At 30.7% G+C, this 70,951-nt stretch overlaps 8 protein-coding genes and 1 long non-coding RNA gene across 10 annotated transcripts; 5 read left to right on the top strand and 4 right to left on the bottom strand.

The window, feature by feature from the left end:
• Positions 1 to 13,309: 13,309 nt before the first annotated feature.
• LOC108814437 (serine/threonine-protein kinase MPS1-like) lies at positions 13,310 to 16,444 on the bottom strand. Its single transcript, XM_018587009.2, has 6 exons — positions 16,109 to 16,444; positions 15,510 to 15,905; positions 14,550 to 15,397; positions 14,243 to 14,443; positions 14,002 to 14,163; positions 13,310 to 13,924 (listed from the first exon to the last, which is right to left on the bottom strand). Exons 1-6 carry the CDS (start codon positions 16,263 to 16,265, stop codon positions 13,463 to 13,465), a joined length of 2,226 nt encoding a protein of 741 aa, XP_018442511.2. The 5' UTR covers positions 16,266 to 16,444; the 3' UTR covers positions 13,310 to 13,462.
• Positions 16,445 to 16,826: 382 nt separating this feature from the next.
• LOC108832029 (ubiquitin-fold modifier 1) lies at positions 16,827 to 17,980 on the bottom strand. Its single transcript, XM_018605521.2, has 4 exons — positions 17,846 to 17,980; positions 17,662 to 17,759; positions 17,264 to 17,296; positions 16,827 to 17,022 (listed from the first exon to the last, which is right to left on the bottom strand). The coding sequence occupies exons 1-4, from the start codon at positions 17,911 to 17,913 to the stop codon at positions 16,946 to 16,948; spliced, it is 276 nt and encodes a 91-aa protein (XP_018461023.1). The 5' UTR covers positions 17,914 to 17,980; the 3' UTR covers positions 16,827 to 16,945.
• Positions 17,981 to 18,379: 399 nt separating this feature from the next.
• On the bottom strand, positions 18,380 to 19,854 carry LOC108832028 (pathogenesis-related thaumatin-like protein 3.5). The gene is made up of 3 exons (XM_018605519.2): positions 19,699 to 19,854; positions 18,844 to 19,507; positions 18,380 to 18,689 (listed from the first exon to the last, which is right to left on the bottom strand). The coding sequence occupies exons 1-3, from the start codon at positions 19,757 to 19,759 to the stop codon at positions 18,560 to 18,562; spliced, it is 855 nt and encodes a 284-aa protein (XP_018461021.1). The 5' UTR covers positions 19,760 to 19,854; the 3' UTR covers positions 18,380 to 18,559.
• Positions 19,855 to 21,650: 1,796 nt separating this feature from the next.
• On the top strand, positions 21,651 to 24,184 carry LOC108832027 (auxin transporter-like protein 3). Its single transcript, XM_018605518.2, has 7 exons — positions 21,651 to 21,888; positions 22,167 to 22,352; positions 22,432 to 22,544; positions 22,625 to 22,808; positions 22,921 to 23,018; positions 23,090 to 23,555; positions 23,826 to 24,184. The coding sequence occupies exons 1-7, from the start codon at positions 21,712 to 21,714 to the stop codon at positions 24,018 to 24,020; spliced, it is 1,419 nt and encodes a 472-aa protein (XP_018461020.1). The 5' UTR covers positions 21,651 to 21,711; the 3' UTR covers positions 24,021 to 24,184.
• Positions 24,185 to 29,746: 5,562 nt separating this feature from the next.
• LOC130497797 (uncharacterized) lies at positions 29,747 to 31,288 on the bottom strand. Its single transcript, XR_008936771.1, has 2 exons — positions 30,512 to 31,288; positions 29,747 to 30,373 (listed from the first exon to the last, which is right to left on the bottom strand). It is a non-coding gene; the product is annotated as an uncharacterized LOC130497797 (long non-coding RNA).
• A 6,708-nt stretch (positions 31,289 to 37,996) lies between these two features.
• On the top strand, positions 37,997 to 40,218 carry LOC108818209 (uncharacterized). Its single transcript, XM_018591108.2, has 3 exons — positions 37,997 to 38,044; positions 38,307 to 38,540; positions 38,936 to 40,218. Exons 1-3 carry the CDS (start codon positions 37,997 to 37,999, stop codon positions 40,088 to 40,090), a joined length of 1,437 nt encoding a protein of 478 aa, XP_018446610.2. The 3' UTR covers positions 40,091 to 40,218.
• Positions 40,219 to 40,243: 25 nt separating this feature from the next.
• On the top strand, positions 40,244 to 41,206 carry LOC130497796 (uncharacterized). 2 transcript variants are annotated; one of them, XM_056990987.1, is made up of 3 exons: positions 40,244 to 40,371; positions 40,470 to 40,700; positions 40,837 to 41,206. In XM_056990987.1, the coding sequence occupies exons 2-3, from the start codon at positions 40,472 to 40,474 to the stop codon at positions 40,884 to 40,886; spliced, it is 279 nt and encodes a 92-aa protein (XP_056846967.1). In that variant the 5' UTR covers positions 40,244 to 40,371; positions 40,470 to 40,471; the 3' UTR covers positions 40,887 to 41,206. The 2 variants fall into 2 exon arrangements, with proteins under 2 accessions (XP_056846967.1, XP_056846966.1); XM_056990986.1 differs by having other exon boundaries at positions 40,363 to 40,700.
• Positions 41,207 to 57,587: 16,381 nt separating this feature from the next.
• Positions 57,588 to 59,718, top strand: LOC130498036 (probable histone-arginine methyltransferase 1.3). Its single transcript, XM_056991370.1, has 10 exons — positions 57,588 to 57,740; positions 57,830 to 57,877; positions 57,962 to 58,061; positions 58,150 to 58,293; positions 58,425 to 58,507; positions 58,638 to 58,855; positions 58,934 to 58,979; positions 59,077 to 59,160; positions 59,269 to 59,352; positions 59,707 to 59,718. Exons 1-10 carry the CDS (start codon positions 57,588 to 57,590, stop codon positions 59,716 to 59,718), a joined length of 972 nt encoding a protein of 323 aa, XP_056847350.1.
• Positions 59,715 to 61,945, top strand: LOC130498035 (receptor-like kinase TMK2). The gene is made up of 5 exons (XM_056991369.1): positions 59,715 to 60,960; positions 61,064 to 61,291; positions 61,374 to 61,487; positions 61,531 to 61,743; positions 61,863 to 61,945. Exons 1-5 carry the CDS (start codon positions 59,715 to 59,717, stop codon positions 61,943 to 61,945), a joined length of 1,884 nt encoding a protein of 627 aa, XP_056847349.1.
• Positions 61,946 to 70,951: the final 9,006 nt, after the last annotated feature.

Below are 70,951 nucleotides of genomic sequence, written 5' to 3'. Positions count from 1 at the left end.
TAAAGTCATCACTTGTCTGGTATATATTGTTTGTCATCCACAAAGATGTTGTTTGATTTTAAGTGAGGCCACAATCTTTTTCGATGGGTTGCTGCTAGTTTCGCACAAGTGTCGATTCTCTAACATCTACGTCTTGTTGAGACCACCTCTTATGAGCCATGTAACTACGTCAATAATCCACATTCTTTATGGAATAGATAATCAAATTATAACCAATATTAGTTTACAAAAAAAAAAATTATAACCAATATTTATCTCTTAAATAAAATAAGATTATTTCTTATCATGCCCATGAAGCCTTAGCTACTCGTTGAGGCTTTTGTCTTTCCCCTTTTTCAGGAACATTTGTGATAAAAATATCAGCCGTGGATCTGGTTGAGCTCAATGATTTTGAGTCTAAATTTTGTCGTTTTATGATATCATTGAGTACATATTTTCATTACTTTACTACCAATAAAACAAGATGATTAAGTTCATCAAAGACGTCCCTTATGGCTATTAAGAGTCGGACGCAAGGATGACCAGGGTCATTAAGGCGTCTTATAGCCCAATTACTCCACTAATTTCCAATTAGTCAGATTAATTTGTTTACTACAATCACTTACAATATTGTACTAACGCTATTATTGTATGATTAAGTAGCTCTCGGCCAACAGGCAACCGATGGAATATTTGGATTATTTAAAGATCTATGGGATTCCAAGAGCATTGGGAGTGGCTCCAACTACATTGGGAAATATATTAACTAGATCTCTACTCTATTGCCACAGTCGTTGGAGTTATTTAATTTTCCAAGTGGGATTATCGACGGAAATTAAAATATAATTATCGACGGAAATTCTTAATCCTACTAGTGGGAAAAATCCTAGTAAAAATAGTTTATTGTACGGAAATCTAATATGACATTTTAATAAGCATTCCAGTACAGGTTTGACTTTTAATATTAAAATTGTTGGCAATAAGTCATACAACTTACTTATGTGATCATTTGTAAAATTAAATATTTTCCACTATTTAAAAAAATAAATTATACGTTTTGCTAGTTGCCAATAATACATAAAATCCGGGCACGACGTTCTTCTTTTTCGCATATTTTATTTTTGGGTCACAAGCACTCTGAATAACTATGGGGCTAAATCAATTAAAACCTAGCGGTCTCTGCCAAATTTGTCCAAGTTGTACTTTGATCTTAATGTGAGGCGTAACATCTAATCTGTACGTCTGACCTAAGCAGGGCCGTCTTTTAGCACGTGCAAGTGGAGCGGTCGAACAGGGTCCAAAATTTTAGAGGGTCCATAAATGTTTTTGGTTTAGTAATAGTTATAAATTTAAAATTATATATTTATAAAAAAAACCAGAAAACTTTATTTGAATTTAATTTTCATATTTATAACCAATGAATATAAATTACAATTCTTTACTTAAACTAAAAATGTAATAAATTATGAAGTAATTAGTATTTATATCAATTATATATTTTGGAAAGTAAAAAATAGTTATTGATGTGTGTTTGAATATTCAATGGCAGTATAAAAAGTTAACATTCTAATTTAATTATGTTAAGGAAACAATTATCAATTAGTGATTATAAATAGGGAGAACAAGATATCATTTCTTTACTTTTTTTAAATAAAAAAATAAAAAGAGAGTCGTGTCTAATAAAAATAGGAAAAAATTAATATACAATTTCTGTCGACAAGAAAAAAAGAGTGTCGTGTCTAATCAAGAGAAAAAAACGTAAAAAAAACTGAAAAAGCTAGAAGTGGCTAGAAGAATGATCAAATTTGATGATTTAATTAATGATTTGGCATTGAAAAAATGTCAAATGATCATTTTTAATGATTTTTATTAAAAACTAGAAAATGGTGACGGGGGTATTTAAATATAAAATAATTAAATTTGAAGTGTTTATTTTATACTTTAATGATATTTTGTGAAAAATCTAAATAGTTTCAAATCGTTAAAAGGGTCTTAATTTTTTTTTGAACAGGATCTATATAAAATTTAAGACGGCCCTGGACCTAAAGTAATAACAATACTGCCAAAAGGAAACGTTTTGATTTAAAATATTATTATTACCAGACGCTCTTCGATTACGTGAATATGAAAATATCTCTTGAAATGATAGAGTGAGAAAGGGAATATAATAGAGACCACAAATATATAAAACACGTCTCAGTCACTATCGTATCCTTTTGGCAACCTTTTCAAGTTTCCTTCGTGAAAATGACCACACATTTGATTTGAAGATTACATGCGACTGTTGTATGCAGATAATATTCGCAAAAATCAAGCTTAAATCAAAATCTGTATATATGTTAAATCTGTATATATGTATGTTTAAATTTCCAGAGCTAACTTTTTAAAAAAAATGTTTAAATTTATAGAGCTAACTTTAATTTTTATTTCGAAAATCTACAGAGTTTAATACGAAATAAATATTTTTTTTATCAGGTCATAAAATTCGTTTCTGATTTAAAGACCCAACATTGAAGTGAACGGCCAAGAGAAAAGTATAAAACTGTGATAGCTAGCTCAATTTTCATTAGATCTTGCTTCTCCTTTAGTCCTACAAAACTAGTCATTAAGTTTACTTTACCTCCATATGGACCATAACTCTAGATACTCTTTTTTCTAAGCAAATAACATAGTCTCAAAATTATCCCAAGAAGCTTAAGTATTCCAAATATCTTCGAGCTAGTGATCTTGTTATTACACTTTGTATCTTTAGTTTGAATCAATTTCACTGCAGATTAAATATTGAACATCTTTTCCTTTTTTCTCAAAAAACTTAATATCTCAGTCGCCTTAAAAAAAACTTAATATCTCAGTACACTTTTAATATATTATATTAAAAATCTTCATAGCTGACGTAGTATGCGATCAAACACGTTACATGTAAATAATTCATAAACGAACGAATATTTTGCAGGTAGCCAACTACTTTACTATAATACGTACGTTCTCTTGTTATTTAATAAAACTTATCTTTCATAAACAAGAGATAAGTTAGCATAAACTAGGTTCGCATTATTGATTTTGTTGAATTGCTGAAGTCATTAACGTTTCCGAAAACTTCAATCTAGCCGTAGTGAACATTATTGGGTTCCTATACAGCCTTCGAAACAGAAAATCACATAAAGGTTTGCGTATCTAACGGATAAAACAGATCAAATGAAACAAGAATGAATGAATCAATTCTACTAGTACAAAAGTAGATCAAGCGGATTTAGCAGTAAAAATATGAATAAAACAGATGTAATAGTTCAAAAATATGTTTGATTGATAAAAGTAGATAAAATAGTTTAAAATATTCTACAAATTTAAAATAATATGTAAAAAATTATATTATTACTTATTTTCATAATCAAAATTAGATATTTCAATAAAGCATTTGCAAGTTATTTTAAAGACACAAAGATTTTGAAGAAATTTTTTCACAACTCGAAGATCATTCATATACCACAAACGCATAATTCAAAGACGAACAGTCTCGCACGTAGTGCAAGAAAGCTACTGTCGTTTGTCGTCATTATAAATGCGGAGTTACCAGTTTGGTTTACAAAATCTATATGAATTTGTTTAAGTTGATGACATAAAAAATTACAAATTTAATAAATATAAATATTTATTTAAAATGCAATAAAACATTAGTTTAAACATATATTCACTATTTTGAACTTTATAATTAATATATATTTAATTTTAGATGATTTAAAAGTATATAATTTTTTGGTGAAATATTATTCTACTACCGATGACAAAAAAAAATTATATTACCATGATAAAACTATTTAATGTTTTGTGATTTAAAAAAAAAACAATAATGAACTTATACATAAATAAATGTAAAAGTACATATTAGTAGAATATAAATTAAATTATATTTTAATTATAATTGACGATGCTGAATTTTATAATATTACTTTGTTAAAAATTAAAATTATATATTACATATTTACAAAGAGAGACCTACTTGTACTACTCCAAATATGAAGGGTGCCTAGTGTTACTAGTGCTTCTTGATTCTTCTTTGCAAAATAACCCAGTTGTACTATCATTCGAAGTTTTGTTAGAACATTTTTTTTTATAAGTAGAACTCACATATTTGTTATTTTATTTTAAAAGAATTGGATTACATATGCACAAAAATTACGAACTCATTAACTAACTATTTTTTTTTCCTTTTTCTTACTTTTTTGTCATATCTCTCTACTCTTTCTTTCAAAATCTAACTAGATTATGATCCGTGCGGTTGCGCAAAATTATATTTATTTATAATTTATGTTTTTAAATTGAAATTTTATGATTTGATGATATTTTATAGACTTCAGTTCGTGTTTGATTTTCGGTCTTATTTTGGTTTTGGTATGGTTTTGGTTTTCGGTTCAAAAAATATAATAATAGTTCAGTTATTTACGAATTTAGGATTGGTGTGGATTTTGTTATTCTGGTTTTTAAAAAGACAATTTTAGTAGACTGGTAAAGTTTTGAGTTCTATTCGAACGTGTGAGTTTGATTAAAGATATGAAACTTTATATTTAAACTTTTTTTTGTTATTAAATGTCTTTATATTTTGTTGACAAAAAAATGTCTTTATATTTTAAATATGTTTGGGAAATTGTAAGTATACATTGGTATAATTGTAGGTTGGTTCAATTTAAAAATAAATTTTATTCTGGTTAACAAAGTTATAAACCTTGGTATAATTGTAGGTTGGTTCAATTTAAATATATCGGTTATCATATAAAATTATATATAAAGTTCGTTTTATCTGTAGCCATGTAGCCACAACATGTTTAATAGTTCCAAATTTAAACTTGTCACAGTAAATTTCAAATAAGACTATAAATTAATAGATTATACTAAAAAAAAATTAAAAAATTCATATAGTTAAAAAAAGTTGATAGAATACAGTCAACATACTTTTAAATGATCACATATTAATACAAACACACAAGCTTACATTTTTAAATCTGACATTTTTAAAAAAGTATTTATATCTATGTCAGAATTATAAATTTTAAATCTGACATTTTAAAAGACTAAATATCAAGAATTTATATAATTTGTCTTTTGGTTAAGTTCTGTTGTATTTTATTTGATCATATTAGTGTATAGATTATTGTTTTCTTGAAATTTGTATATCCAAAACATTTACGTGGATCACCAAGATGCTATGTAAAATCTAATGGCATAAAATAAGAAGTTAGTTAAGCTATATCTTTTTTATATACCAATAACTATTAATATAACCAAATGGTAAGGTCAATTATATTTGTTATTAATGAAATAAGGAATATGTCCAAAAGTTAACAATAACTTTTAACAGTAGTTAAAAGATAGAACATAAATTAATAGATTATATTTTTTTAATTTTTAAGTTATTGGGCGAATAAACTCATATTTTAAAATGGCAAATTCTATGTGGATGCTCCCATTCAAACTATATGAACTACTTTCGATCTATCTCCACGTTGGTAAATGAACTACTTTCGATTTATCTCCCATTCAAACTATAAATTTATAATAATATAATAAAAACTGAATTTATAATGATTGGATTTGAAGTCTTTACCGATGAGGTGCAATACTAAAACCATATTGCTTTTCTCTTGATTTAACTTAAGAGCATAATTATAGCTCAGATACTTTCCATCTTATTCTGATTGAAATATGTTTTTTATTATTAAATTTTATAATTGAAATATGTTTTTATTATTAAATTTTAACTATGTTTAAATAGTTGTGGGAGATAGAAAGAAAAAAAGAAAGAGTTTTAGAGAGAGAAAGAAAGATCCGGTGAACACATCTGCTCTGACCGACGGTGTGGTCCACAGTCACCGTCGGTCCGGTCTTAGTCGTGGTTTTGTCCCCTTTGTTTCTAAACTTGTGTAAAAGAAGATCTTTTTACTTCCGACGTCGTATCTCTCTCGTGGTAGGCGTTCGGCTCTGCTCGCCGGCGTTGCATCTTTCCGTCAAAGTGGGCATTCGGTTTTAGTCTCCACGTCGTCTAGACTCTATTGTCGACGGCGGCTCTGTAAGGGTATAGTTGTTTTAGTTTGATGTCGACCCGTTGGTTGGTTGGGGTTTGGCTTCACGAGGAGCTCTCGGTCTTTGTTTGAAGCTCTCGGTGGAAGGAACATGTGTTCAGGAAGATGAAGCATTTGAGGTTGATTTTGATGGCGGTGGATGAAGATCTCTGGTGAGACCCGATGAAGTTTTCCATGTCTAGAGCCAGGCGAAAATCATGAAGTTGTAGAGACAGTCTCCGGCGTGCTCTGGAATTAAGCCCAGGCAGCTCCGGCGAATCGAGGGTTCCGACCGTGGCGTGCGTCGGTGATGTAGAGCGGTGTCAGTCGATTCGTTGTGGGTGCGACGCATGGCGCCTTCGATTGGAGGATTGCAGCACGTGGAGAGTGGTGTCGGTCGTGGGTTTGGGTTTCGGTATTATGGGCCTTGGGCTTTTTATTGTTTGTATGACCATCTGCTGGGCCGTGTGTGGTTTTTTGGCTAGTGGATTTTGGTGTTATGGTTTATAGTGTAACTCTGGTCCTTGGGCCTTTATTAATATCAATTTGGGGAAAAAATAGTTATGTCAAAGAGGGAATGATACATGGCAAAATGATACCCATAAAGTATGAATGGTTTCCCCTTTACCACCCGCAAACACATTTTTTGCGGTTGATAGCGGTTGATAGCGTTTCAAAACAATCATACGAAACACTATAAATTGTTTCAAACCACTCTGAATCTCTTAAAATCAAAAGCTGACTTCATATAGCATTTGCGGTTACAGACGGTTGCCGGTGGATAAATAAATATAAAATTAATTTTTAAAAATATTCTAAAATTCAAATTTTCAATTTTAAATTAAAATGAAAATATTATAAATAAAAATATATACACATTTTATACACTAATTTAAATTCACAAACCGTATCATAATTTTTTTTATAAAATCTTTAAGCTAGCTATTCATTAGAATTTTTTTTAAAATTAATAACATACATATATAAAGATATACACACATATAAAATGAAACAAAATATTTTTTAAACTTTTTTAATATAAATCTTCAAAATAAATAATTAAAATTATAACTTTCAACTAATTAAAAGACTAAATAAATAAACATAATATTATTATTAATCATATTATATTAGTAGTAATTATATTTTATCACAGTAGTATATTATTTTTATAATATTATAGTATGTTTGTATTGGTAATTCATTATTAAACCGTGATAATATCTCATAATGAATCAGTCACAAATATCCTACAAATATAACAATTTTTAAATACATTATCAGCCATATAAAATGCTAAATAAGGCTTGAAACTATAATTACTCACATCCATAAACTCTTATATTCGATCCCTAAGGGTCTGACTGGTGTAACCGCAGCGGTTGCGGTTGCAGTTGCGGTTGCAGTTGCGGGAGTTTGCGGGTGCGGGTGGTTGCGGTTTTAAGCGTTTTTTAGAGATTTGTACGACTGGTATATCTGTTAGAAATTGTTGCGTTTGCGGGACTCTTATGACTGGTAAACTACAAAACGTAACATCTGTTAAATAATAATTTAACAATATTTACATTTTATGTAATTATAAAAATATTAAAGATCATAATAATATGATAAATATAAAATTTATATTTATAAAATCATATTATTCAATTTTAAAAATTTATAGAAAATATTTTAGTTTTGAATTTTTATAATATAAATTGAAATATAATATAAATACATTTTACAATTTCTATTATTTCAATTGAAAATTTTTATTGGATATTTTTAGTATTATTTTTATTTATTCTTTTTTAAAGAAAAAAAATTATCCTCCCGCAACCGCCCGCAACCGCAAACGCTAGCTGGAACCAGCTTTTGATTTTAAGAGGTTCGGAGCGGTTTGAAGCGATTTGTAGCGTTTTTTGTGATTGTTTCGAAACGTCAACAACCGCTGTAAACCGCAAAAGTTGCGTTTGCGGGTGGTAGCGGGAAAACCAGTCGGCACCTAAATTGTTTGGACAGTTTCTTGCGATTTTGCGTTTTGCGACATTCTCTTTTTTGCTTTTTGTATTTTTTATTTTTGATTATATTTTTGTCAAAAAAACTTATCTAAAAAAGCTATTATTAATATTACACGGATTATTACTTGAAGACTATACACTCCAGTAGAAAAAAGCGTACAGTACAAAGATCTTAGGCTCTTAGCGATGCAACAAGTTACTTTTTACCAGAGGTATTTCTAGTGTGTTTCTAGTTCGAACTCCGATTAAAAAACGGTTTAAAATGTTTTTAGTTAACACAAGCTAATTTTGGACCCAAAAAATATTAATACCCAAGCCAAAACTCTCCAAAAAATCATTTCTCAAATCATATTCATAACAAAAACAAAGTTGAATTTTTTTAGCATTTAGAAAATTTAAGCTAAAACTAATTTGCGTAAAATTGTGTACTATTAATGCATGTGCCATAGTATGTTGGGTTCAAAGTCTCTCTCAATAAAGTGAAGCCCAACTATATATTTCATTTTGAAACCAAGTCTCACGAAATAATTAAAGTCCAATAAGCGAAATCTGAGCCTCGTAGACAAGAAAGAGAAGAGGGTCGAGAGAAAAAAGACAATAAAGAGAGGAGAGATGTGTCAATGTTTGGTTGAAAATGTCGCCAGCGGTTCCATTTTTATTCAAATGAAATGAAGAAGGAAGAAAGCTCATTGAATTGATCAAACAGGTAAGCATGGTCTGCTAAGGTTTGTGGTCTTCTCTGTAGTTGCCTTTGCAGAGGAAGTAGCAAGTTTCAAGTAAGCCTGAAGATGTTCTTGTTCTGTAATACTCTCTAGCTTCCCTAGTCACTTGTTTGATTTGCTATCCTCAGAATTAGAATCACAAGAAATGAGACCAAAGATTTTAAAATTGATATATCACTCAGGGAGACTAACCGGGGAAATGGACTAATCGTTACGTACTAGACACTAGGGCTGGGCGTTCGGGTACCCATTCAGGTTTCGATTCAGTCCATTTGGGTTTCGGGTTTTCGGGGTCAAAGATTTCAGCCCCATTCGGATATTTCTAAATTTTGGTTCGGGTTCGGTTCGGATCTTTGCGGGTTCGGTTCGGGTTCGGATAACCCATTTAAAATATTTTTAAATTTTTAAAATTAATTATGTACTTTAAATTTTCAAAATCTTTAAAAAAGATAATATATTACATATAAATTTTCATAACATATATGTCAAAATACCTTAATTTAACATATAAATTGGTTTTCTTTGAATATTTGGATAAAAAATCAGTATATATTTAACTATTTTGGTGTTTTCAGTATACTTTAGCTATTTTAAACATTTATTTTTGACTATTTGCATATATTTTTCGAGTATTTTGGAAAACTTAAAGGTATCTTATATATTTTTAATATTTTAATATACATTATATATAAAAATAATGTATATATTTAAGTATATAAATTTATTTCGGGTACTCAAAATATTTCGGTTCGGATCGGGTTCGGTTTCGGTTCTTTAAATACCGAAATTTTGAACCCGTTCGGATATTTAATCAATTTCGGTTCGGGTTCGGTGCTACTTTTTCGGATCGAGTTCGGTTTGGTTTTTCGGGTTTGGATTTTTTGCCCAGCCCTACTAGACACGATCACATTCATGTAACCATCTCTCCTGTCCCTTTATTTGTTCGTCTAAATCATCCTCCACGTCATTTCTCTACGTTTTCTTGCCTTTTAAACAATAACTTCGGTGGGCCTTTGTAATCACCTTGGGCTCATCTCAATTGGGTCCGCAACCATGTGCTATACATTTTTGTGGCTAATTCGTAATCATACTCTCCACTTTCTACTACTTTATTAGGGGTAAAAAATAAACTGAACCCAAAAATCCGAAAAAAATCTGATCCGATAAAAATAAATCCAAACCAATTCGAATCAAACATAAATATCGAATGGATCTTGTTTTATGGTATTTTGGATTATGAATTTTATCCAAAGCGAATTCAAACATAAATGGATATTTGATAGAACCCGAAAAGTTCAAAAAACTAAAAAATAACGTGTACCAAACATGATCGTAATTCTTAATATGTATCCAAAATACACTGAGATATTATTAAACTTCTAAATAATTATCTATTACATGAATAGTTAACTCAAATGTTTATATATATGTTTGGTATTTTGTTAATATTAAGGTTTTACATTTTGACAATTGCATTAAAAATTTAATTATGAATAAATTTACTTCTCAAGTTTAAACAATAACTTTTTAAAAGATTAAATAGTGTTCTTAGGTTTATAGATTTCTTAGTTATTAATTTTAATATGTTAAATAGTGTTAAAATTATATTCTCGTTCGTACAAAATTTTGATTTGTCATGCTATATTTGATGTTGTTAGTGTAGTTTAAAGAAAAGTTTTGTATGGTTGATAGATGAGCTTTCCAAAATTATTTTGAAGGAAAATAAGATGTTTGAAGAAGCCACATGAATAAATTTATTGAAATTATTGGAAATATAGTGAGTTTAATCAAGTACAAATCAATATTTTAAAAACCGATAACCCGGTTAATATCCAAACATGAAACTATTTCGGATTCAATCGGATCTTGGAAATGTAACTAAACCAAACAAAATCTGACTAAACGCAAACCGAATCCGACTAAACCCGAACCAAACTGTTATAATATCCGAATGAGACTAAAATTTATGAACCTAAAAACTAGAAATCCAAATGAACTCGAAGAACCCTGATTGCCCATCCCTACTTAATATATATACCCTTAAGAGACCTTTCATGTATGACTGGGAACAAGAAAAAACAAGATTTTTTCTAGAAGATAATAAACCAATGGACTATCAATAAATATAGATAAAACTATGTGTTTTGTCCGTGTATGAGAACATTTCCCTTGAGTTTGCTGGAACATATGTGCATCTGTTTCATCTTTGTATCTTAAATATTTGTGTATCACTAAAAGTCCAGTATTCGTTGGTTGGACGAAGAAAGGTATGCCTTTTCGGTTTAGAAAATTTGTTTTTTCTAGATAAGTATGTATTCTTATATGGAAAAGGAAATCGGGTTTTGAGCCTGCTATAAATACGGGTATAAGAGTTTTTAAAATTATTTATTCACACAATAATAAAAAATCCTAAACGGATATTTACCTCAATTCGTTTTATTCTTTTGCTTTCTTCTAAGTAAATTCGAGTTTGTTCACAACAACATAAAAAACCAACTAATATTTGACAATCAAAGCTCTTCACCTGTTGAAATCGCGACAAAGAGCTTAGCTTCAGTCCATGAATGGACTCAGGCACAAAGGAAACCAGCGATCTTACCAGGAACTTATCGGACCAGACCTGAACACCAAAGACACTAAAGAAAATTTTATCGTCTGCAAGACCGACGCCTTATGGAACCAATCAACTAAGAGAGCAGAGATTGCATAGATCTTACTCCCTTCGTTTCACAGAGTGTCATTTTAGACACTTTTCACACATGTTAAGAAATTCATTAAAATATATTTATACTTTCATTAATATCACATATTTAACTAATAGTATTTTAGATAAATAGTTTTATTTATAAGATCAATGCATTTTACAATTAATTTTGAGCTGAAAGATTGTATAAATTGCATTGATATTGTAGAATGACACTCTTTGTGAAACAAAAAAAAATGAGTTAAAGTGACACTTAATATGAAATAAAGGGAGTATATGATTGGAAGAATAAATAATCTGTCTAGTTGTGCGGGTCTAACAGAAACAAAAAAACACAAGAAAATCATTGAACGTTTATTTATTGTTCCTAGTGAAAAAGATCAGATGATGGGTTTCAATTTTTTTTAGTACTGGATCTAAAGTAAAAACTTTATAAATTAATAATGTTGAGACTTTGATATTTTCTTAATTTATAGAATTATTAATTTATTGAAAATTTCCTTTTAGACTATTTTATATTTTAAAATGGATTTTTTGTATACATATGAAGAATACTTAATGTTACGGTATATGTATTATTTAAATTTTATTTATACAAGTTTTATATTTTTTTATTATTATTATTTGTGGTATACATGCGTTTTAAATATTAAATAACAAAATAAAATTAGTATATTTAGAGAGATTAAGAAATAATAAAGATAAAATTTCAGTATGAATAAAAAAATAAACTAAGTAATATATTGATTATATTTATTTTATATAAACGTTATAAACACTAATATATTGGTTATATTTATATTTATATATAGATATGGTATAAGAGTCTTTTACTTTAAACATTTTAGTTATTTTTATCCTTAGGACTCTTTTCATGACAAAAACATGAAAATATCTATCTGAGAGAATTGCCTTATAATTTATTTAATTAATAATTCAATAGATAGCCATTACCTAAATATATAAATATAGATATAAATACTATACTTAAATAATAACTACATTTTACTATATAATATTATTATAATTTTAGGATTTTTTATTTTAGCTAAAACATGTTAAATTGGTAAAAATCAATTTGTTAATTTATTTAATGAACTGATATGTTTAAATAAATTCTAACCAATTAAATATAAAAAATAATAATTTATTAGTATATGTTTAAATAAATTCTAACCAATTAAATATCAACAAAAATTTAATTTATTAGTATCGTTTTAGTTTATATTTGTACGACCACTTACAGATAATATTGATAATATATATTATAACAAATTTTAGAAACATAAATAAAATTAATTACAATATATTTCAAATTGTTGACGAAGTAAGTTTTTGTAAAGAAAAATTATATTAATGGTTGATATAGAAATTATTACTTATTAATTTATTTAATTTTTTTTGCCAAATATATAAATATTTATAAAGGAAATTAGACATGTCATATATTAAGTGAAGTCATGTCAAGATTTTTCAAAGCCAGTTCATATATTTTTGGAGAAAGAATGTAGTGGTAACTAATGTGCAAAGCAATTCTCAAATTATGTCTAGGGAATTTATTATATTTCATGGTGTTATAATTGTTAGCTTAATTTTGGTTTTAATTTATAATGTTATTGATATCTTCTAGATGAAAATAAATTTCTATTGAGACTTCAACTAAAACATTTTTATATTTTTTGGAGAAGATAGAGTATTAAACTAGTAACTACAACAAAATTTTATCAAAAAAAGAAAAAAATATCTATTTCTTTCTTTATCCGACAAGCACTATCGTTTCGGAAAACGACGAGTCGTTATGGAAATTGATTGACCACGTTTATTAAAGAATAGAGCTCTCAAGGGTTCATATGCTGAAACATGAAAAAGAGAAGCACTCAAGAATGATAAATGAAATCAAGCAGGACATCAATAACAAACAATAAGTCTTCTTTCTAAAGCTATCAAAGTAACATATCAATTTACAAGATCCAATAAAAACCGTGATAAAACAAGTGCTTCCTTTTACTCTCCTCCAAGAACTCGTAACCGAGCTTGAAGCTGGGCACAAAGTTCAGAAACCCTGTCATCACTACCAAAACTTTCAGCAATGTGACTGATCAGTTGAATGCTGCTGCTGACTCGAGGCTCAGGTGGGATAGGCGGGGCGAGGAAAGGATGTTGGAGAAGCTCAGGGATTCTCCATCTTTGGTTTCGGTCCCAAGCTAGACACTTCTTCATTAGGTCAACAAGCCAAGGATTCGAGAGCTGATTGTAAGTAATCTCATGGTTTGGATCGGTTATGACTTTGAACTTTGCCCAGAAGGTCTTGTAATCTGCAAAAGGTGTTCTTCCATACACCATTTGGTACAGTATGCAACCAAGTGACCATATATCTGATGGCCTTCCACATTTTATAACGTTTCCATTCTCATCACTCTCGTTGCACATGAATGCTTCTGGTGACATGTAACTCAAAGTCCCCACCTGTCACGATACACATCCCAATAAGAGGATGGTGATGATGAAACTAGTAGAAACATGTGGAGTTCAATGATTTTCACCTGTGAATCTCGTTGGATGTTTGTAGTGTCGCTATTAATGGCCTTAGCGATCCCAAAGTCAATAAGCTTCAAGAAGCCTCTGACGAGAAGGAAGTTTGCTGGTTTCAAATCAGAATGCACAATGCGTTCCTCGTGTATAGTGTTCACAGCTTGAAGTATTTGCTGCAATTTTTCTTAATTAATACAATAACCTGTGCCTCCTGTATTATAAAAAAAGAAAGAAACAAGTTAACGTAAGAACCTGCCAGTAGAACCGAAGCCAATTTTCATCAATAGTCCGGTCTGATCCTTCAATTTCCTTCCATTTTTGAGAGAGCATGTGAGCCAGATCGATTTCTCCATATTCTAGTACCATATATATAAACCCATCATCTTTAACTCTTGCATCTTTGTTACTCATCGTACCATTCAAAACCTCCTGGAGTAAAGACTTATCTGTAACCTGATTGAACAAGAGAGTTGGTTGTGGTGGAAAGTGTCAATCATGCAACTTAGAAACCAAAAAAAAAAAAGAGAACAAGGACATGAGAGCTAAAAGAGCATCATACCTCGTAGTCTATAAGCTGAATGATGTTGGTTTTCCCTTTCAGCTTCTTTAAATACCCAATCTCCTGGCAAAATCCATATGCTGTAGCATAGTCACGACCCTTGAGCTTGATTTTCTTGAGAGCATATATGGTACAATCTGATGAAATAACCTTGTGGACCTCACTGCTTCCTCCACTTCCTATCTTGCCAAGCCTCTGATAGAGCTTCCCATTGACTTTGAAGAACAAGTCCGGATCATAGTTTCTTTTACGAGGCGCTGATGTCCCTTTGCTTGTTGCAACCTTTTCTTGCTTATCTGGTTTCTGCGGCTGTGAGCTAACACTGGTGAGCAAGTCATCGGGTGCACGAGCCGTAGCATCACTCCCATGAGTTGAAGATACCATTGGAGCTTCAACTACTGTAGTGCATTGTTGCTGCTTAGATATATTTGTCTCTTTGAAACTTACTTCTGAAACAACAGCCGAGGCTGGCATCTCAGGTAAAGGGCCATCTTTATTTGCTTGCAGGACGTTGCTGTCCTTGAAAGAAGGACGAGAAGAAGAAGCCAAGTTCCCTTGACTTGGAACGGGAACAGCATGGGGATCTACATAAGAACGAGAGACTTGAGTTGTCGCATTTAACATAGGAGCTGAAGAGGAATGAATCGACGTAGTTGTGGCACATGAAGACCCCATGACAGAGCACTGGGATGCAGGTTGATTCAAGAAGTTGCGAAACTCTCCCATCTTTGCCAAGGAAGATGAAACCTTGTATCCAGACTTCAAACTGATCTCGGAATCAACAACAGATTGGAGATTCTGATGCTTTGATGCTTCAGCCTGATTTGTTGCAGCATCCCATTCCATATCTGCCAGTAAAAAGTGAGGTTAAAGTAAGATTCTTAGGTAAACAACCAAACCAGTTAACTTTCAGGTGGTTACATAGCAAAAGCCAAAGCAAAACAAATGCGAGGGCATTACCATTAGATGTGACGGTAACGAGAGACTGGACCTTTCTGCTTACACTTTCGTCCCGAGACCCTATATCCAGATTATTCCTTAAGCTAGCAGAAGCAGGTTTAGGCAGATCCATGTGACTAACTTGCGGGTTGTAATTGTCGTTAAACATATTATCAACAGTTCCTGAAATTAAAGGTGGCGTAGTAGACGCATTATTCTCAGTGGATTCTCCAGCAGCAGCAGAAGAAGAGGCCAAGTTTGTTGAATCATGTGTCAATAGTGTATTGGCAGCAAGACTGTGACTCAAGGAAACAACATCCTGAGGTCTCTGCACATCAGATGTAGAACTCCTAGAAGGTTGTCGTTGGGGAGCAACAACACTTCGACGAGGACCGATAGTGGTTGTCTGCATTTTATCTAAGGAAAGAAAGATATGAGAGAAGGAGAAGATCCGTTGCAAACTCACTCAAAGGAAGGAGCTTTAGAGTCAGCTAACATAAGAACAATTGACCTCTTAAAAAGCCCTAAATTCTACAGTGACTTGAGAGAATATTTTAAACCCTAAAAAAGCCCTAATAGAAGTTGCTGAAATTGAGATGAGAGAGAGGGAGAGAGCGTACTGAGGGGACGGTGGCGCTTGAAAGCGGCTTGGAGATGGCGTATTAGCTCAGGAGAGGAGGAGGAAGAAGAAGAGGATTCGTGGTTTAAGATGGGGCGGGCTAGACTCTTCGGAGGTTTATCGGGTGGAAGATTATTAGCCTCCTCCTCTTTGTCCATCCCTGGATCTCAACTGCATCTCCGGTTTGATACAACGTCTTGGTTTCTTTTGAGCCCAAAACCCTGAAAGCAGCAGCAGCACTTGATTCAAGCTTTCAATTTTGCGCCATGCCCGCCGAAGCGAAGAATCTCTCTCTCTCTCTCTCTCTCTCTCTTCCCCTTTCTCTTTCTCTCTCTTCAGACTAGTGGAGGAATCCAAGAGAATGTGTTTGAGATTCGAACCCCTTATTGCCGCTTCTACTTTTTCTCTCGTGCAATTTTGAAATTCCACTGCCTGTCGATTAAATTATAGGGCCCATTTGGGCCTTTATTGGGCTTCCAGCAATATTAGATCTCTTCATAAACCCAATAAGGACCCAATAAATCTCTTCACCATTGGAAGAATCGGACAAGAACAAACAATCGGAAGCCAAATGCGAGACTCTTATGCACGTTGAAGTCTTGCATTGATAGAGACAGGTACTATAGTTCACATACATGAATATGTATCTAACCTTGGATCCAATTTGCGTAATCGCTAAACGGATGTGAACATCACATGTCTATTTATTCAAAGAGAAAAAAAAAAAGGTTGTACATTAACCACTTCAATATGCTCGGTTTTTTTTTTTTTTAATTTCTTTTAAAAGTACGTCATATAGTTTCACTCGTTATTGCTTTACTGCCAGCAAATCATGGGATCAATTAGAAAACGCAGCTCCAACTCTATCACGCGGGATGAGTCTTAGTTCAGATCCATGCTTCAAGAACACGTTTCCTGAAACATCAAACACTACGCATTAACTCTTAACGAAAAAATATATGATGAAAAGCCATACCCCAACTATGAATAAATAAATAATCTACTCCTAGTTTCTTACAGCTAATTAATAATAAGCTTACAAGCTAGTCAAGAAGTTAGAGATATGACGAGTGATACTTCTGTGCATAAAATGGACTTGCAGGGGCACGAGAGATAGGGAATCAAACAATTTAAATATCAAGGAATATGAAAATACCTGCACTCTGCTGAGGATTGATCCCGATCCCATCTGCATACATGAGAAATCGGATAGAGTCAGGAGAAATTAATCAACCACACCCCTGAAAACCAAATGAGTACTAAAATATTCAAATTAGATCTCCACTCCAGCGTTAGAAAAGCTTTATGACTTTTTTGAAAAAAACGTTTTAGACACAGATAAAGCTGAGAGGAGGAGGAGCATGCATGTCTAATATAATTCTTGTGACTGCACAAAACATAAAGTGAAGAAAATATCTCAAACTATATAATAAGCTCATCGCTTGATCTATCTAAGGAGCACAAGATTTTTCGAATTCACAACAGGGAATGCACGATTGCGATTAAAGCTACAAATCGTTGTGAATATAAGCTCGAGTGTTTGAAAAGGGGTACCATTGGTGATGATGGCGCTGGTTTGAGGAGGAACCTTGAACTCCTCTGCTGCGAATTTCAGAACCGCCGTGAACGGAGCTCCCTCCGGCACGCTGAATCTGTAATTTCCCCCCACCCCAGAGATCAATCACAATTCACAAGCAGATCAAACTATAATTAGAAAAGAGTCAGACGATTCGCGTACACTTTGAAAGGAAGCTTAGGGTCCGAAGTCAGGGTGACTTTGAATGACACTTTTCCACCAGTTGCCATCTTACTTTTCCGGCGAATTGTGGCGGAGAGAGAGAGAGATCAGGCTGGGTGAAAATGGTGTGTTTTTCGATTTCTCTTCCTCGCGTTTCAACCACGCCATATAGACCCCGAAGGCGTTTCCATATTAGATTGGGTTTTACTTGGGCCCATTTTAGGGCCCGTCTAACTTATTAATAACTTCCAGATTATTTACATTTTAAGCTCAATATTTATGTTTTTTCTTAGAATGTGACCTGCAGTTTTAGGAATTCTGTTTTGGAGCCCAGATGAGAGACACTTGATTACAATACTTACTTTATGAGTAGAATGATTTAAAACAGTTTAATTCTATCATAAAAAAAAAAAAAAATTACCATTTATCTTGAATAAAAGAGAAAGCATATTTCATTAATTCCAAAAAAGAATAAACAAATTCAAATATAAATACATATATCCCACTACCATTTTGCACGACTAAATGAAATGCATATTTTATTTATTTATTCACTGTTTTTGTATTTCTTTCACCCAAATCAACCTTATATTTACATTGAAATTAGCTTTATCAACACATGAAAACAAATAAACAAATAAGAAATTTTCTTCTGAAAAGAAAAAAACTTGTTTATCTAAAAAACGGAGTTACGAAATTAGGTTAGATAACATATTAGTTAAAAACAAGAAGAGACAACAACGAAACAAGCCACAATCCCCCAATCATCGTCCTGAATCCACTAGAACCAGAACCATCGCTGCACACCAACTTGTTGTCATGGTATGTGCACACCGGCTTCTTCCTATACACATAAAACAACAGTAATCAAATAAACATACAAAAACAAAATAAAGAATTTAATCGAATCAAGATTAAGCCCAATGTTGTTTAGTTACGTCTGCATGTGACATGAAACAAAGCATCTATAACATTTAAAGGGCTAAGACATGACATACTTGGCGGAACAGAAAGAGATGACGTAATCAGTGCCGGTACAAGTGAAGATACTTGTCGGATCATCATAAGCATAGCTGTAAGAAGTAGGACAAGCTTCCTTGAACAACTTCGAGTAATAAGTTGGTCGACACGTTGAAGGGTTCCCATAAACTCCTCTGCAACAATACTCATCTTTATCGAACACATCACAAGCACTCCTACACGAAATCACCTTCCCGTTAGATTTCACGGCCAGCTCTCGCGGACATTTTGGCCTCAGGTCAGCGACGCAACCGGCGACGCTGCAGTTTCCTTTGCCGTTCAGTGGAGTAACGGACATCGGGAGATTGAATCCGTCGACGAGGCTCACGTCGTAGAAATCCAATGTAGCTAACGTGAACTCAGCTAGTGAAGCTGGTGGTTTTCCTGAGGCTGAGCATTTTAGGGTCGAGCCGCATGAACCGGTTTCGCAGGTTCCGGTTCCGGTTTTGTCGAAATTGCAACCGGTTCGTCCCCATATTCGACCTGACCAGCCTACTGGTGCGTTGAATACCATGGATTGGCCTGGTTTGAGCTCGAAGCCTCCGCCATTGAAGCTCTCCCCGGGTGTTATCGCCGGCCAGACTACTTGGTTACATGAATTCACGATCGTGAATACACGAGCTGATTCCGACCATTTTGTCCCTGTAGTTTAAGTTCTAATCATTATCCTTAATGCTATACGCGTAACATAGTTGAATTCATTAGACTCATATAATTTCGAAATATCTATGATATAAATTATTAAAAAAAATGAATATCTATGATACATATATATTGGGAACATCTATGATATATATATGATTGGGAAAATCTAATGGAGATTGAATAATTACCTGATAAAAGTGTTAGAAATAGTAACAAGATCCTTGGTGACAAACTGAGACGAGATTGCATATTTACTGGAAAAGATTGAACGATAAAAATATACTATTTTGTGGTCCAGGTGTGGTTAGGTTACGGAGAATTACTGATGTGAGAAGGTCTTTTTAAGGGAGAAAGATAGAATAACTTGCATGGAGAGTCTATATCGCAAATTATAATAATTAATTCAAGTACTTTGAAACGCAAAACAAGTTACTTTGTACATTTTTCAAATAAGATTCCTTGTTTTGGAATTAGGAAAAAGTTAGTGTTATACCTTTCCTGATGCTTTCATGCAAGTTTTTTTGGGATAGTTTTTTGGCTTTAAGGTAGCCAAGTCCAAAAGCTTGGGATATACTTATAAATGTATATGTGTATCTATAAATATTAACGGATATAGAGATGTATAATTATATTAAAATGTAAATATATATGTATTTGAAACATGCTAAAGCTTGAAATTATTTGTAATTATTATTTGTACTTTATTATTTGTAATTATTATTTAATAATTACACCGGGTTCAGTGAGTTTCAGAATCTAATTTATTACTTCTAGTAACCTCACTTCATTCTTTTAAAAGCTTGAAATCCTTTGTAATGGTACTTCGTTTGGAAAGAAGAAATAAAAGAAATCTATATATATATATATATATATGTGTGTGTGTATAGGTACAATACAATTATTATTTTTTTATTGTTGTTGCAAATTTGAAACGTTTTCTTGATCGGTGTCTGCAATGGCTGCATGTTAGCGTGATTCTTTAAGCCTTCCAAGTCTAGGCCGCTCTTGAGTGTAGAGAGTAATTCATACAAGAATATATATAGGCCTACCTAACGAATGGCCACTTAACCCATTGAATTCGAAATCAAATGGCTCTTTCATTGGCCCCTCTCGTAATATGTTTTCTGAAATAAAAGGTATACTGAAAATATACATTTTATGTAGATTTGTAATGAGCTTCCTTTCCGCTGCCATCCATTGTGGCCCGGTTAAGAAAGCAATAAAGATGTAAAATGATACTAATTCATTCTCATTAATAATTCGATCCATTGTAAAAGTTAGGGGCTGAAAAGGAGAAAGTCGAAAACACAATGAGATTAATTAAGGCTAAGACAGCTAGGACACGTGTGGTAATTATGTTTTAGTACTAATCCCACCTGCCTAGCAATCATTCTTTCCATTGGATCCATTCTCAATCCTCGATTAACTTCACAAATCACGGTTTTTTACCAACCATTTCTTCCTCAAATCGAGCTTTTGGGTGTGCGGGTCTAGACAGGTGCATAGTTTTTATGTATTTTCAAGTTCCAATTAACAACTATACAGACATAACCAGACAAAAGATGAGAACTTATAAATATAATTACTACACATATGTATCACTATTTGTTCCTCTTCCTAGCGAGACACATAGATCGCTAGTATCCCTACTCCACAAGGATTTAAGGCACAATATAACCAATTCCTTACCTTACCACTAAACTATTGGCTAATTGTTACAAATTCAATCATCATGAGTGTTACAAATTTTGAGGCACAATATAGTTTTATCCTTTATTTAGAAGAAGAAAAATGTCATCATTGTCGTCGCTTCTATTATCAATTTACAATGATTCTAGTCTCTTTTTATTTTCCTTAACTTATAATGAGTGCACCTTCTTTCCGCACCTTATTTTTCTTAATTTGTAATTAGTGCACCCTCTTTCCGCATATTACAGGGGTCAAATTATAATTAACAATCTAAAAGTCGGCCTACCCGCTCGTGTAGTACTCAATATATGGCCCATAAAGCCCAACGTTCAAATCAAACCCATTAAAAAATCAATCCATGCTCGTCTAAAACAGTAACAGTCACAAGTAGGTGACATAACTGCGTCACTCGCTAGTCAATTATTGCCTACAGAGAGCTCAAAAGAAACTCTCTATATAAAGAGTGGAAGAAAGAAGTTAAGAAACTGAGAGAAGAAGAAGAAAAAGTGATCATGGCGGCAGAGAAGATAGAGACTGTAATCGCAGGGAGTTACTTAGAAATGGAGAGAGAAGAAGAAAGCAGAAGTATGAATAATAACAATGATTCTTCAGCTAAAACAAAACTCTCCAACTTCTTCTGGCATGGAGGTTCTGTCTATGATGCTTGGTTTAGCTGTGCTTCAAATCAGGTATATTCACATTTATACATATAGCCTTATTGATGTGTATAGTCGTCTCTAAATGGGGTCCGAGAGTTACGGGACTCGAAACAGTTACTAAATATAGTTTGTAATCGCAGATCATAAAAATAAAAGTTTCAGTAAAACAATTACTAAATATATATTTTTCTAAATCGTATGGGAGCACGATTATACATACATAACCACTAATCTTTTGCAAGAACGAATGTTTTATCTCGTTATGCATATCGATTCCGTTTCTAAACTTAATAATAATAAATGGACAGGTGGCACAAGTACTGTTGACATTACCATACTCATTCTCACAACTTGGGATGATGTCGGGAATATTGTTTCAACTCTTTTATGGATTAATGGGAAGCTGGACTGCTTACCTCATTAGTGTTCTCTATGTTGAATATCGAACTCGTAAAGAACGAGAGAAGTTTGATTTCCGTAACCACGTTATTCAGGTTTATTTCATTTCTTCAGAATTAATTACAGATATAATGTTTGATTTTGTTAATTTTAGTTTTATTGTTCCCATAAAAGTGGTTTGAAGTTTTGGATGGATTGCTGGGGAAACATTGGAGGAACATTGGATTGATATTTAATTGCACGTTTCTTCTATTTGGATCCGTTATTCAACTCATTGCTTGTGCCAGGTTAATTACTATATATCCTTTCTATTAACTTTTAAATTTGGATACTGTTAGTTTTACACAATAAAATGGATTATTTGCAGCAATATATATTATATTAATGATAAATTGGACAAGAGGACATGGACATACATATTTGGGGCTTGTTGTGCCACAACTGTTTTCATTCCTTCGTTCCATAACTATAGAATCTGGTCGTTCCTTGGACTCGCTATGACCACTTACACTTCTTGGTACCTCACCATAGCTTCTCTCCTTCACGGCCAGGTCATTTTATTAACAAAACATCTTGTTTTATTTGTATAGTATTTAGTCCTGGTTTTTTTTAATATTATTGGTGAAAGTCCTGGTTGTTGTTATTTACCTTTAAACTTTCTAGGCGGAGGATGTCAAACACTCGGGTCCAACCACGATGGTTCTCTACTTCACTGGAGCCACCAACATTCTCTACACCTTCGGTGGTCACGCCGTCACCGTGTAAGTACTTTTTGTTGGTAAAAAATAAAATTTGCTCCATGTTCTATTTTTTAATTATATACTGTAATTAGGGAGATAATGCATGCGATGTGGAAACCGCAAAAGTTCAAGGCTATATATCTACTAGCGACAATATACGTATTAACACTAACGCTACCTTCTGCGTCTGCGGTTTATTGGGCGTTTGGCGATCAATTGTTAACTCATTCTAATGCACTATCTCTCCTCCCTAAGTCCGGTTTTAGAGACACCGCGGTGATACTTATGCTTATCCATCAGTTTATAACGTTTGGATTTGCGTCCACACCGTTATATTTTGTGTGGGAGAAACTGATAGGTGTGCATAAGACGAAGAGCATGTTCAAAAGAGCCATGGCTAGGTTACCAGTGGTTGTACCCATCTGGTTCTTAGCCATTATCTTCCCTTTTTTCGGACCAATCAATTCAGCTGTCGGATCTCTCCTAGTCAGCTTCACTGTCTACATCATCCCTGCTTTGGCTCATATGCTTACTTTTGCTCCTGCCCCTTCAAGAGAGGTTAGATCTAATTTTGATTTCTTTCCACACACAGTATTATCTTTTTTTCTAAAACTATTATTGTTCCATAAGACACATTGTTCACACCTAGTAAATTTGTCATCTGGTTATAAACATTGTGTAGAATTCAATTTAATACAACATTGTTACATTGTTAACATGTCTATTACTATTAAATACATAATACATACTGAATTTTGGTAAATCATGTACTTAGGTTTTTCTAAAAACTAATACTTAGCTATTGTTAATATCGTATATCATGGACAGAACGCGGTGGAGAGACCTCCACGACTGGTGGGAGGATGGATGGGGACTTATTGCATAAACATATTCGTGGTGGTTTGGGTGTTCGTAATTGGATTCGGGTTCGGAGGATGGGCAAGTATGGTCAATTTTGTTCGCCAGATCAACACTTTTGGTCTATTCACCAAATGCTACCAATGCCCACCTCACAAGCCTTGATATTTACGTATTGGACATTCAAGACCTTCTAGAAAGAGGGTTTCATCTGAAGTTTTTTTTTTGTTTCAAGATCGAATATATATAAGTTAATATATCTATTATAATTTATTGAAATCGCATCTATTTATAATTGTTTGAGGACAGTAATCTTTTACTCTTGTTTATTTGTTATGTTGAGTTGTATTTGGTAAATTGGGGGTTTTTCTACTTCCTTAGTTAAGGTGTGATGGCTATCTTAGGCCAACCCTATTATTAATCGGTGTTCTCCCATAGATCGGGTAATTTTTCTGTGTGTTTGTGTGATCTATGTATTTAGTTTTTTACTACATAAAAAGAAAAGAGAAATATTTCTACCATACTTTCCATAAAAGTTATTCTGCCCTCCTGATATTTGTTTTACATGATTAAAGGGAATAAGAGCATCTTCAATGGTAGTTTTAAGAGGAGTTCTTATCATTTAAAGAAAAATAAAAAGAAATAAAATTAGGAGAGACAATGAATAAAGAAAATGTGTCATTCAAATAGATGATTAACAAGTTTAAAAAACATAAATAAATAATTATATACTAATAGTTTTATTTTAGAAACATTCTTGGTTTCTAACCATTGGAGGTACTCTAATTTCATTCGTTTTGTCATTTAATGAACATGAAGATTCTGATAAAAAATTAACAGCAATTTATCTAACCAGTGTGATGAAATGATGTTAGAAAAATGCATGGTTTAACTGATAAGCTAAAATTTACACTTTGTTGTGCATGTATTATTTAATAGTAATTTGATGTGGGCGAGTTATAATTTTTTTTTGTTTAAAATAAATGCAATAGTTTATCTTTGAGGCAATCAATTAAGTATAGACCATCTTAAGATTTCATTGTGGGCAAAATCGCATCACATCATAATGAAAAAGAGATGAAAAAACGAATTTTCAAAAATAAATGAAAACTTCTGATTTATTAAAAAAAATAAATAAAAGGAGGCAAAAAGCCTTGTGTCAGTGACTCAGTGTGTAAGGAGTTAGGACTTAGGACTCAGGCAGCCTTTATACAATTATTAGTTGGCCTTTACAATCCGGTTAGACTCTTAAATCATCAATCGATTCAATGGTTGTTTAGATTCAACCGGCATCGCAGACCGAAAGAAATCAACTGAGTAATTCATTAAGTACTGCTCTTGTTAGTGTTCATGATATCAACTCGTTTTCCTTAGGATTTAACTGAAGCGTAAGTTCCACAACAACAACAAAAAGAAAGAAAATAAAAACAAACCGAACGATCTATCATTTCAGCTCGCAATAATTTAGTAGGAATAAGCTCACTATCTGGTCCTGACATTTGGTGTTGATTTTGCGAGATGGAGACATTTGACTAACCACTTTTGCTTACTAGGTACTATCCAAAGAAGAAACCAATTTTTTTTTTCAATCAACACATATTAGTTATCAAATGGGAAATCGGCCATAAAAAACCTCAACTTTGCACGAATTGCCAAAATAAACATAAAATTTTGGGCTGGCCAAAAAAACACTAAACTTTCATTGACTTATTAATTAATTAACAATGTTTTCGTTGACTTGCCAATTTAGCATGCCGTCAGTTAATTTAACAAACGTCGTTTATTGTTGGCGTTAAAGTGAAACGACGTCGTTTTCAAATGAAATGAAACGACGTCGTTTCATATGATTTGAAAAATAAAAACAAGTAGCCCCTGGATTCGAACTCGGGTTGTGTAGGACATATGACAAAGTGTTTTACCACTGGGCTAGTGACACTTTCATTGTTTTTACTAACATATTTAATGTTATTTGATACTCATTGAATATAAATTGTTTTTCTAAAAACTTAAAAATATCTTTAAAATTCCAAACAATTGAAAAAAAAATTATTTTTATAAAATTAATTTTGAAATTAAAATGAAAAAAAAAATTTCCTAAAAAATAAAAATCTTTTAAAAAATTCAATATCTAGCTTAAAATCGAAATTTAAGAAAAAAAATTTATTTTATAAAAAAAAATTAAATTTCGATTTTTTAAGCTAGATATTGATTTTTTTTTTAATTTTTTTATTTTAAGAAAAAAAATTTTATTTTAATTTCAAAATTAATTTTATAAAACTATTTCTTTTTTCAATTTTGGAATTTTAAAGATATTTTTAAGTTTTTAGAGAATTTTTTTATATTCAATGAGTACCAAATAAAATTAAATATGTTAGTAAGTACATTGAAAATGTCAATAGCCCAGTGGTAAAACACCTTGTCATAAGTCCTATCCAACCCGAGTTCGAATCCAGGGGGCTACTTGTTTTTATTTTTCAAATCATATAAAACGACGTCGTTTCATCTCATTTGAAAACGACGTCGTTTTACTTTAACGCCAACACTAAACTACGTTTGTTAAATTAACTGACGGCCTGCTAAATTGGCAAGTCAACGAAAATATTGTTAATTAATTGGCAAGTCAATGAAAGTTTAGTGTTTTTTTGGTCAATCCAAAAGTTCATGTTTGTTTTGGCAATTCGCGCAAAGTTGAGGTTTTTTATGGCCGAATTCCCGTTATCAAATATATATTGATAAACTTTCGAGCAAATTCAGGATAAACAACTTTTCTTCATATGCTAGTGTCCTGTTGGAATCGATTTTTTGGTAAGAAGTTTCTTTCCGGTGATGTTTCTTGTTAACAAAATTTTCCAATTTTTTTTAAAAGATTTTAAATTTCAAAAGTTATTTCTTATCAAACGCTATAAACGCTTTTTATGGATTTCAAATCTAATATGCTGCTTTTTGACTAGCTTTCTAACTTCCATACGTACTCCAATCAATATCATGGGTAGCGGGTCACCATTCTGCCAATTTCTTTACCAGCTAAAGAAATAGACAAAATAACAACGGTTACAAATACAATATGGCCAATTATATGAAATGATACAAAAGATACCACAGAAGCGTGGTCGAGTTGTATGGATCGTATATGGTGGAGTTGAAAATGCGTTAAACATTCTAGGTTCAAAATCTATCAGACTTAAATTTATCTGTTCGTAAGACCATGCGAGATAAATATCTAATTTTCATTAAAAGCAACTGAATTTATCTGATACAAATAGATAGATTTCCATGAAATTAGTTGGTTGGACCTCATCCCGCCAGATACTTCCAAATTATTAAAAAAATAAAATGATACGAAGATGTGATCACAATATATCTATGAATATATATTTTACTTAATTTTCTTGTGTTTGGGTGAGTTAGAGATATTATAAAAGAAGAAGTTAACAAGGAAATGAAGAAATTTGACATTGTTTTAGAGAAAATAAACAAATCTTAGAGATTTTCTGTAAATACATTTTCAGAAAAAAAAAGTTTTTCAGTAAATATGATTCTAAATGAGATCTTGTGTACGTATGTTTTACATCTATACTATTATTCTCTCAATGATTTTAGGATATTTTGCTTATTTATCATGTTATTTTGCTTATTTGTCATCTTTTCTATGGTTTTAAGATAAACCATTAGTTTAATTAGTATTTTTCTTAAATATATATATTTAGCATGATATTTAAGATAATTAATAAAGTGATATTAACTAATTCTACCGATAAATATATACTAATATTTTTAAAGTATTTAATATATATTCTTATCATGATATTTATGATATTTAATTAATAAATATATTTTAAGAATAAATATTAACACATTCTACTTTATCATAAATATATTTATTTTATATTTAGTTTATGATTTTAATAACTAATATTTAACCAGCTTCTCTGATTCTTATTAGAAAAATTAATCCAAATACATATTTTTATAATATTAAAGCTAAAATTAAAGGAAAAGTATCATTGAAAATATATATTTGAAATATAAATTGTATATCTATGTTAAATATTTATATATTTCAATATTAAGATCATATTCCTAACCTAAAACAAATTAATTTTTATTTGCATGTCAAACATAAACTACTTTTGATCCGTAAATTATAAATGTCATCAAAATAGCATATTTAAAACCAAAATAGTAAATACTATGTAAACGACAAAATAAAAATTAACCAAAAAATTAAAAATATAGAAGCGTGAAAAATGGGACAAAAACGTAAAGTAACATTAAAATTTGACAAATAATAAAAATGATATAGATATAATCTAAAAGAATATAAATAAAATGTTTTCTAATATATTATTTTGTGTTTTGCCTCATTGTTCTTAAAATCTGAACTATAGAAAATATATAATATTTATTGGTTATTGTTATTTTGTTGATTTTTTATTGGTTGTTATTGTTTTTAAATCTAATGCCACTAGATTATTTTTCAGTCTACATGTTTTATTTCAAATCTAAGTTTCCTAATTTGATTAGTAATATTTTTTATCCAAAATCTACATCCCATAAATACAATAAAATATAATTTAATACATTGATTATCAACATAAATTTTAAAGTTATATAATTTAAATTTGTATCTAATTTAATTTAAAATTTCTATAAATCCATTAAAATTAAATTGGGTATATATATAAAAGTCCGTATAAGGTGCGGACCATCAACTAGTTAAACATTACAAAACAAAAAAATATATACGTGTCACTTTGGATTAGTGTAAAACAGAAAATATGTAAACTTTGATCAATTAATATTTGTTTTCTTGATACGTTATGTATGACTGCAATTTTCTAGATGTGAAAACTACAATGGAAAAATCTATAATGAAAAATCATTTTGGAAAACTATGAACAAATCCAACTGTTGTAAATATCTTTCCTATGAATATTTTCCCTCGGTTATATATATACTAGGGTCGGCCCGCCCTACGGGCGGGATGTTATTTCAAAAATAGTTGAAATATTTAGAGTAAATTTTTAATATAAATTTTTATTAACTTAAAATTTAAATATTAGTTTAGCTCTGTATTTGTTTTTCTTTTTTGAGGATAAATATGGTTTGGTTGTGGTTTTATAATTCAAAAAAATTTCAATATTATTTAGAAAATAAAATGTGTATCAATGATATAGAGATCTATAATCAAATTAATAGCTCTGCATAGTTGATTTTGAGGTTATTATAAAATAAATTAAGTTTAAGTATATGCACGACACTTTAAATTTAAACATATGCATGACAATCTAAATTTAAACATATGCATGACAATTTAAAAGTGTAATAGCCGATTTTTTTATTATTTGATTGAAAAGTATTCATTTTAGTTACATATAAGAATAAGATTAATTTAAAAATCTGGACCTCATTCTTTATCTAGCTTATTTTACATCATCATTTGGACTATCCGTTATTTGTTATTTGGATTACAACTTGTATATTAGCTTTTTTTTTGGAACAACTGGTTGTATATTAGCTTTGCATTTAGAAGTGATGTGTTTGATAAGGATGGGTGAATATTTAAAATGTTTTGTGCGAGAAATTGATTTCAAGAGAGCATTTGTAGGATGAATAGATGTGATATGAGTTATTTTATATGTTTCTGAAGATGATTTATAAGACAAAACTGGTGAATGTAATTTGCGAAAACAGGTCTCATTGAAAAAGAAGCGGTCGGCTAACATATTTCAAGAACTTATATCGCTCGTGTTGTTGATTGGTTTATGTTTGAACTCATAGGTAAAATAATTGGTTTCTGTTTTATTAAGATTGTATGGGTTTTGCATGAGTTAGTAATCATCTCATAAAATGTGCACTTTGCTGGACCTGTTTATAATTAAACGACCAAATCTTATAAATGTGTAGTATTGTTGAAATGTAAAAGTGAAACAAAGCAGAGCTAAGGAACGTAGGTGTTAAAAAAACAGAGCTAAGAAAATTTAAAACCAAGGATAATGTAATTTCCACTTAATGATTTATATACTTCACATAAACAGTTCTAGAACATCTGAATCAAGAGCAACAACTTCCATTAACTTACTTGAAGCTCATTTCATGGCAGCCTCAATATTCTTGTTCTCTGCGATTATAATCTTCTTCAAGCATTGTCACTTCATAACAAAAGCCTCTAATTCATCACCCAGAATCAATCGACAACTTGCAATGTCTAGACTCCTCAACTTCACACAGCTTTTGTTCAAAGAAACTAACACTAAATCTGTCAAGTTCTTGCATCCTCTCAAATCCAACTCAACCAAGCTACTACAAAAAGCTAACATCAAAACGACTTGTTTGTGGAATGACAACAAAGATAAACGTCAGTTCCAGTTTCCTTAGCCTCTCCTAAGTGCTGTACTAACGTCACTAAAAAACCTAGTTCTCCAAATGCATGGCAGATACACAAAGAAAGCTCTTCAAGACGCGGCCAAAATCTTAAAGCCAAGACCTTTAGACTTTAACTTGTCAGAAAGTAACAGCTTGCAAGATAAAGAGTAGATAAAGATTTCAGCGATTAAACTTATTTGTTACCACCATTATATATCAAATTCACAAATCTCTGAAACTTTCAGCGGAACCACATCAACAACACTTTAAAAAAAAATTATCAACTATACCTCAACATGTCCTAAGCTCAATCCCTTCAAGATTCTAGAGGCACAATCAGATGAACTCTTTTTCTCCAATTGCTCCACGAGATGTCAGACTCAATTTATTTAGCTTTCCACTTCTGATGAGTCAATCCACTTCTTCAACGCCGAAAGTGAGGTCCTCACCGGGGAAAGCTCAACAAAGAGCAACCGTAATGAAGAAGACCAAATTTGACGGAAGAACAGACTAACGCTTCGATAAAGAAAGAATCGATAGCCTCAGTCGATCTAGAGAATCAGATTCACCTGCACATGAAACTCAGACATCCTCTGGATTCTCCGCTGACGGTGGTGGGCTGGAGTTTTACGGTGGTGCTGGTAGACTATCTTTGGTCCTCCCGGAACATAAAGAATAAGATTCGCAGAATATTCCTCTATTATATTGGAAACAGATTATCGGGTTGGAATAAAATCACTGAAAAAACAGACTCTTGCAGATTTTCAAGAAACTCAGCAGCAACATTCCTCTCATAATCAAGCAGCTGTCAACGCATTTCATGTAAGGTCCGTGAAACCCAGAACTTTCAATAATCTTCAACTAAAAATCTCTTGAATGATTTAGAAGTAAAAATGGATGGACTTCACAGATTTAAACTCATTTATTTATAGATGAAAATATGCAATCACTTGAGATAAGAAGAGATGTATAGAATGATATGTGGTGGGAAGAGTGGGTCGGTGATATAAATGACGACATCAATTGTATTAAGTGAATCTCTCCAAGAACCGTAACGCCGAGTTTCTTCTAGCAGGGAGGAAGAAGAACCGTACAGCCCAACTATAAAAAAAGCTCATTCCGATTTGAGAATAAATGAAACGCTAAGTTTCATCCTCCATGCCACGTGTCATGCTTACATAGTTTGAATTTGTGACATGGATGCTGATGTGTCACCAAGATAGAAACAACCTTTCTTTATAGTAATAGATATATATACGGGTTGTCTAGAGGGGAAGTCAACCAAACCACCTATTATGACATCCAAATTAAGGAGGTATATTTTTAAAAATATTTTATCAGTATTTATAATTATGCAGATTTTTTTAGATAAATATAACTTTTGAGATTATTAGTCAGTGACAAAATTCAATACTTTCAGAGTCCAGTGCAACTAGCGTTTTTTTATTTGTTTAGTTGTTTTTCATTATCCGTATAACATTTATTATTAATAAAAATATATAAACAAAACTAGTGTTTTTACAAATATTATTATTATTATTAAATAAATATCAATTATGTTTACATATAAACTTTAATAAAATCATATAAAATATAATTAAAATTAATAAAATATAAGGAAAAATTATAATAAATTTAAATAAAATATCATTTTTAAAATCTGAGATTTTATATTAACAATCGATTATAGTAAATTATGATTGATTATGGTGAAAATGTTAACAAATATTGTTATACAATTAACTTTATAATATATTTAATAACTATTAATGCAGTTGAATTAGTTAAAAATTAATGTGATATTTTATATTATACATATTTATATACGATTATCAGGAAAAAATGTGAAAATGTTGTTAAAAATTTGCTTAGGACATCAAACATGTTAGACCAGCATTGATATATATATATATATATATATAAGTATACATGGTTTAACAAAAAAGCATACATGGTTTATGGTATGTTTTGCCACCAGGAAATTACAAAATCAAGATTGTGATAATACAATCAAGAATTCAAATAGGTTACGATTATAGAATATTACTCTTTCTGTTTTGTAAAGAATATTTGACATTTTTACATAAATTTAAAAAAATAATTGAAATGCATTTAATTTTTTTATTAATTATTATTCAACCATGAATATTTGAGATAGATGTAATTATTTATAAAATCAATACATTTGTAATTAATATTAAATTATAATTTATATTAAAATTCTAAAATAACATTTTTGTAATGAAAATTGGTTAAAATAATACTTTACACGAGACATAGTGAATTTTTTTTTTTTGGTAAAATGTTAAATTGACATAGTGAATTCTAAGTAAGAATACATAACTTGTTAAAAAAAAATATTGGACAAGAAAATACTTAAATCCAGAAGTAGACAACTAATTTATTTATTTATTTGCAAACGACAACTAATCTATACTATTAAAAGTACCCTTTTGAAGAACCAGAGAGCGTCCACATCAGCGTAAACTTATTCTCCCGTAAGATGCCATGTGTCATTATTAATAAAAAAATAAAAAATAAACAAATAAGTAAATTTACAATAGAAGTAAAAATATATAATAAGTAAATATCCAATATAAGAAATAGAAATATTACATTAAACAGCTATCTAAAAACAATATAAGAAAAAATAGATAATAAGTAAATATACCAAACAAGAAATAGAATTATTACATTAAACATTTAACTAAAAATGTATAATAAAATAAATAATAAGTAAATATACAATAGAAAAAGAAATAGATAATAAGTAAATATACCATATAAGAAATAAAAATATTACATTAAACATCTATCTGAAAATGTATAATAAAATAAATAATAAGTAAATATATAATATAAAAATTAGAAATATTACATTAAACATATATCGTAATATTGAAATTTGATATAAACGCAAAACAATTGAAAACAATAAATATACAATATAAGAAAAAAATAAACAAATATACAGTTATTTGAGGCTTCAAGATATATATTATAGTTTATAAATATAAAATTGTATAGTAAAATAAATAACAAGTAAAAATACAATATAAGAAACATAACTATTACATTAAACAATAGATAATAAGTAAATATACCATATAAGAAATAAAAATATTACATTAAACATCTATCAAAAAATGTATAATAAAATAAATAATAAGTAAATATATAATATAAAAATTAGAAATATTACATTAAACATATATCGTAATATTGAAATTTGACATAAACGCAAAACAATTGAAAAAAATAAATATACAATACAAGAAAAAAATAAACAAATATACAGTTATTTGAGGCTTCAAGATATATATTATAATTTTATAAATATAAAATTGTATAGTAAAATAAATAACAAGTAAAAATACAATATAAGAAACATAACTATTACATTAAACATTCATCGTAATATTATCATTTGATATAAAAACAAGAAAATTAAAATAGGTAACTATACAATATATGAAAAAATAAATATACAATTAAAATGAAAAAACTAAATTAAAAATAAATCTGAAAATTGTATATAAAAATGAATAATAAATAAAATATCAGTAATAAAAATATTATATTAAACATTTATCATAATCTATACTAATAAAAATTCGCTTTTGAGGCTCCACAGAACGTCCACATCAGCGAAAAAAAAAATCATCTATACTAATAAAAGTTCGGTTTTGAGGCTCTAGGGAACGTCCACATCAGCGGAAAAAAATCACCGGAGAATGCTACGTGGCATTGTTATTAAAAATACAGAAAATAAATAATAAATAGATATACTATATAAGTAAAAACAAATAATAAGTAAATATACATATAAAAATAGAAATATTACATTAAACATATATCTGAAATAATGTATATTTTACATTTAAATTATTTCCAAGTATTTTTAAGAAATGGTAACATTACAATATTAGTAAATATTATATTAAACATATATTTGAAATAACATATAGTTTTATATTTAAATTATTTTGAAATATTACATCCATCTAAAAATAAGAAAATTAGAATAAGTAAATTTAAGGTAAAAAATAAATATAGAATATAAGAAATGAAAATATTACATTGACATCTATTTGAAAATAAAAAACAAAAATATTACATTAATATTTATGACACGTGGTATTATTATTAAAAACAGAAAATAAATAATAAGTAAATATACAGCATAAGAAACAGAAATATTACATTAAATATTTATCATAATAAAGCAAGAAAACTAGAATAAGTAAATATACAATATAAGAAAAAAGTAAATAATATTATTTTTTAAAAATATATTTATTTTTTTTAAAAATATATATAATATAAGAAATGTTACATTATAATATCCATAATGTATTATTACCATTTTATATTTAAAAGTTGAATAAATAAATTTGAAAATTAGAATAAAAATATATACAATATAAGAAATGGTAATATTGCATTTTTTACATGTAGTTTACATTTTTATTATTTCCAAGAAAAGCTAAATGAAATATTTCCCAAAACATGCCAGCTTATATTACTAAAAAATAATAATAAGTAAATACGAAATCTAAAAAAAATGAACAATAATTAAATCTCTACTAATAAAAGAGAGTTTTTGAGGTTCCATAAGGTGTCCATGTGGCATTAAAAAAATAAATAAATAAATATACAATAAAAGAAATGGAAATATAACATTAAACATCTATCGTAATATTATCAGTTAATATAAAAAGAAGAAAATTAAAATAAGTAAATATACAATATATAAAAATAAAATAAGTAAATATGTAATTAAAAATGAAAAAAACTAAATTAAACATCTATATAAAAATGTAAAGTAAACAATAAAAATAAACTCATCCTAACTCATATGACAAAATGAGCTATCGAAGGTGAAATAGTCACATGTACACATGTTGGTGAAAGAATATCACTTTCAAAAATTATTTTATCTCCAATAGTCTCAGACCACTAATTCATATTTTGTTAACTCTGTTTCGGTCAGTCACTCTGGAAACAGAGTCGATGTTCTCGAATCAGATCGCGAGAGAGATTGCTCGGAGTGTCCTCAGAGATGGGCGTTTCAATTCCTACCTAGCGCTCGAGGTCCTGCATGGCTACATCAGAGAATTTTAAGAGAAGCCTCATCTTTTTGCTCATAGATCTTTGTTTAGGTTGAGCATTTGGGTTAGTTTTCTCTTGAAGGTTTTCACCTTTCTTGTTGTTTTGAACCTTACTTGCTTTCATCATCAATGAAGTTGTTAAAAAAAAAATAGAAGACAATTTCTAATAAGAGCATGCAATACAATGATCATCATAAACAAAAGAAACATAAAAATGCACAAAATACCATTATTCAATCCTACGGTTATAGCGTTTGCACATGATTGTTTTCACTCCTTTCAGCTTATCACAAAAATAAGTAAGAATTATTTTTCCTAAAAAAAAAAAGCAAAGAAAACATATCGAGTTACAACTTTTGGAATAATGGTAAGGAGTAATGAACAATAACTAAGAAATCAAGTCAAGTTCTAAAATCGCTATCCCAACGAAAGTAACAGTAAGAGACAACTAAATCTATCATGAACAACTGCAACACAAGGAGCCAGTGACACAACCAAATCTATCATAAACAAACACATCCGGCATGAACACACCACGATTATTAGTTAGATGTGTCTTATTTGTCAAAAATAGTCGATGTGACATATCGTTAGCAGCTAAATTAGAATAAACTTTGAAAATTTGTATTTTATAATTTGTAATTTGATCTGTAAAATGATTAGATTCTATTTATATAAGTTTATAATTTGAAAAATAAATAGACAAATTTGACTTGATAAAAATTAATTTAATTTTTTGAGAAATAAAAATATTTTAAATATATTTAAATTATTTGTATATTATTGTCCCGCCCGTAGGGCGGATTTAGTCCTAGTTCTTTACAATAAATTAAAGAAAAAAAGTGTTTTGATGAATTTTTTGAGAAGTAACGAGAATACGACAGGACACAAAAATTCAAGATAGAACACGTTCTCACGTTTAAGTCAAAAGGAAAAAACACGTTCTCACGTTACGCTCAGCCTTAGCGTACGATTGTGAACTGAATTCTATGCAATGGGCAAAGAAAGTTACTACATTAGATAAAGAGTGACAAAAGCGTGTGGATAAGCTAGCACGTGCGTATGTCATGGTGGAAAAAAAATCATCTTCGATATCTTCACCTTTTAAAACTTTTTTTGCATACCCTAAACTACAGAGAAAAAGCTACACTTCACACGCCAGTTTCAGATGACTTAAAAGTCTATGACGACCATGATCTGATATCTTTGATCTGAATAATCAATTATCTGATTTGATTTGATCTGTACGTATATTTTTAAATTTTTGATCAGATATTCAATTCAAACTGTAAAAATAAATAAAAATTATAAATAAATAAAAATTAGAAAAAATAAAAAAATCTAAAAAATATAAAATAATCATATTTTATTACAAAACTAAAAATTTATTTACTTTTACAAATTATAAGAAATCATTTAATAAACTTAGTAAATAAAAATACTTTAAAACTTATATACAATATAATATATATCTACATAATTTATATAAATATATGTATATATGCATATAACAGATTGGACTGGATATCCATTTCTAACAATATTAGTATTTTTGATTTACTTTGTTTCTTACGAATATTTCATATTAATATTTATTTTGCTTCGTAGAGTTATGGATATCCGAATTTTTCGGTTTGAATCAAAATAAAATAACGAATCAAATCAAAATTAACTGATATTTTCCCTAGCTTTATGTGTACCCAAATGTTCACCTTCTAGCCAGACTAATTGCATATCTGTTACCATAACCAGAACACTCTAGCTTTAAACTATCAGTGGTGAAATAGTGGCGCAATGTTCAAACTTGAATATTCCATTGCGGCAATGAAACGTCCACCCACTATAGAACTTTATTTTAGTATTTTTCTTTATGTCATTGTATGTACAGTTTTTTCTCACATGACTCATGGCCATGTTTTAACTTCAGCATATAGTATTATATCCCAGTAACGAAGGAAAAATCAATATAAATTCATATCAAAGTAGGTTTTACCCAAAAAAGACAAGAGATGGGTATATACAAAAAAAACATGACATGTTTGTAAGCTTATGCGTTGGAGGGTTTCTCATAATCATGCATGACTACTTGTAAACTTATGCTTTGAAAAAAAAAATATAATATGTGTATACACTATACATTGTATGTCCCTTTTCTTTTGTAAGTCTTGTTTGGTACACATTTTTCTCCAATGATTGATACTCTGATACTCATCTTTCACAGTTCCAAATGATGCGTCTACTTGTATACTTGTAGTGGCCAATCTCTATCATGATCATATATATATATATATATATATATATATATATATATATATATATATATATATATGTCTTCACATTTTGACTATCGATTTAAATTTAATCATATACTAAAAACATTCCATTACAATTTTAATATGGAACAAGTCTCTTTCATTTTTCTACTACATTCCATTCATCTTATTCTACTCTTCTATATTCATTTTTAATAGGTTTAAATGTTTAATATTTAAAGCTAAGAATTTGCAAATTCCAGTTGTTGTTGATGGGTTGTTCGCTTAAAACGAAGCAAGTAATAGTTTTGGCCCTACACCAATACCAAATTCTAAATTTTTATTAACGGGCTTTTCAATATCACAATAAATAAGGCAATTACGACCGATACTCATATGATGCGTAAGGCTAATGAATCACAAACTTTTGTCTGAGACATCCAAGGCAGTAGATAACTGCGTAAGATTCTTGAGCTTAACAAGATTTGTTTGTTAGCAAATAAATAGCTATCCATCGTGATTCGTAAAAGCTATAAACACTACTTTGTCAAACTCGGCGACACAAAAAGGCCTTACGTCAAAGCCAGAAAGAGTATAAGTGGAGGGCGTTGCCAAATATAACATGCCATAAACAAGGCGGCTTGGCGGCCCACGAGTAAGGAGTCGTGTTGTATCTGAAAGCCCACCAACGTTGAGAATTAAGAAAACCCTAAAAAGAAAAGATAAAGGCAGTTTCGGTTTCAGGTAATGATGAAAAGTCAATGAACCTGGACACACAGCATAGTGTGAATGTGATGCTCAGACAACTAAGCTTCATCAGATCCTCTCTTATCCCTTTCTCTTCTTATTCCCCACGAACCTCCCTGAAACCACCCACCTGTATCCGCCCTCAAACCAAAGCTACAATGTCCACCACAACTCCGATCCAGAACGAGTCGACTCAGAGACCCGTCCAGGTAACTCAGCTCTCTCCAGTTTTCGTGGAGTCTCTGCTTCTTAATTCATCGCTTCTTATTGTGTATATAATCAAACGATTGAAAAAGACAAACTTTTTTATTTCTCGTGCTTTGGAATTTACAGGATTTGATTTTTTTTTTTTTTTTTGAATTCGTGTTTGCTATTGCAACACTTGAAGCTGCTGTTCTGTCTTTTTTTGTTTTGATATTTTGGTCTCTTTTCCTTTGTCCGATTTGGATTTCCACTTTGTTCATGCGGGCACGGTCCCACGATCCTGCCTTTTACAGCTTAACACTAAAACCCATATCATCGATCAATCAAAATCTTTCATCTTTTAAGCCTCTTTAAGATCGTTGACTTTGTTGTTATATGACTGTGACCTTGATTTTGTTAGGTGGCGAAACGGTTAGAGAAGTTCAAGACGACGATATTCACACAGATGAGCATATTGGGCAACAAACACGGAGCGATCAACCTAGGCCAAGGCTTCCCCAACTTCGACGGCCCCGATTTCATCAAAGAAGCCGCCATCCAAGCCATCAAAGACGGTAAAAACCAGTACGCACGCGCCTTCGGGGCTCCCGAGCTCAACTCCGCAGTAGCCTCCCGTTTCCTCCAAGACACTGGCCTCGTCGTCGACCCGGAGAGAGAAGTCACCGTCACCTGCGGCTGCACGGAGGCCATAGCTGCAACCGTGCTTGGTTTAATCAACCCAGGCGACGAAGTCATCGTCTTCGCGCCTTTCTACGACTCCTACGAGGCTACTCTCTCCATGGCGGGCGCGAAAGTGAAATGCATCACTTTGCGCCCGCCTGGATTTGCTATCCCTTTGGATGAGCTTAGAGCCGCGGTTAGCAGGGAGACGAGAGCTATACTGATGAACACTCCTCACAACCCCACGGGGAAGATGTTCACTAGAGAAGAGCTTGAAGCCATCGCTTCTCTATGTATCGAGAACGACGTCGTTGTGTTCTCTGATGAGGTGTATGATAAGCTTGATTTTGAGATGGATCACATCTGCATTGCTTCTCTCCCCGATATGTACGAGAGGACCGTGACGATGAACTCTCTAGGAAAGACCTTCTCGTTAACGGGTTGGAAGATCGGTTGGGCCGTTGCGCCGCCTCATTTGACTTGGGGGATACGTCAAGCGCATTCTTACCTCACTTTCGCCACTTCGACGCCGATGCAAGCCGCGGCTGTCGCGGCTCTGCAGGCGCCGGAGTCTTATTACGCGGAGCTGAAGAGAGACTACAGCGAGAAGAAGGAGATTCTTGTCAAGGGTTTGAAGGAGGTTGGGTTTGAAGTGTTCCCGTCGAGTGGGACTTACTTTGTGGTGGTTGATCACACGCCGTTTGGGTTTGGGGACGATGTGGCCTTCTGTGAGTATCTTATCAAGGAAGTGGGGGTGGTTGCGATCCCGACGAGTGTGTTTTATTTGAACCCGGAAGAAGGGAAGAACTTAGTGAGGTTTGCGTTCTGTAAAGATGAGGAGACGCTGCGTAGTGCGGTTGAAAGGATGAAGCTGAAGCTTAAGAGAGTGGTCTGAAAGCTTTGAATCATTTGTAGAAGACCTCATTTTAATGCTTATTGTTGTTGTTCTTCTTCGGTTCCGTTTGAAATATAAGACTTTGTTTCAGCAAAGCAAGCTAATAAAGTTTAGTTCACGTTATTAAATTATTTTCTTAGTTTAATTAGGATCTTGTTAATTAGTAAATGATTTGGGTCGGATTATCGTTTTTGTTGCCGAAAGTTAAAGTCATTGAATGCATTTTGACTTGGACTTTTAGATCCCAGTGAACATACTTAACCAATGTCGTTAGCTTAAAGGTAGTTGTTTGCTTCCTTTTGTTACATTCATATAAATAAGGGTCCCTATAAATAAAGATCTCTCTGCTTAATTATGTGTGAGCTCTTGTTTGTTGTAGGAATGGAGGCAAGTATGCTGGAGACTACTTTGGAGACAAGATTCATGGGTTTGGTGTTTACCATTTCGCTAATGGTCACTACTACCAAGGAGCTTGGCATGAAGGTCGTAAGCAAGGCTATGGCGCCTATGGATTTAGAATCGGAGATACAAAATGCGGTGAATGGGATTGATGGTAATCTAGTAAACCGGCTTTCTCTAGAAATGGACCTGGTTCGTAAAATCGGTTCAGGTATGTATATATAACACCAAGAGGATCAAACTTTCCAAAATGCTTACGGTTTTGGGTTTAAAGAGGCTGAAGTTTTTTGAAGTAACACATTGTTTTGATTCAAAGACACTTAAACCGTATATCTTGGTAATTACAGAGTGCTCGAGAGGTGGCCAGAAAAGGTGTGGGTCAGAGATGGGTCGATGAAAAGGTGGTACGAGCTGTAGCTGCGGCAAACAAAGCTGCGACAGCTGCTAGAGTTGCAGCTGTGAAAGCTATTCAAAATCAGATAGATGGTAAACATTGTGACACTTGAAAATGACCAGTGATGATGACATTAACAAACAAAAAGGTCAAGTTTTTTTGGGAGAGATATTCTTTATAGTAACCCTGTTGAGCTTTGAAATTATGCAGTGTTTTTAAAATAGGACTGGTGAGTGAATCGGAAATATTTTGGGTCACGGATCAATGTGGTTCGATCCGGTTCGATTGGGTTCGACCGGGTTCGATGTATTAAACTGAATTTAACGATGTTTTGTAAATAATATGTATAGTTTAACATAGATAGATAATATCAAATTAAATGTTTCAGTAACTATAATGTTTAGAAAAACTTAAAAAAATAGCAAACTGAAATGTAATAAAAATAATAAAACAATCAAAAGTTTTGCAGATTTATTAAAGACACAAACTTAAGTTTTCAATTATCAGTCTCATCCACAAAAACAAGACTTTGCGAAGTACTTTGTGAGTTGTAGTCTTGCAGAAACGTAATAGACTCGAAAAGAAAAAAGACGTTAAAGACGACAATACCTCGTGAGTCACAGTTTATCACAAACCCTATTTTTATTCTGTAAAAAGGAAAATTTGATTATATATTAACAATTTTTTTGTTTTTATATGAACCATGGTTTAGCTGGTTCGTTGGATTGTTGGTTTCTGAATTTTAATGATTCAATATGAATTTTTAACCAGTTCAATTTCAAGTGGGTTTTGGCATAAACCCAACCCGGCTTAATGTCTGGTTAGCGATTGAACCTGATCTGACCGCTGGTTCGGTCCAAATTTAAAAACATGAAAATAGGAGAATCTGTACTATGTAAGTTTTTCTTTTTACCAAAAAAATAAAGCCATGTTTTGTTCTTTTTTGTACAAAATTTATGCTGATAATCGATTGATGTTTTGATATTGATCCAAGTCACTGGCATATGATTTTTAGTTAGTTTATTTTACGTTTCCTGTTTTGATGGCACAAAAATAATTTTAATGAAATCTTTTTTAATATACATACAGTATATTAATACTAAATACTTAATTAAGTTAATATTTAGTTATACTTAATTTTATGTTTCCTGTTTTGTTGGTTTATTTTATTAATCAATCAATTAGTAATATATAGTTTCCTAATATATCTCTATAATATTATTTGAGAAGTCAGTTTCCTATGTGTCGCGCTCACGTTAACTCTCACGGTGGTTGATTACAATGATACCCTTAATAAATCAAATATATATCTAATTATCATTATTATATGCCTGTTTTATTTTATTTTTCCTTTTTTATTTAGGTTTCCTTTTTTTTTAAAGAACCTATATATCTAAGAAAAATTAAAAATTAAAAAAAAACGAAAATACATTTTATATATAATGTAATTCATAAAAAGGAAAGTTCACAAAATAATCTTGATTTTAATTCTTAAGAGAGTTAATTTTTGAGATATCCTTAATGAAATAAAAATATTACATCTAATTTAGTTTGATTTTTAAAATTTTCAAAATATAATATATTATAAAAAGGAAAAGTCTAAAAATTTTAAAAACTGAATTTAGAAACGAAAATATATGTACATATAATATGATTTCATTTAAAAGGAAAGTTCACAAAATAGAGTTATTCCATTTAATTTTTTTTTAAATAACATAAAATTTACTTTTGAAGTAATAAAATAAATTATTTATATCTATACTTTCTTTGCTGGAAAACTATATTTTCATATAATTTGATTTCATATTAATGAATTTCACACATATAAATAATCTTGATATTAGAAAAAAAAAGAAATTGTATTTGTTTTGACAAATTTTTTTGAATAATACAAATATATATTCTCAAAGTGATTATATAAAATAATTAAGTAACATAAATTGATATAATATAATTTCTTAAAAGTAATCACAAATAGTTTTACTGCTTATTTTTAAGAGAGAATAAAATACAAAATAAATTTCAACAATGAACACATTTTAATCAAATAATGATCAAATATTTTTTTGATCAAAGAATAGAATAACACTAATTTTTTTAACGAGGTAGGTATTGTATTTTATCATAATTAAAAGAAAATTCTTAGCATTTATTTTCCTTTTCAATTTTATGTTTTATGTTTGTGGAACTTAATATAACCATAATAAAAATACCCTAGAAAATCTGATCATTTACAAGGTTATTTAAAATATTTTTTTAATTTAATTAAATTTCAGTTTACCATTCAACATATCCAAAGCATAAAATTATTTAAAATTTATAAAATATTTTTATTTATTAATTACTTATATTTATAACTTAATATTGTTCATCACTTTATCTTCTAATATTTGTTGAAAAAATTAACATATAATTTGATAAATATTACCAAAATACATACACATTTAATTAAACGATAAATAAAATAAAATTTGACTTAATTATATAAAAAAATAATTATACTTCAGTTTTCATTTGAAAAAAAATGTTTAACTTAGTATACTCACAACATGAGTGATTTGATTAATCCAACTTATATCTAAAATCATAGATTTAAATACAATAAGAATATATAACTTTATAATAACATTTTATTTTTTTATAAATATAAATTATAGGATAACTCAAAACATATTAACAAGTGAAAATAAAATATTAATCAACTGTCAAAATTTAGTTATTTTGTAGAATTTATATATATGCATGAGACTTCAGAATATTATTGTTATATTAATTTATGTAAGTAGGAATCAGACACTTTAGTTTATTTTTTATTATTTCATTCTAAGAATAATATATCTTAAGTTATACATAGTTTTACTAAAATATATTTAGATATCTAAGACAACAACCAATTTAAATGCAAATAAGAAAATTAATCAAAATTTAAATATATTTTGAATAAAAATAGTGTAGTTGAATTTATAGAAATATATGTAATCCAATATATCCAAATAATAACTAAATCGACCGTAAAAACAATTAAACTGATAGAAGATAACATATCTAAAATCATATGTCTAAACTAAATTAATGTAGTATTATTGATATAAATTTTACATACAAATTACAAACTACTTTAAAACTAAAACTAAATATCAATCAATTATTGTAGTATATTCACTATACAAATATTTATACCCGTGCATGAGCACGGGAAAATCACCTAGTAGCTCATTTATAAATACAATTAAATAATAATGGCATACTTGTAATATAATAAACATGTGACAAGAGTACATATTGCTGAGCAAACATGTTTTAAACTCTTCTTGAAGTGTGGATCCTTTCTAATTAATAATGAGAAAATTGTTTTTTTTAGTCAAAAAATGATAACTATATCCTTTTATGCTGATTTCTATTTTGTATCTCTTTTTTTCTTTAATGTACTTTAGTATTTTCGAAAATAAATAAAATAAATAGTTTTACAAAAAGAAAAAATTAAAAAATGGTAAGTACTGATGAAATATCTATATCAATTTAGTAATATTTTTTTAGCTTTAAAAATTTTTTAAATCGTAATTTCATATTATGTTCTAAAGAAAGGAGAATTGTCATTCTAAGAAATAAAAAATGAAATCTACTTTTTCATAACACCTACTATGTTTAGAATGCGTGTTCTACGTAAATAATAGTAATCTAAAAGTGTTTGGAAAATACATTCTGCGCTTAATCTATTGTTCTAAAATCTATAAAAATTGAAATCTACACATTACTACAAATCTAAAATCTGTAGAAATCGGAATCTAAAAAATGTGATTAAAAAAGAATGATTTAGGAAAAAGAAAAAAATAAGAAAACGTGATTTAAAAAAATCTATTTTGAAAAAGTGTTTTTTTAGAAAAAAGAGAAAAGAAAACGTGATTTTAATTTTTTTTTTTTGGATTTTTAATATTTTGTTAAATATTTTAGTTAAAATTATATTTTAATATTTAATAATTGTTTTGTTAATTGTATTTTCAAACTTTTAATTGAAATGAAAGACAATATTGCCTTTTTGAAAATATTTTTAGCCTAAAAAACTTTTTTTTTGCCACAAAGCCTAAAAAACTATTTGTTAATTATTTTAGTTAAAAATTATATTGTAATATTTAACAACTGTTTTGTTAATTGTAATTTCGAATTTTTAATTGAAATTAAAGGTAATATTGCCATTTTGACAATAGTTAGTCTAATAGGACATAAAGTATATGAGATTAGCTTAATAAGACATGATTATCATTTTTTGGCCTAAAAAAACTTTTTTTTGTCACAAAGCTTAAGAAAAACTATTTTCCCATTAATATACAACTGAAACTGGTTTGTTATCCTTCTCGTCTATCCGTTCCTTTGTTGAGACAAGAAAGAAAATTATTTTGAGGGCAAGGGGAGGGGTGGGGGGGTGGAACGGGGATCAGGAGAGAAATCAATCGTACTCATACATTGTGGCGTGAACCAGTCGTTGCTCATCTTCTAAGGGAACTTTTTGCAAACTTTATTTTTTATTGATTTTAAATCTTATGATAGATTGATAGGTAATGAGAAATATGGCGATGTATTATTGTTGAACAAGACTATGGTGCTAAACAACAACATCTGCCCAACATTGGGATACCCGTAAGGCACAATAGAAAAGTTGGATCTTCGTGACGCTGTGTGCACACGTTCTTGCAGTCGTCACTTTTCTTACAAGGGCCTGAGGGTGGAAATCTATAGTGACATGTAGCTGAAAAGTTTATTTTAAAATAAACAATCTGAATTAGTTCATTTTATTATATTATTCAGTTATGGAGAATTAGAGTAAGAAAATATATATTACCAGTTGATTGAGAAAAGAGAAGAAAAAAAGCTAGGATCAAAGAAGCAAGTTGAATCTTCTGTGCTGACATTGTTTTCTTTGTTTTTTTTATTGTGAAGATGTTTTTTTTGGGTTTAGAGCAAATGATCACCTCTCCTTAAATATTGAGTGAATCGGTGTAGGTACGTTGTTATCTTAACAAAGAAAGAATATATTTACATATATCTAAAGATCCGATTGTAACATTAATGTCTGTAAATCTTGCATTACTTATATTCTTAGAAAAAAGAAAACTTAAGAGTGCTGGTCAAACAAAGAAAAATCAAACAGTAAATCATTCTATTAATTACTTACGAAACTGGCATATATTTTTTCCCAAAAGAGAAGATATCAAACAGTAAATCCTATTAGTTTTTTTTTTTTTTTTTTTGAACTGGCTTACTTTATATAAATGCAAAAGAAATGAAAAGATACAAAAGCCCCAAGGTTCTAGTTATTGAGCCAAGCCCATTTAAAAACTCATACATAAGAATCCAAAACCCATAGTAATCAAGCCCAGTACCGCCTAAGCCCATTTAAGAGATTGATGAAGGAAGGGAAAAGGAAACGGTGATCGATGATTTCTAGAAGTTTCACGTAAGAAAGGAAAGAACGGAGAGGAGATCAGAAGAGCGTAGATACAGGATTCGGGATTTCAAAGAGAGGGGTAAAGTTTTGGGTAATGGTTTTTGCGGGAGAAGTAGCTGTTTGGATGGGAAGGGGATTTTTGGGTGGGGGAAGGGTTCATTTTCTACAGGGTTTTCTGTAGCAATTGCAGATCTACTTTCTGAAACAGTGACAGAAGAAGATAAGCTAGTTGTTTCTAGCTTAACCTCCATGTGAGTGGCTTCAGATTGAGCAGGAGCATTTGGAGGCTCAGTATCGGCAGGTCCTTTCGGTATTCCTTACGGGTAGCACCAGAAATGGCAGTTTTAGTAGTTGAATCAGAGAGGGAAAGGAAGTTTACGGGTGAGAGAGGAGAGGTTTGGTCAGGAGGATCAGGTGGGAGGCCGGGAGGGGGTTCACCAGGAGCAAACGCCGTCGGATTCTTACCGGAAATGCGACCAGGAACAGTACACGCAGTTTGCATAGGGAGTAGTGTCTGAGAGAATTTGACTTTTTGTTTACCTCAAATCCTATTAGTTACAAGTTTTTTAACTCGTGATCCTTGTCTAAATTGATCTTTTGCACCAACCAAACTATATATCTGAATCAGAAGGGTGAAGTTGACCCTCTCTGTTCCTTATTGCATTGGCAGTACTATGATTCCATCAGAGGTGCAGAATATGGTATATGCGGGTAGGGACTAGGATGACTAATAATAGGATTAGCAACGGAATCTTTTTAGCGAAATAGGATGTGACAAGAGTACATATCGAAAAGTAGGATGACTTAGTACTGAAATCAATGGGTGTTCAGAGCAAAATTTCCTCATACGAATGGTTTGATGTGTTCTGTTTATTAAGACAGAAAAGAAGTACATGAGATGGAGAAGGACAAACTTGCCTAAATCATGGAGATTCAAGTGTAAGCTCGAAACTATTAATCTCGAGATGAGAAAGAGGAATTAAAGAAGTATGTAAAAGACGCAGTGGTCAAATTATTGGAGATACAAGCTCAAAAACAGAGAGTTGAACCAAAGAAAGAAAAAAAAAACCTCCTCTTAGCTGAAGAGAATGATCTGCTTCAGATTTATTTATGAGACAGAGTTAGTACAGCAAGAAACCCTATTACATTTTTTCTTTTGCACGAAGCATATAGTGAACAAGAGGCAGAAAAGTTGATGTAAGAAACTATTGAAGCAGAAGGATTATGTAAGAAGACTGAATTGGTGCAGAAAAAAATGAATTAGAGGATTGTTTGCAATCACAATCTGGATTTGTTTTGGTTGGTTTATACTCTTGGTTTTTAAAGTGATTCCCTCTCTATGTTCACCCATTCCTGACTTGCCTCCTTGATCTTAGTTTTTTCAGTGGAATCATTGGTAATTCTAAAAAACTGATGGAAGAACATTTGTATGGTTTTCCAACAATGTAAATACAACAAAAGAAACATCAGAAAACCCCCAGTCAATGCTTTTTCATTAATGGCTTTTAGGTAATTGCACAGTAAAATAGGCAGACCATAAACGAGACACTTCTACCGGTTTGATTAGATGATCCTAACAAGATTTTGGTTTGCAATTAATAGGGTATTCTTGTCCCGATTTGGTTTCCATAGCATGATCGATTTAAAAATTTATAAAAAAGCATTGAATCGTTTAAATTAATGTAATGAAGGTAAGGTATTAGTTCATATGGAAACAATATCGATCTAATAAAATAAAAGCTGTAGTCATTCTCTTTCTCCAATCTTGCATCCCACGTAAATTATTATAGAACAAATTTATATTTTAACAAGAGCTTCCTTGGTAATCGGCTATCAATTAATTCTATATATACTGTTTAAACCATTTTGAACAAACACAATCCCTTTTATATTCTCATCAAACTTATTCCTAAAATACATAAATCAGTTTCCATATTCCGCGGTGAGATTTTAACAATATCAGTTGAGCAGTAAATTATTATAGAACAAATTTATATTTTAACAAGAGCTTCCTTGGTAATCGGCTATCAATTAATTCTATATATACTGTTTAAACCATTTTGAACAAACACAATCCCTTTTATATTCTCATCAAACTTATTCCTAAAATACATAAATCAGTTTCCATATTCCGCGGTGAGATTTTAACAATATCAGTTGAGCAGTAAATTATTATAGAACAAATTTATATTTTAACAAGAGCTTCCTTGGTAATCGGCTATCAATTAATTCTATATATACTGTTTAAACCATTTTGAACAAACACAATCCCTTTTATATTCTCATCAAACTTATTCCTAAAATACATAAATCAGTTTCCATATTCCGCGGTGAGATTTTAACAATATCAGTTGAGCAGAAAATATATGAGGATATATATACGATTTTGTTTCAAACGGAATATTAAGACATATTATTCTTATTCTAATCTCATCTTTTAACTGAGATTCTTCGACAGTCTATATAAACTCCTCCTCCTCTTACTCTCTACCCATCCACAACTCACAGAAAACATGTCCAACTCTAAAAGTATATGTCTAAGGATATCAAACCTTTTAAGACCGGCGGGAGAGTTTATGTGAAGTTACTCTCTATTCATCTTTATTAATAAACTTAGTTTAGCATTTCTCTAATTCTACACTAAAGTTTCTAAAATTTTAACCTGAAAGTGAGTAGAAAAATTCGAGAACTATAAATAACCTTTCTCAATTAATTTGTGTAGAAGTCAGAAAATACCTATATTTTGGCGAGAATTTGACTATCGTTTTACCCATTCACCATGTGGTGCACATATAGTATCATTTCTTCCAATCAACCTATACCATAAATAAATAAAATTAATAATAATAAAAATTAATAACATCGAATTTTCTTGCTTCTGAAATTTTCATTAGCTGCTAGTGTTCATTTTCTTTATGCAAATTTCAAAACCTTCCATAATAACTGTTTTATATAGTTACAGAAACTGAATTACAATATATATTTTTCAAAATATAATAATAACTATTTTATATAGTTACATATGAACATTTCAAGAATACAATTTAAAAAAAAAATCAAAAGAAAATTTTAATTTTACCACAAATTTGATACCATCTTCCAACTTTACATTTAAACCCTTTTCATAGATACCTTTAATTTGTGATAAAATGAAATGAACTCTACTTAATCATTTATACATATTTTAAAATAAAAATAATATTTATAGAGTTTTATAAACACAATTTCATCTTCTAAATACTAAATTCTAAATAATAATCATTAAACCATAAACTTAAATATTGTATAGTTTTGGATTAATTATATTTTTGAAAATTGGTAGCCAACTTAATTAGTGTATTTAAAGTAAAATTTCAAAATCATTTAAAATTAGTCGTTGAAATTTGCCAAATCAATCATTTGTATCACTAAATAGACAATTGTATATTGAAATTTATTTTTAAAAACTATAATTTTAACGTCATGACATAATAGTGTACATCTTTTTTGGCACAAGCATAATAGTGTACATATTAAGTGTCAAAAAACTAACTGATAAATTATACAGTTTTACAATAAAAGATTTCTTTTCATCTATTGATATAATATGATTTTGTAATATAATAATAAATAAAAATTTCAAAATATTTTTTAGATATTAAACGAACTATAAACAGACAGATCGTAATAAAAACAGAAATAATAGTAGAGGCGAAAAAATAATCTAACTTTTACATTTGAACCGTGTAAGTTATAAATTTAAACGATGTTTGATAAACACCTAATCATCTTTGCTGTTTTTGTTTTCGATAGGTCAAATCAATGAATTAAAAGAGAGAAGATGAGAGATCGTCGCGGAACCAATACGAAGAGATCGAATATAGAAGATGAATGGAAAGGTTTTGGTCCGAACAACAAGAGCAACCCGCTAGTTCGTTTTATGAGGCACACACGGAAGTTTACCTCTTATTTTAGTCTGTTCTTCAGGAGGAGCACGAATGCAAGAAGGAAGTTTAAATTTTTTTTTATAAAAGATAAATTTCATTTTTACTGGAGAACTGGACGTGAGAGTTTCTTTTCATCTCCTCTATGTCTTACGGGAATGATTCCCAGAAGAGGAAAAAAACTATTACCGTCGTATTGGGCTTAGTCTAGGTGCTAACTTTAAAAATGGCCCAATTGGTTTAAGTGAAAGGTCTTATAGCCCAATTAGTTTAATTGAAATAATTATGGCCCATTTGATTGTTTGTATTTTTCAACAAAAGCTTTGCACGGTTTGTATATCATTAAATAATTTTCCACACCAACAAAAATGTTTTGATACAAACAGCATATTCAATACATTACCAGTAAGATATAGTATCCACATAAAATTATTTTAAAACTTTACAGTATTAAAAGTCTATCAATTCTCTCGTGCCCAAAAAGAAATAGTCTATCCTCCTATATATTAAAAGAGAAGTACAAACGCTACGTGGCACTCACACAGTTCTTCTCACGAAAATTTTCGCGTTTCTATTGGTCGAATTTTTCTAATTATTCTTTTTGATTTACTTTTTTTATCGGCCTTTTAATTGGAAAGTGACATTAATTGTCAAACGCACTAATTATTTTTTGCGCAAGAATCGTAATCAATGTCGACCATTAATCATAGCTTGCAGAAGAATTTTAATAAATGTCGACTAATCATTAAATGTATTAATGGGAAATACGTTTTATATTTTATTAGGAAACTAATTATTATCAACATACCTTATTTATATTTTTATTAGGAAACTAATTATTTTCAACATACCTTATTTATATTTACTACTTGCGCAAGTTTCGCATCGTATAAAATGCATATTCGTGATTAATTTTACAAATTTATTATGTTTATCTGTTAAAATATTATGATATTTTATCTTATCATGCAAGCTAAATTATTGAGAAACGTCTACCAATTTACTATATATAAGATATTCACAGTAGAAGAAACGAAGCAACTGACTTTTTATTCTGAACTTTTTTATGTTGATATTGTTTATGTTATTTTACATCATTAAACTTTTATATATACATATTTCATCATAGCTGACTTTTCTTTTGGTTTATATGCAGATGTCCTATTATAACGATTTCACCACGATGCAGGTTAATTTTTTTATCTCTCTATATGATTTGATTAATCGTAGATTTATTTGAAGCAAGATCATGACCGTAATGAAGACATGATCAGAAGTTCTCTTCGTGCTATCTCATCGTTGGATCGTATCAGGTTCTCTTTCCATTTTATGATTTTTCCTCTCTTTTGCGTTAACATTCAAACTAATCTGTTCTTTTTTTTTCTCATTTAATTAAATGAACAGTAGAGTGGATTACAGCCACAAGTTCAAGAGCTTAATGGCTGAGATGAAGAGGTCTGAATCATTGTGGGGGAAGTATCAGACAATCCGCAATGAGTAAAAAGAGTGTATGTTCTGTTATTTACATGATGAACCATAAAAGCTATCGATAATGTTATAGCCTTGTTTTTTTCAATTTTAAAATCAGCAACAAGTCTGTTCTTTTTTCTTTTTGCCTTTTAAATTTTCTTTTTGTGGCGAGGGATTTTATAGCCTTGTTTTATTTGGCTTTTCAATGGTTGCTGTTGTGCTTTCATACTTATGATCGAATTTTAAAAACGAGTAGAAACGTTAATTTGGTGGTCTCTCGGAAAGTGAAAGCCTGAGAAGCTTGGACTGTATGAACTATGAATTGCTAATTTCATTAATCATAACTTGCGCAAGAATATTAATAAATGTCGATCATTTACATTACTTGCCAATCTCATTAATCATAACTTGCACAAGAATTTTAATAAATGTCGACCATTTATATTAATTCCTAATCTCATAAATCAAAACTTGCGCAAAAATATTATTAAATGTCGACCATTTATTAATGTCTTAATGGCATAATACGATTTATATCTAATTACGAAACTTATTATTATGAACATACCTTACTTATACCTTACAAATTTAATATATTTCCTTTAACCAATTGTTCTCATTAATCATAATTTGCTAATCGGAATATTACAGTAATTGCTCTCATTAATCATAACTTGCGCAAGAATTACATTAAATACGTGTTTTAATAAGTTTCCTTTTTACAAATTCAGAATTAAAATATTTTCATATGTATTTTTCTATTGGTTTTTTAATTTACAATTTTAGTTTATATATGCGCAGACCAACGATTATGACGTTTCCTCATGTGGATCCATATGTACTTAAATGATCATATCATCCAAACATGTAAACTACAATGTAAGTTTCATGCTTTGTTACTTTCTCTATGTTTTTCAGATAATTATTTGCTTATACATCAAAGAACAAAATCTTTAATCAATATTTTATTATAAAATTAGTATAACGTTTTATACATATTATCAACTTTGTACTCAAATATGATTTTATACAATTTATCATATTATAAAATGTATATCTTATAAATTCATATATATAAACTATATAGTTCTTTTTGTCATTTTTTATCATCATAAACTATATAGTTCTATGTCAACTATATTATAATTTGATTGGCTGATTTATTTTTATAATTCTTGTGAAAGTTTTAATCACATTTATTGATATTTATTGAGAATCTGTTATTCTTGTACAATGGGGTATCACATTAATTCGACTTTTAAATCTTTCTAAATTTTCAAAGTCGTTTTTAATCTTGTTGCCTTATTTTAAATAAATCTAACTTGCGCAAGAATAATAATATTTAATTCAAATCAGTTTATGATATTGTATATTTAATAACTTTATTTATTCTTGTGCAATGTAATATCACATTAATTGGACTTTTAAATCTTTATAAATTTTCAAAGTCATTTTTAATCTTGTTGCCTTATAATTTGATTGGCTGATTTATTTTTTAATTTTTTATTTTTCTAAAAACCTATCCTACGCCATCTATTTCTCTCATCTCCTTCTCTTTCTTCTTCTCGGTTTCACTTTATACTAAAACAAAACTAAACGGAGTAAGGGAAAGTTGGGAACACATATATGCACATTTTTGATAGATCATGCATCGATTATTATTATTTTTTCTTGCGCAATTAATATGATCTCTTATGAATCTATTATAAATGTAAGTTACCTTATTTATTTGAATAATTCTTGCGAAAGTTTTAATCACATTTATTGATATTTATAGAGAATCTGTTATTCTTGCACAATGGGGTATCACATTAATTCGACTTTTAAATCTTTCTAAATTTTCAAAATCGTTTTTAATCTTGTTGTCTTATTTTGAATAAATCTAACTTGCACAAGAAGACTAATATTCGTGTAGATGCTTTGCATGATATCTATCTTGGAAATTTCGGTCTCCTGAACAAGATAGAGACCCTTATGACTAATATTTCGTTGGTGGAGTTCTCAACGAAATATATCATTCAACACAATTCCATTAATAAATTGTATGAATATATTATTTGATTGTCGTGCAATCATATTTAAACACAGTAATAAATATGATACCAAGTTGCGCAAGTAATCCACATTGAAAATAAGGTAAGTTATTAATAAAAAATTAACAATTTATAAACATGGTAAATTACATTTAAAATCGTGAAGTAAATACTCTTGGGATTCAAATTACTGTTAAAAGAATGTTTACATTTTTGTATTTTTCAAAAAAAAAAAGGTTTACGATGAGGGGGAGAGAGAGAGGGAGATTTAGTGTTTTGGGTATACCCAATGATTTACAGTTTAGTGTTAGGATTTATTCAAGGTTTAGGGTATATCCAAGAATTTAGGGTTTAGTGTTTTTGGTTTTTTACCCAAGGGTTTATTTAAGCTTTGTCCAAGGGTTTAGTGTATAGTGTTTATTGTTTATGATTTACTTTTTTGTAATGATTTTAAAATTTTTAAAAAAAATTCTTCCTTTCGCAGCTACTAATATTTTTCATTTATTTTAAAAACTTAACACAAATTATTATTATTTTATTTATTATCTTTAAAAGAAGATGTACATTAATTGGCAAACTATGATTAGTTGGTAATTCACCCAAGAATTACAACATTCATCTGTTTGACATGTTATTACAACATTTATCTGTTTGATTTCTAGGAAATGTGATCTTAGAACATTAAGATACCTATTATATTATCATAAATTGATCTGCAGTAAATATGATATCAACTTGCCAAAGCAATCCGTATTTAATATAAGGTAAGTTATTAAAATTTAAGATCAAATTAACTAAAGGTAAATTATTTAAACAAAGTAATAAATATGATAACAAGTTGCGTAAATAATACACAATGAAAATAAGGTAAGTTATTAATAAAAAAATTAACAAATTACAAATAGGAAAGTAACACAAAATTTGAGAGAAGAGAGAGAGAAAGAGAGAGAGAGAGGAGAAGAGAGAAGAGAGAGAGAGAGAGAGAGAGAGAGAGAGAGAGGAGAGAGGAGAGAGAGAGAGAGAGAGAGAGAGAGAGAGAAGAGAGAGAGGAGAAGGCGAGAGAGAGAGAGAGAAGAGAGAGAAGAGAGAGAGAGAGGAGAGAGAAGAGAGAGGAGAGAAGGAGAGAAGAGAGAGAGAGAGAGAGAGAGAGAGAGAGAGAGAGGAGAGAGAAGAGAAGAAGAGAGAGAGAAGAGAAGATTTAGTGTTTGGGTATACCCAAGGGTTTTACAGTTTAGTGTTTAGGATTTATCCAAGGGTTTAGGGTATATCCAAGATTTTAGAGTTAGTGTTTGAATTTTTACCCAAGGGTTTAAGATTTGTCCAAGGGTTTAGGGTATAATGTTTAGTGTTTATGATTTACTCTTTGTGACGGTTTTAAAATTGTTAAAAAAATTCATCTTTTGGCAGCTAATAATATTTTCATTTATTTTAAAAACTTAACACAAATTATTATTATTTATTTATTATCTTTAAAAAATGTTATACATTATTTGGCAAACTATGATTAGTTGGTAATTCACCCAAGAAAAATTCATGATAAAATATTAAACTAGGAAACATTCCTATATAAATCAAAATTAAAAAAAAGGTTTACGATGAGAGGGAGAGAGAGAGAGATGAGAGGGAGAGAGAGAGAGAGAGAGAGATACAAAATCAAATCTCTCTCTCTCTCTCTCTTTTAAATAGATACAAATATTACGTAATATTTAACCCGCGGATCCCGCGAATTACCTGCAAATTTGGGCGGGGCGGGTGCAGGTATTTTGAATCTTTCATTGCGGGTCATGCGGATCGAAATTATGAGTAAAAAAACTAGGTGATCCGCGGGTTGGCGGGACGGACGGGATGGGTCGATCCGCAGACCCAGCTCTACCCGTATAATTTGAATCTGTACAATGCCCGCACAGGGTGCGGACCGGCCAACTAGTTTATATTATATACGTAGTAACTTATTTATTTTTTAATAATATAGATGAATAAAATAATAATATTTAATTAGCATAAAAATAAAGAAAGCATTTCTTTTTTTTGGACAACTAGAGAAAGCATTTCTTATTAACTTTTTATTATATTATTAATCATATTATCCGCAATATAAAGTACATTGAATTAAAAAATAGTATGTAAGAAGAAACAAAATAATAACCTAATAACATTTATGTACAAAAATATGTATCACATAAAGATTAAACAATATTTCTAGTATAATATTGTAATAAAAAGTAAATTCAAAAAAAAAAAAACGTAAATTGGGACATTCAGCTTTATCTTCTTTATTTTGAAAAATTATTGCTAATTCTGTGCGTGGGAGCCAAACAAGGTAACCCGTGTTTGAGTTTGTTTCCGCATTTGAAATAAATATATTATAATTAAATAAAAATTTCCCTCCTATTTACTATTTTCAGCTTCATTCTTCTCTGGCTCTGTTGTTTCAGTCACGCAACGACAGTTTCTTCATTAATTTCTCCTCCACTCATAGCTCAGGCGAAAAAGTAAAACGGAGCGATCAAAAAGTTAACGGAATCCGGGCAACGCCGGTGTCGCAACAGAACACATCGACCCTCTTACGTATCTTGTCCCCATTGTTGGAGGGATTCTTCTGACTTGTGTTACAGAGCTTAGTTCTAACATGTTTGGATTCTGTGCTGCTCTGTTTGGGTGTTAAGCTACTTCCCACTAAGACCATTCTTGCAAAAATCTCTTCTTCTTGACAGGTCAGTGCTCTTACTAGTGTCTCCTCATGAGTTTATATTTCTTTTGATCAATGACAGTGTTCTTGTTGTGTCTTCATTGAAGCAACTTTACTTTTATTGCACTAGAGATAATCATATGATGCCATCTTAGGATTAACTGAAAATGTGATTGATATATCTCTCTTTCCGGTTAAGAGTAAATCAGATGAGCTTTTGAGAAGTTAAACCCATGAATATTAGTCTGCTTTGAAGAAAGATTTGATTGTTCCTTTCTTCTTTTATGTAGCATAAACAACAGTATACGGAAACGAAGAACACTGGTGATCCAGATCGCAATTGACCATCACTAGTGCTGGTGATATACGGAAACGAAGAACACTGGTGGTCCAGATCGCTTTGATCATGAAGCTGATCACACGCTGCTTCCAAAGCAAAATTGCTAAATCATTATCCATGGCTGAAGCAAGTCTTTTGAAAACGAAATAAAGCTTTTAGGCGGGTCACAGACAAGAACACCGTAGAAGCCAAGAAAGCAGTCATGTTATAACACCTTTTTTTTTTTTTGAGGATTATGATGAATCAGGAGACGTCTTTAAGTTAAAATGTTAATAACTTAATATGACATGATGAAATATGTATTAACAATTTTCTCTTTACATTTTAGGGAGTACGTATAATTATTTTAATATACGATGAATATCTATCTATATATATAATTCTTCATGTATATTATGTTTGTTTAAACATTTCTGATGTTATTTTCGTTTTTGTTTATATGAAAACATCATTTACTAAAATGTTTCAAAAGGTAAAACATAACATACTATAAAAGTAATTTTTTCTTTTGGTGGACATTTGTGAATTATTTGTGAGGTGAGTGCTAAACAAGGTAACTCGTGGTTTGGGGTTTTGCCATTAATGAATAAATATTTTTTAATTAAATAAATTTTCCCTCCTATTTTCTATTTTGAGCTACACTCTACTCTGCATCTCTCTCTCCCTCTGTTTCTCTTCGCATTGATTCCTCTCAGCAGATTGGTAAAGTGAAATTCAAAGTTTCTTATTCTGTTTCTCGACTTTGTTTCTTCGCTCGATCGACGATTAAAAACCCTCGATCAAACATATTGTGTTTGTTCCCTGAAATGGAGGCCAAAAATCTCGAGCAGCTAGAGTTCTCTCTAGATTCCGTCATTGATCTATCCTCCACTTCCCCTTCGTCGTCCTCCCCTGTGGAGCTCCGGTTTCAGCAATCGGACTCGACCCATTGTTTCACTTTTGATCTCGCTTCAGCTCAGGTGAACAATTAATTAATTTGAGCTTTGGAAGATTGAATTTTGGTGTAGAAAATTCATTTGCATTTGACCGTTTGTGTTTTGTTTCACAGTTATTCAAGTTCGGGACAGTCCAGTTCATATGTAATAACTCAGAGGAGGTACATAAAAGTTACTTACTTTTCTATCTTTACTCTTTTCTCCGCTCTCTTGTCAATAATGTGTATATTTTGGATTTGAAACAGAAAGCATTCTCCCAAGGAGTTAATATAAAGTTTGAAAGTGAGAAGGATAATAGCAAGGAGTCTTGTGAGGAGTGGAGAAAAGATGCTCCTGTTCATCAGGGTGGTGCGTCTTCTTGACTCTAAAGAAACCAAAATCTCTCTCTGTGCATACATAGTCCTTGACTGTCTTGTCATGCTTCCGTTTATAGGTGGATCATCATCCACAGTTTCAGCTAGTAAAAGCATGTTCGACGAGGCGTCCTCGGCCAAAATGGATTTCCATTACAATGGGCAGCAAAAATATATGCTACAAGGTTATGTCAGGACAGGTAAAAAAATTATGGCATTTATATGTATTTGGTTTCCTCTGAACTGTTTCACTTATGTTTGTGTTATAGAATGTAAATCTATCAAATATTATATTATGTATGCTTTGCACCGCTGTATGACACAGGATGGCTGTCTCTCTCTTTCATGTCTTCAGGTAACCGTTCTAATTTTGCTGGTCGTGTCGTGGTGGTCGATGTGGGTGCTGGGAGTGGCATTTTGTCAATGTTTGCTGCCCAGGTATTAAATTAAATATTCAGGCCTCTAATTACAGAACTAAGGTTTTGCTATGCTGAAACCAAATATAGATTAAGATGACTTGTTTGATGACTTTTGTGCATTTTTGCTTCTTTTTTTTTTAATGAATTAGGCTGGTGCCAAGCATGCTGTAGAAGCATCCGAAATGGCTGAATACGCACGTAAGCTGATTGCTGGAAATCCATTGTTCGCTGATCGGATCACAGTGATAATACGCCCTCCAAGGTCTATCAGCACCCTATTGGTCAACGAGAGAATGTTGGAATCATATGTTATTGCTAGAGATCGTTTTATGTCTCCAAATGCCAAAATGTTTCCCACTGTTGGAAGGTAAAGTCAACCTTTGAGAGGCTTTTCTTTATATCTGTTTTGTTATGTGTTGATTCTCATTTTGTTCTGTCACTGTAGGATTCACATGGCAGATGAACTTTTGTTTATCGAAAAGGCAAATAAGGTAACTGAATGTCAATATGTTCAAAGGGACTATATGTTGGATATTGCGCTCTGCAACACCATATATATTGCATGTTAAGTTCCTTCCTCTATTGCAGGCTTTGTTTCGGCAACAAGATAACTATTGTGGCGTTGATTTGACACCTCTCTTTGGGTCAGCACACCAAGGTTATTTTTCTCAGGTACATGTGTTTACAACACACCAGCAAATAGTAGTCTGTATTGTATTTGGTGTTATTCTCTAACTATCATAACCAAATATTGATGAGTCATATCTGTGGATTATACAGTCTGTGGTTGATGCATTTGATCCGAGGTTATTGGTAGCTCCCTCTATGTTTCGTAAAAGGAGCGGATCAGGTAGTCCACAACCTGTAATTGTATATTCGCTGTAATTATAGTTTTCCATACTAGTCTCCTCCCAAGGTTGTATGTAAACGTATTCTCTATGTTAATAAGATTCATCCTTAACATTCTATAGAGATCTCTATGTCTTCACTTTTAGATAACTATTATCATTAGTATTTGGCTCTGCATATAGTTGTTGCGTGACATCCAAGAAACATGTAATATATTTTATAGGTTGAGAAACACAGAGGAAACTGATATCGATTTTGTAGATCGAGAGATTCTATAAATAATGCCATCTTCTATCGCCTCAATCTCTTTGCTTTAGTTGGAAACTGTATAGGTTTGTAATCTGATATTGGACTATGTTTAATGTGCAGGATTTCGGATGAGGCGCTTGGTGTGTATTGCTGCATTGTTCGGCTCTATGGCTGTGGTAAAGGCCCGTTCGAGTCCGGGGAACAGCACCGATAGCAGAGTTGATGCTCTGCTTTCGATTATGGGAGATCTTGGCTACAACCACATTCTTGCTCAGAGTTGGAAAGGGAATGACCCTTGTGATATGTGGTGGGGGATAAACTGCTTGGACGGTCAAATCAGAGCTATCACACTCATGTTCATGAATTTGACGGGAACTATCTCGCCACGTTTTGCGGATCTCACATCATTATATGTGATTGATCTTTCTCGTAACCTGCTTACGGGTACCATCCCATTAGAGCTCACCAAGATGGAACTGCACAGCCTGGATCTTTCTTACAACCGCCTACACGGGAGAGTTCCACATTTCAAGACACTAGTTCCAAACACAAAAGGGAACCCAGCGATTGTGAGAGATGTTCCTTTATGGAGTGGTCAGCATAAACTCACTTGGATACTTTCCGGTGGGTTTGGGTTTGCGGGTCTTTGTTGTCTGATTGGAGCAGGGATCTGTTTCTTTCGGTCCTGGAAGAGGAAACGATCTGCTAGAGCTAGTCAGCCAGAGCAGAGCGAGATGGTGCCACAGCCTCAGCAGAACGTAGCATTGCCACCTTCTCAGCAGAACGAGATCTTGGAGTCTGAGAACAGTGTCTTTTCACTGGAAACTCTTCGGGAAGCTACACAAGACTTTAGCATTTCCATCGGGAAAGGGGGATCTGGATTTGTATATCAGGGAAAGCTGAAAGATGGAAGAGAGATTGCGGTTAAGAAGATGGTCGTTACTGCTGGTGGTACAGGCTGCAGTGTGTTTGACGCTGAGGTTAGAGTTTTATCCAGAGTTCGTCACAGAAACATTGTGAGCCTTCATGGGTACTGCATCCAAGGAGACGAGCGACTGTTAGTCTATGAGTTGATGGCACAAGGTTCGTTGAGTAAGCATCTCGAGAAGGGCTATGAAGCGCAAAAGTTAGATTGGAGTCGTCGACTGATTGTTGCATTGGACGTGGCTAGGGGGTTAGAGTATCTCCATACTCTAGCCAGTGAAAGTCAAATCTACATCCACCGAGACGTCAAATCGGCAAACATTCTTTTGGGAAAAGATCTACGAGCAAAGATTGCAGACTTCGGGTATGTCAGGGCTACAACAGAAGACAGAGAACCAATAAATACCGCATGTGTTGGAACTCTAGGTTACATGGCACCAGAATACTTCGGTATGTCTTTCTCATTTCCTCTGTAAATATCTATATCTGATTCAGCAAAATATATATTTGTTTTTTTATTTGTAACTAACAGGTAAAATGTTTGTAATTGCAGACGGGGGAATGCTTTCGAGGAAGGCAGATGTGTACAGCTTTGGAGTCATTTTGTTGGAGCTAATAACGGGTAAGAAAGCCTGCAACAAGGACGACTGCAACATGTCCCAAGACTTCATTGCCATGTGGTTCGAGAAGAAGAAAGAAGACTTCTGGAACTCTATTGATGTGGACATTGACACAGAGCATGAGACACATCAGAGTGTCAGGGAGGTAGCTGAACTAGCAGGTTCATGCTGCTCGACGGAAGCAGAGAAGAGACCAGAGATGTCCCAGATTGTCAGGTTTCTTTCATCTCTGATTGAAATCAGAGATAGAAGGAACCAGGCAAGCAGCAGCGGATCTTGATAGAAGGAATGTCAGCCTTCGTTACATTCCCGTCTCTTTCATGCAGACGATTAAGTCCTTCACTCCAGCTACTACAGGTTTGAGATGATCTTTCTCTTTTGTCTGTTTTTGGATCTCAAGGGGATCTGATTGTATATATGTTTGTGCAGTTGTGTGGAGGAAGTACTTCGACTGGCGTATTTGGGCGTCTCTTGTCAACCATTGTTGGAGGGATTCTTCTGACTTCTGTTACAGAGCTTAGTTTTAACATGTTTGGATTATGTGCTGCTCTGTCTGAGTGTTTAGCTACTAACCACCAAGACCATTCTTGCAAAAATCTCTTCTTCTTGACAGGTCAGTGCTCTTACTAGTGTCTCCTCATGAGTTTATATTTCTTTTGATCAATGACAGCGTCTTCATTGAAGCAACTTTACTTTTATTGCACTAGAGATAATCATGTGATGCCATCTTAGGATTAATTGAAAATGTGATTGATATATCTCTCTTTCCGGTTAAGAGTGAATCAGATGAGCTTTTTGACAAGTTAAACCGATGAATATTTGTCTGCTTTGAAGAAATATTTGATTGTTCTTTTCTTCTTTTATGTAGCATAAACAACAGTATACGGAAACGAAGAACACTGGTGATCCAGATCGCAATTGACCATCACTAGCCCGAAATGTTAGTTTAGTAACAAGTAGCTTTGTAACTTATAAAGAAACATTGTATGATATAAAGTAGAGAGTACAGAATCTTAACAATTACATGTATGATATAGAGAATAGAGAGTCTTAAAGTGCCTCAGCCCAAGATGGATTTATCTCAGTAGCTCCTGTGAAGATTGAGTAATCAAAGGAACAACTCTGTTACTAATGGGTTCTTAGCCCCCAAGATGGATTTTATCTCAGTATCTTCCTTCCTTCATCGGCAAAAGTTCACAATAGAGAGATAACGAATGTGATGTTAATCAACAAGGCAAATCGAAGCATAGCGCTTTGTCAATTCTAAACGACTGTTTACCTCAGCGGGCTTGTCTCCTTGTGATCTGTGAGCTTATTGGCTTCGAGATCGAGTCTCCTCCCATCATCATTTTCCGAGTGAGTCCCTCCGACCTCTGGATCATCATCTTGGCGCTGAGATTTGGTCTCTGTAGCTTCCTTCTCGGAAGAAACATCCAGGATGTTCGTTAAAGCTACACGACATCGTTTCTTGGGGTTCTTGTTCCACATTAGCTGGAACAAATGCTGGGATGGGACAAAGGGGTCAAAAAAATGCGGAAAGAACCTTCTCCATTTTTAATTAAAAATAAAATTATAAGTAAAATTAAAAATAAATAGAAATTATAGAGAAAAGACCATAAAACCTAAAGACTTAAATATTTTTTCTAACTTATGTCTTTACTATCCGACCTAGATCCAGACCCAAAACCCAATCCAGCTTTAATCCTAATCTTCTTCTTCTTCCTCCTCTTTTCTTCTCCATAAATATTTTTTCACCTTAAAATAAAATCAAAAAATTTCTTCAAACCATCCACCAAATTTTTCTTTCTTATCCCAAATCAATCAATCCGTAATCATATTTAATCAGTTATATCTTATCTATAATCAAATTTCATCTTTTACGTATGAGATTCAAGATAAAGAAGAACGCAGCGTATTACTGATACAACTAGTACAACTTCAACTAGTACAGATAGTACAACTCAAATTTCTATAACTAGTACAACTACCACGAATATAACTAATATAAATAAATTGAGTATAACCATTATAATTGATAAAACTAAAACATGTATAACTAGTACAACTAGTACAATTTTGCAATTAATATGTGATTTTTACTTTTTGTTTTCAGCGTATAAAGATATAGAAGAAAGAATGATGTAGAACCAATAAAACATACTAGATCTTGACCCGCGCTTTGAAGCGCGGAATATTTTACGATGAAAAATTTAACAAATATTTTGTTAACTTTTAAAGAGTGTGTATTTAAAATATTTTTGTATTTAAATCAGTGTTTTTAAATTCAACCCGATTGTGATTATACCGGTTAATCCGGAGATCTAACAATTCAATTTAGTTTTTTTAAATATTCATATTAAAAAGTCACTAAAACCCGAGACTAACCGATTGAACTGATGGATGACTGATATGTAATCTAATTTGATTGAAATTGTAATAGTTTCATAATTTGTAATCTTATAATCCAAATTTTAAAGTTTATTATTTTGTAATTTATGAAATTATGACGTTTCTACAAAATTTTAAAGAGAAAATGATGGATATAAAATAATTAAGATTAATTATTGTATTGTTTGGAAACATTGATAGTAGTATATAAAATATATTGTTTGCAAACATTGATAGTAGTATAAAGAAATAAGTATATTGTTTGGAAACATGAATAGTAGTATAAAGAAAGAACATTAGTGATTTAATGTAGGTTTAACTAAAATATAAAGGTGTATTTAATTTGAAAACTTACAAAATAAATGTTAGGTCCAACAGAATGTTTCTGTTTTAATAAGATAGATTCGTTTAATCTTCCCCCATCTGTATATATCAAAATACTAGAATAATATATTTTTAATAATATTTGATTGGATAATGAATTTTTACAAGTTGTACTAGTTATACTAGTTGAACTATTTTTGGAAAAAAACCATCTTCAACTTTTTGCTTTCGAAGCCAAATAAATTAAGAGAAACTTTCTGAGTACATACCAATTGGAATATTTGATTGTTTTTTATAAGAAATATCAAATTGGTTTTTTTCAATTTATGAAATGTCACAGTATACCAGTTATACCAGTAATACTCATCTTATATATAATAAAAAATTATATCAATTGGTTGCATCTCTAGGTTTTGGCGTTGTACTAATATTTTCACTTTAAAGCTTTGTAAAAATATGTTCGATGTTTGTTTATCATAATAATATGACTAATATAGTTAACAAACCCCCCAAAAAGTGTAATTTTTTCATCAGATACATTAGGATATTTGTTTGTTTATTTCATATGTAAAACATGATTTACTAGTTGTGTTAATTATAGTAACTACATATTATACATAAATGATAACATTTATGCACCTTTAAAATAATACTAAATAAAATAATAAGTAGTTGTACCAGTTTTTTAGTTATACCGGCTGTATATAGTTGTACTGGATTTTTAGTTGTTACCAGTTTGTGCATAGTTGTACATTAGCAGTGAAATCGAAAAAAGTAGTTATACCACGTAATAAATACAATTACATCAGTTGTAATCATTATTTATGTTTATATATCTTTGCCCGGTTACAATAAAATCATCAATTTTGTAAAAATACATTTTTGAGTGTTTTCCAAAAACTAAATGGAAAAACAAGTTAACAAACCTTAAAGTATAAGGTAGATCATGTAAACTTATGAAGTTGTGTAATAATTTTCTAATTTTTTTTCAAAAATTTAAATAAATTAAGAGAACTTATGAGCACATATACCAATTAGGATATTTGATTGTTTTTTTCTCACATGGAATACCAAATTGGTTTTGTTATTTTCTAAAATGTCAAAGTTGTACCAGTACTACTCGTCTATATGTCTAGTTTTAGGGGTTAAACCAATATTTTTTTTACATATAGGTTTGTAAAAATATGTTCGATGTTTGTTTATCATAACAATATGACAAATATAATTTACAACCCTTAAAAGTATAAGTATATAATGTAAAATTAAAAGTATAATTTAGTAATTTAACAACAATATGAAAATCTTAAATAATATAGATGAAATTGTTGTCATCATCTATTATGATATTTTTTTGTTTACTTTTTATGTAAAACATGATATATTAGTTGTGTCTAGTAGTTATATATTATACATAAATTATAAAATTTATACTAGATTTTGATCCGTGCTTTAAAAGTGCGGATATATTTTTAATTGAATTTGTAATTTTGATTAGAGAATAAATGATTTTAAAACTTTCTATTTGTGTTTCAAAAAAAAAAATCTATTATAATAATTGATTTTCAAGCGGTCTTTTCATATCCAACACAGACCTATGATTGAACCGATAAATCTATTGATATGTGTATAATTCAGTTTAATTTAATAAAAAGAATTGTAAGTATAATCTTAGAAAACTTGGTAAAAAAAACTAAAATTCTGCTATTAACCTAAGATCCGATATGAGATGACCCGCTGAAAACCAAAAAAAATAAATAATATTTTTTAAATGTTTATTAAATAATTCATACTTCTTAATATTATATAAAATTGAAAAAGTAACTATTTAGACTTTGATGAGATTTGTATTATGTCATTTGAAGAAAATAAAACAATGGTAATAGGAAACTTTATTATTGATATGAAATATTTATTTTCTTTTTTGTTACTATGATAAGTTTGTATTTTATTTATGTTTAGATCTAAAACTTAATTTTAAGATAAATTTTAAAACTGAACACTTAAAATTGGCATATCATTATTATGTAAAAAATGGTTATATAAATTTTTAATTTGTATGTATATATTCATATCCGATATTTAAATAATATTAGAGATGAAAATGATATTCAAATTAAATAAAAACTATATACTGCATAAAAATTAAAATTATTATCATTCAAAAAAAATATGGAAAGTATTAACTATCATAGCTATAAAGAATATTCTATTTTTAGTCTAAATTAAATGTTAATGGAAAAAAACTTGTAAATATATTGAAATGCAGGGGCAGAATCCTAATTTTTTTAAATAGGATCATGCTTTAATAGTATAGACTAGATCTTGACCGTGATTTAAAATCGCCGGATTTTTTTCTAACAAAATTTTAGTTTTTGATATTTATTTTTTTGTTGTGTAATATTTTTTATTTTTGATACATACAGTAAAACCTCTATATATTAATAATGTTGGGACTTTGAAATTTTATTAATTTATAGAGATATTAATTTACAAAAGTTTCCTTATTTAGATTTTTTCTATTTTTAAATATTTTATTTATAAAAAAGAAGAAAATATTGTATTTTACCGTATGTACATTATTTAAATTTTAGAAATTTGATTTTCATATTGTTTTACTATCTTATTTTATGTATATTATTATGTTTCATAGAATTGTAAGTGGTTTCGGTATATTTTTTACTAAATATTATCAAAATATATTGAAATGTTAAGAAAAATAAAGAATTTCCATTTGTGAATATAAAACCAAACAATAAATATTTAGCTTGTACTTAAATAAAAATTATATATGGATAGATTATTAATTTATGATTTTAATGAGACTATATATTTACATAGAAGTTTTAAAAATATTATTATCTTATTATTTTATCGATTTATGTTATATTTAACACCGGTCCAACTTGGGACCGGCAAAATTTATTAATTTATAGAAATTATTAATTTATAGATTATTAATTTATAGAGGTTCTACTGTATATACTATACATTTTATCAAATTCTAACCCATTCTAAAAACATACTACGTAAAAATATATTAAATATTCTAATATTTCGTAATATTTTTTATTTTTGGTATATATATATATATATTGTTGTCAGTGCCATAAATATTATCATATTTTATGTTATATAAAATTATTTTGATTTAAATAATGTAGCTTATATAATGAAAATAAATTAGATTAACCCAATTATTTAAACTCACTGATTTATAAACGAACTATACACTTATTATTTAACATAATCTGAACAAACTTGTTTATGTAAACAAAATTAGTTTCAAAGATTTGTTTTCTTATTAAATGAGTGAAATTAAATAAAAAGATCTTAAAAATAATCAATGGCATGATAGTTATAAATAAATTGAAAACTAATGGTAGAATCCTAATAGGGATTCTAATTTAATAGTATAGATATCAAGTATATAATTTTTAACATGTTTAGTTATACGAGTTATACTAGTTATACTCACTCGAATGAAAAAATGAGATAAGAAAAATTGTGTGGCTCTGTGTTGCTCACGTGGTTGAGATTTTTTTTTTTTTTTAAAGAAGAGATAAACGTGAAATCGATGGACAAGATTTAAAACACAGAAATAAGATCTGATGGCTAAGGTTGAACCATCATTAATGGCAAAAACGTTATTTACACAGTTCTTGTCCCATGTAGATTAAAACAGGTGGTGACATGATTTTTTTTCACCTATTTGTCTCATTCTAGATTAAAGTCCAGGGTTACAAATGGTTTGAGCCGGGCCTGGACATATTCTATTCCATGGCACCAGAGTAATAAGGAACAGAGAGTTTCAAGTTCACCTTCATATGTATAGTTTAGTTGCTACAACAGTTGAATTTGGAAACGGATCACGAATTGACCAAACTTGTAACTAATACTCCCTCTGTTTTTTAAAGATAGATGTTTTAGAAAAATAAATTGTTTCACAAAGATGTATTTTTTATGTTTCCTATACAAAAATTGCAAATTTCAATAAAATTGATTGAATTTATTGAAAGACTATTGGTTAAAATGCATTGGAATTTGATAATTTCTAAAAAATGATGTATAGTTAATGTGTTTTCTTAATATGTGTGAAAACACCAAAACATACATCTTTAAAAAACAGAGGGAGTAGGATTTATTGTTTGATATCTTTTATTTTGCCAAAATATATATGCTAGTTTAGCAAGTAATTAATGAACGTGTTAATTTTAGTATTATACTCCCTCTGTTTTTTAAAGATCCATATTCTAGGAAAAAAATTTGTTTTTAAAAAGATATATTTACTTTTTCAATGTATTATTTAATGAAAATCTGTTAACTTCAAGAAACTTAATTGTGTTTATTGGATTTTATTGGTTAAAGATTATGGAAAATTGTTATTCACAAAATCAATGCATTTTTAATGTGATTTCTTAATATATGTGAAAAGTTTAGAATATGTATCTTAAAAAAGGAGTATCCAACAAAATCTTCTCCCTACTGATTTTTAGTTTGATTTTTTCTTTGTTTGACCGGAACTTTACTCTAATTTTGGAATATGTATTATGTAAAATATATTCTTTCTTTGTTAATAAATTAAATTAGGAATAGATGTTCAAATCAGATATACTCCACAGAGAATATTATATAATTAATGCAAGATTTTACACACATTAATTCAATGTATATGTAAATATATTATTTCTTTGTTAGAAACTAATTGGTAACGTATGTATACGTTTACGCAAGTATTTAAAGGGAGATGATTATTTGCTCTAAACCCAAAAGAAAAACATCTGCACAAAAGAAAAGAGATACAAAGAAACAATGTCAGCACAGAAGATTCAACTTGCTTCTTTGATCCTAGCTTTTTTTCTTCTATTTTCTCAATCAACTGGTAATATATATTTTCTTACTCTAATTATTTATAACTGAATGATATAATAAAGCCCATAATAAAATGACATGATTCAGATGATTTATTTTAAAATATACTTTTCAGCTAAATGTCACTATAGATTCCCACGCTCAGGCCCTTGTAAGAGAGATAACGACTGCAAGAACGTGTGCACAATGAGTGACGAAGATTCAACTTTTCAATGTGCCTTACGGTGACCCATTGTTTGGCCAATGTTGTGTTTTAGTAAAACAACATAGACTTGTACGTCGATGATAAATCGATATATTTATCATTACCTATCATAAGATTAAAAATCAATAAAAAAATAATGTTTGCACCATGTTTTAATTGCTTTCTCTCCGTTTCTCTTTGAGTTCAGTTCAAGAGAAAGGTTGCACACTTCAAGAAGAGTGTAAAACACGTTCTCAGAGAAATAACTTAGCAGATATTAGAGACCAATCTCTCTAACCTTAATGCATGGTTCCTTCATTCATCAAAAGTTTTTTTTGTATTTTTCTAGTTAGGTTTAATGAAATTGTATTAGATTAAAAGGGAAAATTTGGAGAAATACACTTCCATAAGATTTTAATTTGAAAACTACATTATTATTTTAAGTTTTTTGAAAAATACACTTTTGTATATACAAATTTACTAAATTGTCCAATATGAATATTTCTCTATTATTGTTCGTCACAGTTTTTTATATATTTAAAAGTAACAGTCTCAACAAGAATAATCTTTAGAATATCTACAAAATATTCTTTTTAATATATCTTAACTTTTTGAAAAAAAAAAATCATCTAGACTATCTTCTCCGATGAGATATTATCCACCATTCCTGACAAAACAATTTTTCTTTGTTTGTTTCATAGTTTTACTATTTCTCTATTTAGAGGGTTTTGAATTCATGAATCCTTAAGTGTTATTGGAATTTGTAAATTCTCATTTTCTGTTATTATCATCTTTATATTGAAACATTACATTTGATCTGTGTAACTTTCTCATTTAGATTAGGGAAAACTATAGATTCTACATATCACAGATATATAAACAAGAAGAACCATTATCTTCTTCTACCATCCCAAAAAAGAAAACAGAAACAAAATAACATGGTCTATGTTAGTCTGAGAAAGCAGGAGATTGGGAAACTACGAGACGTCGCATTGGTAGTGTTGGAGAAAGCTTTCTGCAGTTTAAAGCGTTGTTGTGTGCTGGAGCATCGAAACCTCTAGCCGGACTGATGTTTGAGGAGTATGTAGCTGGCATAAAAAAAATACAAATGTTGCGCAAGAAACACCATGGCAGGGAAGAGATGCCTTCCAAGATCAATGGTTTGTCAAAGGAGCTTGCGCAGGGTCTAAGAGTGTTGCCACATATCTTGAAAGGAGGCTTACCAGAGTGTGCATGGCTGCGATATTTCAAGGAACATTAAGTGGAAAATATAAACCATTTTCTTTTCTTTTTTTTTTATTATAAACCATTTTTAGATGTCTCAGAATTGGAGTTAAGAGAAGATACTTCTTCTTCATTTGTTTTGAGTTATTTCTTTTGGTTTATTGTTAACTTAGATTTTCTCTAATCTATTTTCTTTCTAACAGCTGTCCTAGAGAATTCGGCTGTGCATCTGACACTATCAAATAAACAACGCTGCTAGTAGCGTCCTTGGCAAGTCAGCTGTGTTCACTACCCCAGAGAGGAACTTATTGATGATGGAACAACTCAGCCAAAATGTAAAGACGCTTGCAGGTGATTCATTGACCCACCACAGCGATGAGAAGTAGAGTCTCCTGCTGTTGTTTTCACAACTCCTGAACAAGTTTTATTGCTGAGTGATCATGGGCTAGACGAGGTGGGAAAGCAAGTTGACTGTGATAATATCACTGGCGCCAATATAACTACTGCTAAGTCTCATGATATGTTTGACTTTGATCTTCTTGCTGCTTCTGAGAGCCAGTCTCTTATGGGAGACTTTGAAACATATCTGATTGTATATATGTTTGTGCAGTTGGTGTGGAGGAAGTACTTTGACTGGCGTATTTGGGCGTCTCTTGTTCCCATTGTTGGAGGGATTCTTCTGACTTCTGTTACCAGAGTAACTTTAACATGTTTGGATTCTGTGCTGCTCTGTTTGGGTGTTTAGCTACTTCCACTAAGACTATTCTGCGGAGTCTCTTCTCTCATGGTTACAAATTTGATAGGTCAGTGCTCTCTCTTTCTTTAATTTCAA

This window comes from Raphanus sativus, chromosome 7 (assembly GCF_000801105.2).
Source record: "Raphanus sativus cultivar WK10039 chromosome 7, ASM80110v3, whole genome shotgun sequence".
NCBI lineage: Eukaryota > Viridiplantae > Streptophyta > Magnoliopsida > Brassicales > Brassicaceae > Raphanus > Raphanus sativus.
This window is presented reverse-complemented; position numbering and strand designations above follow the sequence as displayed.

What these genes read in the sequence shown, in the direction of transcription:
- LOC108832029 (XM_018605521.2), bottom strand. Translation starts at nt 17,913, where the DNA reads ATGGCAACTGGTGGAAAAGTGTCATTCAAAGTCACCCTGACTTCGGAC. An exon ending in CCTAAGCTTCCTTTCAAAGT is followed by an intron (nt 17,760 to 17,845) that starts GTACGCGAATCG and finishes GGGAAATTACAG; the next exon opens with ATTCAGCGTGCCGGAGGGAG. An exon ending in CAGCGCCATCATCACCAATG is followed by an intron (nt 17,297 to 17,661) that starts GTACCCCTTTTC and finishes TCATGTATGCAG; the next exon opens with ATGGGATCGGGATCAATCCT.
- LOC130497796 (XM_056990986.1), top strand. Translation starts at nt 40,445, where the DNA reads ATGTGTGAGCTCTTGTTTGTTGTAGGAATGGAGGCAAGTATGCTGGAG. An exon ending in GGTTCGTAAAATCGGTTCAG is followed by an intron (nt 40,701 to 40,836) that starts GTATGTATATAT and finishes TGGTAATTACAG; the next exon opens with AGTGCTCGAGAGGTGGCCAG.
- LOC108832028 (XM_018605519.2), bottom strand. Translation starts at nt 19,759, where the DNA reads ATGCAATCTCGTCTCAGTTTGTCACCAAGGATCTTGTTACTATTTCTA. An exon ending in ATTTCTAACACTTTTATCAG is followed by an intron (nt 19,508 to 19,698) that starts GTAATTATTCAA and finishes CTTAAACTACAG; the next exon opens with GGACAAAATGGTCGGAATCA. An exon ending in ATCTCTTTCTGTTCCGCCAA is followed by an intron (nt 18,690 to 18,843) that starts GTATGTCATGTC and finishes TTATGTGTATAG; the next exon opens with GAAGAAGCCGGTGTGCACAT.
- LOC108818209 (XM_018591108.2), top strand. Translation starts at nt 37,997, where the DNA reads ATGAATCACAAACTTTTGTCTGAGACATCCAAGGCAGTAGATAACTGC. An exon ending in CCAAGGCAGTAGATAACTGC is followed by an intron (nt 38,045 to 38,306) that starts GTAAGATTCTTG and finishes TAAAAAGAAAAG; the next exon opens with ATAAAGGCAGTTTCGGTTTC. An exon ending in CGACTCAGAGACCCGTCCAG is followed by an intron (nt 38,541 to 38,935) that starts GTAACTCAGCTC and finishes TGATTTTGTTAG; the next exon opens with GTGGCGAAACGGTTAGAGAA.
- LOC130498035 (XM_056991369.1), top strand. Translation starts at nt 59,715, where the DNA reads ATGAGGCGCTTGGTGTGTATTGCTGCATTGTTCGGCTCTATGGCTGTG. An exon ending in CATGGCACCAGAATACTTCG is followed by an intron (nt 60,961 to 61,063) that starts GTATGTCTTTCT and finishes TTGTAATTGCAG; the next exon opens with ACGGGGGAATGCTTTCGAGG. An exon ending in GGAGGTAGCTGAACTAGCAG is followed by an intron (nt 61,292 to 61,373) that starts GTTCATGCTGCT and finishes GATTGAAATCAG; the next exon opens with AGATAGAAGGAACCAGGCAA.
- LOC108814437 (XM_018587009.2), bottom strand. Translation starts at nt 16,265, where the DNA reads ATGGACAAAGAGGAGGAGGCTAATAATCTTCCACCCGATAAACCTCCG. An exon ending in CAAGCGCCACCGTCCCCTCA is followed by an intron (nt 15,906 to 16,108) that starts GTACGCTCTCTC and finishes TTCTTTCCTTAG; the next exon opens with ATAAAATGCAGACAACCACT. An exon ending in CGTTACCGTCACATCTAATG is followed by an intron (nt 15,398 to 15,509) that starts GTAATGCCCTCG and finishes TTTTACTGGCAG; the next exon opens with ATATGGAATGGGATGCTGCA.
- LOC108832027 (XM_018605518.2), top strand. Translation starts at nt 21,712, where the DNA reads ATGGCGGCAGAGAAGATAGAGACTGTAATCGCAGGGAGTTACTTAGAA. An exon ending in CAACTCATTGCTTGTGCCAG is followed by an intron (nt 22,545 to 22,624) that starts GTTAATTACTAT and finishes GATTATTTGCAG; the next exon opens with CAATATATATTATATTAATG. An exon ending in CTTCTCTCCTTCACGGCCAG is followed by an intron (nt 22,809 to 22,920) that starts GTCATTTTATTA and finishes TAAACTTTCTAG; the next exon opens with GCGGAGGATGTCAAACACTC.
- LOC130498036 (XM_056991370.1), top strand. Translation starts at nt 57,588, where the DNA reads ATGGAGGCCAAAAATCTCGAGCAGCTAGAGTTCTCTCTAGATTCCGTC. An exon ending in TTATCGAAAAGGCAAATAAG is followed by an intron (nt 58,980 to 59,076) that starts GTAACTGAATGT and finishes CCTCTATTGCAG; the next exon opens with GCTTTGTTTCGGCAACAAGA. An exon ending in ACCAAGGTTATTTTTCTCAG is followed by an intron (nt 59,161 to 59,268) that starts GTACATGTGTTT and finishes TGGATTATACAG; the next exon opens with TCTGTGGTTGATGCATTTGA.